Source organism: Manihot esculenta, chromosome 10, assembly GCF_001659605.2.
Source record: "Manihot esculenta cultivar AM560-2 chromosome 10, M.esculenta_v8, whole genome shotgun sequence".
Taxonomy (NCBI): Eukaryota; Viridiplantae; Streptophyta; class Magnoliopsida; order Malpighiales; family Euphorbiaceae; genus Manihot; species Manihot esculenta.
Genome location: NC_035170.2, coordinates 24,470,104 through 24,542,192, shown reverse-complemented (window position 1 = coordinate 24,542,192; position 72,089 = coordinate 24,470,104). Strand labels below are relative to the sequence as shown.

Here is a 72,089-nt window from a genome sequence, read left to right as displayed (position 1 = left end):
TTTTGTGTAGGGTAAGTTCTCATTGCCCAGTCCCCAATCCGCCATGGAACGCTAGCTCCAATGCTGTAAGTTCTCTCTTTCTTGGTTATGAGTTGTATTATTATTTCTCCAAAACTGTAAATATCATCTGCTCTGTTTCCTGACGAAAGAAAAGGGAAAAAAAAACACACACACTATCTTTATCATTTTTGAAGATATTTAACTAAATTTATGAAAATTTTCTAAACACTAATTTATAAGTACATTATAAACAAAATTGTTAGCTTATTTTTAGGATTTTTTTTCATAAAATAATTTGTAATAAACCTTATAAGCTGAAGAAAAAAGTTACCTGAGATTATATGTTCTCCCTCTGGTGTAACCTTCCCAAAATCAGCTAGCTTGGGAGTAAAATTCTGTACTCATAAGGATCAAATACAATTCAGTAGTTAACTCAAAAAAAAAAAAAACTTTATAATGTAAATTTCCTTTTGGAAAAAAAAAAAGATAATTAAATGACCTTATCGAGCAAAATATTGTCCAGCTTTAAATCCCTGTGGACAAGTGCAGGCTTAAACTCATGTAGCTTCTGTATGGCACTTGCAATTCCTTTGATAATTTTAAGGGTTTTTCTCCAATCCAGTCCTGTAATCAATAACCCTATACAACTTACTATGCATCTTATATGTCTATCCATACAGGACTAAAAATTCATAATTCTCTGTAAATTATATGGATAACTAAATGTATATTTGCACACTTATATTTTAATATTTTTACGTATTAGATACTCCAACTTTAATTATAATCTAATAAATATTTAAACTTAAAAAAAACTTTTAAATATCTAAACTTTAAACAGAATTAGTTTTTAACACAATTTTGAAACTATGAATTTGGTTAAATTGTGTTTAAAAATAATATTTTTTTTAAATTTAAATATTTATTAAATCACGGTTAAAATTAAAATGTCCGATAGATAAAAAAGTTAAAATATAAGTGTATAAGTATGTATTTTAACTAGTTATAATTGTGTTTGATACATACATGTACACATGTCTATACATATATATATATATATTATCATTATAATTTGGATGTCACATTTTCCTAAGATCTGAGTTTTTTTGTAGGGATTGAGGAAGCAAAAATTCAAACATAAGCCTATCAAGTGAGTTATGTATTTTTACTTACTGAATAAAACCATATTAGACATCACAACCTTATTCTAAATTGAATATTAATCTTATTTTGAATTAGAATTGTTTTTTTTTTTTTTGTAAAATGGAGATTTAGGAAGTAAACATGAGACCTCTCAGATTTACTCATGCACTTACCACTACTAAACAGTGTGAATTATAATCGTTATAAATAGAAATATTATAAGACAACTTATGAGATATTTATGCAGTCAAGAAAAAAAATGATTATTGTTCGTTTAAGCAATATTATGAAAGGAAATGACTTTTTTACTTTTAGTAGTGTATAGTATAGAAAAATTAATAAATATACTAAATTATGTTTAGAGGAGAATTAAATAGATAAATTAATATATTTATTAAAAGTATGTTAGATATTTTTCCGGTATAAATAAATTAATTAGTAGTTATTTTATTTATAATAAATAATAGACATTTATTTGAACAGTCGCTTGAATAGATAGTTGATTGTCTAACACTTTCAATCTTATTAGTTGAAATGTATTTATTTCAATTGATTATACATTTCGACCAATAAAATATAGAGTATCGAACTAAACCACGAAAATATTATTGTTCTGCTTGTTTGTTTGATTTGATTTTTTTGTGGATTTATCGGTTTTACATTCGCTAATTAATTAATTACCCTTAGAAAACTTAGGGACTAAATTTTTCATAAAATTCATTTTGAGTTAATTTAACTTTGATAACGAGTTGAATAAATAGGGGGATAACCTGATAAATGAGTGAAGACGGTCTGATTTTGCATATATGGATAGACAAGATAGAACTTATCTTTAGCTTCGCAGTAGCCTATTAGCTTTATGATATTTTGATGCTTTACTTCTGGCAAGTACTCCTTTTCAGCCTGCATTAACAAAATATAAACAATCTCCATTTCTATGTAAAATGACTAAAAAAAAACTCTGAGTTACTTGCATGTTAACAAATATATCCAAATTATTAAAGTTATTAATATATACTAAACTAAATATTTAAATTTATTTATATCTACAATTAAATTTAATAGAATATTACATATTATTTTAGTCAATATCGAAAATTAATATTTTAATATAATTAATAATTATTAAAAAATTTCTAAATTTTATGAATTTTAACAATTATACTATAATTTTTTTAATGAATATATTTCAAAATAATTTTGAATTTTAATTTATTTTATTTTATAATTTGGGACATATTTTTAAGAACTAATAATTTATTTTTCAATATTTTTTAGCATCAATCGGTATAACTTTTTATATAGTTATAGATCACTGTAGTGTTTATATAGTTATAAATCATCAGTGTATGATTCTCCAAAAAATTAATTATATTTATTATATTCATTTTAATTGAATTAAAAATTAATAACAGTTTAATAAATTTAAAATAACTAAATTTATTAGATAATATATAAATTATAATCATAAATTAAATTGAACTTAACTATTTTTAATTAATTAGATTGATAGTTGATTTCACCTCTATTAAGGTGATACGATAAGCATAATTAATTTTTAAAGTCATGAAAATCGTAATTCTTGATTTACTAGTGACATTGATATCACACAACTTATAATCGATAATTATGAAAATAAATTATATTTATTAATGCAAAAAAAATTTTTAAAAAAGAGTTATTCGCTCTAAAAATATGTTATTTAAAATTATAAGTAAATTAAATTAAAGTTAAAAATTAAATAAATTAAAAAATAATTTAGGATATATTTATTAAAAATAAGTTGAGATATAACTGATAAAATTTTTAAAATTTAAAATTTGTTTATAATTATTTATTTAAATTATATTAAAATATTAATTTTTGAGACTGATTAAGCCGATGATATGACATGTTTGGTAAATTTAACGTTGAAATTTAATGGTAGGATATAAATAAATTTAGCTGATTTGTTTAGAATATATTAATTAACTTTTATAATTAGAACAAAAAAATTTTTTGCTATTATCCTCCATATATACCCCTTGCTAGAAAAAATTTGTAAGAAAGTTAAATATTCAATTGCTCAATCTTTTTATGCTAAGTAATTCAACATTTTTTTTTTATGAAAATAATCAATTTGATTGTTATGATCGGATTTTATTATAGATTGCTGCCCATGAAGAAATGCTAAGTAATCCGATTTTTTTGTTTTTTTTATGAAAATAATGAATTCGGTTGTTATGACCGGATTTTATTATAAATTGATGTGCACATTCTTCATGATATATATATATATACGCATATATGGGCCTCCTTGATGACTGTTTTGGCAAAATCTAAATATATACATTTTATTTGGAATAAATCGTTTGCAAGATAATAATTATGATTTCTATTGTTTAAAAAAATAAGTTTTTTAAGTTAAAAAATTGGGAATTTTCATTATAAATATATAAATTAAAAAATAAATCAATTGAATTAAATTATTATAAATTTTTTATTCATGTAATTTAGTAAAATTAATTATTTAATTATTTATTTTTAAAATTATATTTGTTAATTATTTAGTTCCTCCTATTAATTACAGAAATTAAATAATTAAAGACTCGACAATATTATAATTCGAAATTAGAGGTATTATTTAAAAATAAATGCATTTTAATTGTTCTACACACATTAACTGCTTAAATAAATAAATAAAAATAATTAAATAATTAACATTTCCTAAAGACATAAACATTTAGTCTACTTCTTAAAATAGAAGAATTAAACAATTAAAAATGAATAAAGCTTACTAGCCACTGCTCTGTTGCCTTGGCATCTTTGTTGCGGGAGGACTTGATGGCTACATGCAGCTCCTTAACATTTATCCCTGGCCTTTTCTTGATGATCCCAGCATAAACCGGACCAAATCCTCCTCTCCCAATAATTTTTCTTTCACTAAACATATCCATGTATCCTTCTAATTCCTCAACATTAAACTCTATGATGCCTTCTGAATCTGTATATTTCAGTTCTGTGAAAATGTCTACTAATAATATTATTGTAGATAATTCTCTTACAATACAATTATTAGGTGCGATGGTTAACATTTAATCCGATGAAAAAAAAAACTGAGTAGATAACTCTCTTACAATACAATTATTAGGTACGATGGTTAATATTTAACCCGATGTAAAAAAAACTGAGTGGGAGAATAATAAAACTATTGATCATCCCTACTGAAGCTTAATACAAAAAATAAATAAACAAAGATTTAAAAAAAAAATCTAATAAGAAAAAGAGAAACAGATTTCTCACCATCCTTCTCTGTAAACTTTCGTCGTAAAAAGTTCATCTTCATCATCAACTCCTTTGATTTTGAACTCAATCCCTTTGATGGAATGAAGAGATGAGAGGTCTGTGTATATATAATGAAAAGGCAGAGGCAGTGGCTCGGACATGAATGCAAGAATATTACAATGAACAACGTAGGAGAGTGAAGCAAAGAGGAAATTGTAGGAAATTGTCTGGAGCCGAGATTTTCTTTTGCTTTTCCAAGTGATGGAAAACATTTTACCAAGAAACTGCTGAGGCTTTGCAAAGATTTAATCAATGGACCAAATTAATTACTGAGAAAAATAAATTTTTGTGAGCAAGAAATTAATTAACATCAGCCAGAATATTTAATTAATTAGTTTTTGTTTGTGTTCAAACTTCAAAATATATATATGCCTGCCTGCATGTTTATGATCATCCAAACTTGCTTTTGCTTCAAGAGGTTAAGAATGAATGTTAGTGTTTGTGGTAGAATTATTTCTAACATCTAAAAATGATTAGTCCCGTTTTATAATTTTTATTTATTTTATTTTTTCACGCATATTAAAAAAAATAATTTTTAAAATTTTTAATTATACTCTAGAATTTTATTAAATATCAGAAAATATTTTGAAATGAAGGGAGTAATTTATAATTTTCATAGGAATGAAGGAAAAAATATATTTAAGGATAATATATGGGATAAGAAGAACCATTGATTTTCTTAATGGTGGATTTGCACTCAGGAGTTTAAGGAGTTTAGTCTGATAATGAGTTGATATAATTAAATTTTAAGAAATTTCATAATAATTCTATGAAATTTTAAATTTAAATTTTCTGAATTATTTTAAATTTTCAATTTTAAAATAGCTTTATTTAGTTTAGTTAATTGCTACATGTTTTCCTAACTGAAAAGTCAAGCCTATTTTTCATAGTAAGTTCTACCAAATGCCAACATGTATGTTTCCTCCCTTCTCTCTATATATGTTGGTTACTTCTATCAATTTTTCATAGCAATTTCTATCTATTCTCCTCAATTGGCAAACTTTCTATCAAATGCAAAGACATTTTAAAGATTTTTCACAGTAATTTCCGTCAAATTTTACCATTTTTTTACTATTATTTTTTATTTTAATGCAAACACATTTTCACGATTTTTTTATAGTAATTTCCATCAAATTTTACCCATTTTCCCTCTATTTTTTATTATTATTATTTTTTTATGCAAGCACAAGTAATTCAAGATAGCCATCGTCACCGGACATTTAAAAACAAGCAATCCAATACAAATGTCCTTGATAGATATGTGAGTGTAATTAACCTGATATCTAACAGTAGAGATGAGCAGTATTTAGTTCAAATAGAAAAAATTGACCGAAGCGAGTTAATTTAAAAATTCGATTCAGCTTTTTATTCATTTTGATTCGGTTTGGTTTTTAATTTTAAAAATTTCTGTTATTTCAATTCGGATTGATTTTAATCAGAAAAATAAAAAAAATTGAATCAATTCGATTATCGATAATAGTATATAATTTTTAATAATATATAGAGATCGGATTATATTAAGATTAAAATATTTCAATTAAATTTTAAAATACTAAAAATAAAGTATAAAAATTAAAAAAATTATTAAAAATTTAAATCAATCAAATTAAATCGAATTGAATTAAATCAAATCGATTCGATTTGATTCGATTTCTAGTTAAAATCAATTCGATTTTTGTAAATACTAAAATTTCGATTTTTAATTTATTCAGCTCGGTTTGATTTTAAACGAATCGATTGAATGCTCATCTCTAACTAACTATAACACACATTATGAGTTAAATTTAACTATTTTTTCTCCCCTTAGTATTTTTTTTTTTCACTTACTATCAAATGTAAATATATTTTCATGATTTTTCATTGCATAATTTCTATGAAAATTTATCATTTTTCTTTTTTTTTTTTTTAATTTTTTGATATTGGTTAACAACTTCTATCAAATGCAAACACATTTTTTTTATAGTGATTTCCATCAAAATATTATAATGTTTTCCCCCCTTTCGTTAATTAATTTCTTTTCACATGCAATGATTGACTTTTGACAAATGCAAACACAATGTCCCTTTTATCAATGATTTTTTTTTTTCTTTTATAGTGATTATTATTAAATGCTAAAATGTTTTTCATCTCCCTTTTGTTAGTGATTGTTCATAAACACATTTTCACTTGTTATGTTTTGATTTTTCATAGTGATATCTATTTTGAATATTTGTAATTTTATTAATGACATTTTTTTAGTGATTTTTAAAAGTCTTTTGTAAGGCGGGAAAAGATATAATAAAATCAATTTGAACAGATATATATATAAACATGAGTCAGCATTTGATCGGTTCGATTTTATAAATTAAAAATTAAAATTTTATCATTTGTAAAACTTATATCGAATCAAATTTAAATAGAAATCAATTTGAATCGATTTGATTTAATTCAATTCGATTTGATTCGTTATATTTTTTAATGTTATATTTTTAATATTCTAAAATTTTATCGAAATATTTTAATATTAATTATGATTTAATTTAATAATTTTTCAAAAGGATACTTTTCATAAAAATTATTTTTCAAATATAAATAATTTTTCCCAAACAAATGAATTTAAATTTTTAAAATTGTTCTTGTTTTGTTTTAAAAATAATTATATATGATTGTGATTCTTATTTCCCATTCCATTTTGATTTTAATTTCAATTCAATCTTTTGATTTGTATATATAAAAGCTCCGTCTGTTAACTTGTATTTCAAAAATACTTTTCATAAAAACTTAATAATTTATTTTTTATTATTTAATTTTAATTTAAAAATAAAATATATTAATAAATTTATATATAAAAATTTTAATAAAATTCTTAAAAGCGCGCTCCTTAATCATTTCCTTAAAAAAATTTTTAATTAAAATAAATGTTTTGACTAATTTTTCTAGTGTTCTAAACTATTTTATATTTATATCTCGATTTTTTTTCTTAAAAAATAAATTCAAAACTTTTATATTAATCACAATTTTAATAAATTGGACTAAGTTGAATTTGAGCATGGAATATTGGACACAAATGAAATTTTATGAATTATTTTAAATTTTTAATTTTAAAGTAGCTTTATTTAGTTTAATTAATTGCTACATATTTTCGTAACTGAAAGTCAAGCCTATTTTTCATAGTAAGTTCTAACACGTATGTTTCCTCCCTTCTCTCTCTCTACATATATTAGTTACTTCTATCAAATTTTCATAGCGATTTCCATCTGTTCTCCTCAATTGGCAAACTTTCTATCAAATGCAAAGATTTTTCACAGTAATTTCCGTCAATTTTTACCATTTCTTTACTTTTTTTTTTAATGCAAACACATTTTAGTAATTTCCATCAAGTTTTACCCTTATTCCTTTCACTTTTTATTATTATTATTTATTTATGCAAGCACAAGCAATTTAAAAAGCCATCCCACCAGTCATTTAGAAACAAGCAATCCAACGCAAATGTCTTTATTTGATATTTAGGTGCGAGTGTAATTCTTAAGAATTGAACCTCATATCTAACCTATAGTATACATATCTTTACCATTATTATTGTGATTTGGAGAGTAGTATTCGGTTCAAATCGAAAAAATCGATCGAATTAAATTGATTTGAAAATTTGATTCAGCTTTTTATTCATTTTGATTTGATTTGATTTTTAATTTTAAAATTTTCTATTATTTTAATTTGGTTCGATTTTGATCAGAAAAAATAAAAAAAATCAAACCAAACTGATTAGTGATAATAATATACTATTTTCAATAATATAGAGATATTAAATCATATTAAAATTAAAATATTTTAATTAAATTTTAAAATATTAAAAATGAAATGTAAAAAATAAAAAAAAATCATTAAAAATTCAAACCGATCAAACTAAACTGAATCGAATCGAATTGAATTAGATTGATTTGATTTGATTCGATTCCTAACTAAAATTGATTCAGTTTGATTTTTAATTTTTTTAATTTGATTTAATTTTAAATCAAACCGATCGAATGTTCACTCATTGTGAGTCAAATTTAATCATTTTTTCTCCCTTTTACCTAGTATATTTTTTCTTACTATCAAATGTAAGCATATTTTCACGATTTTTCATCGCATAATTTCTATGAAAATTTATCTTTTTTTTTTTTTTAAATTTTTTGATATTGGTTAACAACTTCTATCAAATGCAAACACATTCTCTTTATTTTTTTTATAGTGATTTCCATCAAAATATTATAATGTTTTCCCCCTTTCGTTAATTAATTTCTTTTCACATGCAATGATTGACTTTTAACAAATGCAAACACAATTTCCTTTTTATCAATGATTTTTTTTTCTTTTATAGTGATTATTATTAAATACTAACATGTTTTTCATTTCCCTTTTGTTAGTGATTGTTCATGAACAGATATATGTATAAACATATTTCGGTATTTAATCAGTTCGATTGTATAAATTAAAAATTAAAATTTTAGTAATTTTTATAAATTTAATCGAATTAATTTTAAATAAAAATTAATTTTAATGAACTATTTATTTTTTACGTTCTATTTTAAAATTTTATTGAAATATTTTAATTTTGATTATGGTCTAATTTATCTATATTATAAAAAAATATACTATTATCATTCATCGATTCATTTTTTTTATTTTTTTATTAAATCAAATTAAAATGCTTATAAAATTTTAAAAATAAAAATTGAACCGAATTAAAATAAATAAAAAAAAATTAGTTTAATTATTTTTTTTTTTCGATTTGAACCAAATATTAATTACTTCTATACTTACAATTCTTATCTAATTAAATTCGGTTCGATATAAATATAAAAATAAATATACAAATTTATTCATATAAAAGTTTTGTATATTGAATTTCTGATTTAGGTAAATTATTTTCGTTCAAAGAGCATGAGAGTATAAAAAAATGGCTGGCCTAGACTCTAAACTTAGGCGTATTCAATGTTATATGGACGGCTAGGATTATATCATATTGATGGCTAAGATTAAAAGAATGTTAATGTTTAGTGAAAAATTTAAAAGTAAATTAACTTATAGCCGTTGGAGTTTATCTAAGGCAATGCATCTCTAATGCATACCTTCTACTAAGTGTTCCATTCCAATTTTAGTAAGATTTAATTAAAAATTAAATTAAAATTAAATTTCTAAATTTTTCATTTTAAGAATAAAATTGAAATAAAAAATATTTTTTATATTTTCAAAAATTTAAAATATTTAAAAAATTTGATTAATGAAAAATATTTTTTAATAAAAAAATTAATCCATTTTAAATAAAATAACTTTTCTTTAAAAAAAATTAGAATTTGAGAATTTTATTTATTTATTTATTTATTTTTTTTAAAATGGAAATTAGAGATCGGAGTAATAGAATCTGAGATCTCTCCTATTTATTTAGATATAATTATCACCGTATTGAACGAACGGGTGAGTGTTAGAATTTGAGAATTTTATTAAAACTTTTATTTATAAATTTATTAATATATTATATTTTTAAATTAAAATTAAATAATAAAAAATAAGATATTTTATTGAAAAATATTTCTAAAGGACATTTTTCATAAAAATTATTTTTCAAATATAAATAATTTTCCCCAAACAAATGAATTTAAATTTTTAAAATTGTTCTTGTTTTGTTTTAAAAAAATTCTATATGATTGTGATTCTTATTTTCCATTCCATTTTGATTTTAATTTCAATTCAATTTTTTTGTTTTTTATATATAAAAGCTCCGTTTGTTAACTTGTATTTCAAAAATATTTTTCATAAAAATTCAACCATTTATTTTCTATTATTTAATTTTAATTTAAAAATAAAATATATTAAAAAATTTATATATAAAAATTTTAATAAAATTTTTAAAATGATGCGTTCCTTAATCATTTTCTTTAATATGATTTAATTTTTTTAGTTAATATAAATTTTTTATTGATTAATTTTTCTGAGTGTTCTAAATTATTTTACTATTACTGAAAATATTAGGTCTAAATTCATATTTATATTTCGATTTTTTTTTCTTAAAAAATAAATTCAAAACTTTCGTATTAATTACAATTGTAATCAATTGGACTAAGTTGAATTTGAGACATGAAATATTGAATACAAATATTTAATGAAATTTTTAATGGATTTTCTTGTTAATACTTCATAATATTAAAAATCATCTAAGTAAATTTAAAGAACTAAATTTTTTAAAATATTATTAAAATTAAATTAAAAAATATTATTTTATTGTTTAAGTAATTGTTAATAAAAATTTAAAATATTTGAATTTAATTTAAAAAAATAATTTCCAAAATTCCTCAATTATTGAGGGAAAATTTTAAAATAATTGACAAAAAGAGTCATGGTTAAATTTATATGACATATAAAAATTATTTATTTAAAAATCCCATTTTAATAATCAAATAAAATTTTAACAATTATAGTACTTTTAAATTTAATTTAATTTAATTTTTAAAGTTTTAATTTTAGAAAAATATTAAAATATAAATATAAATTTAAACAAATGTTTAGCATTTTCTGTCAAATAGGTCAAAGTTTTAACATTAAAACGATAATGAAAATAATTGTATTAACACTAAAATAAATATATTATAAATAATTTTTATTAAGAATATTATATTATCTTCAAAATTTTAATAATTTGGATAAGATTTATTTTTAATTTAAAATTAATTCTAAGTGAATTAAATTTTTATATTATTAAGTTTTTTTTTTAATTTTTTTTTTGAAATAGGGGTTGGGGAGTAGAACCTTAGACCTATAAGGATGCACTTTCCACCAGGCGAAACCTCGGAGTGCTTTTTTTTATTTTTTTTAAAATTTAGCATTCTAAACTGGGCTAAAGTTATTTCTTATTACATTTTATTAATGAGTAAAAAAAAAAAAACTTAAAAGATATATAAACCTTAAGAAATAATTTAGTAGTTATTTAAGTTCATAGAGTAAATAAACCTAATTATAAAACTTTAATAATTAAATTTATAAATAAAATAATTTAATAAAATCTATAAAATAAATAATTACTAAAAATTTATAAATATTTAAATTAAAATTATAAAAATTTATTTATTTCAAACAGAAAAAAAGATTTAGGTTTTTTCTTTACTCATCAACTATACACCAAATTAAATATCATTAAAATATATTAATATGATTAAACTTTGGATCTTATTGAATATATATTCAAAATTAAAATTAAAATTTCAATTTATTTTTATGACTTGTTATTTATTTTACATATAAATATTATGAAATTATTTTATGTATATACTAACAAAGTAAATTAACTTAATTTATTTTTAAATTTAATTATGAAAATTTTAAAACTAATTTATTTATGTAATGTGATTTAGACTCTATCAGAAAATATAAAAAAATATATAAAAAATATTTTTTAAATATAAATTATTTTTTATAAAACAAATAGACCTTAATATTTTACGCTTATAAGTTAATTTAATCAATTAAAATATTTTATTATATTTATTAAAAATTTAAAATTATAACATATCCTTTCATTTAATAAAAAAATAATTTATATAATTTTTAATTATTTTCATAATAATTTTAATTATAAATTATTTTTAATTAAATATATTAAGTTTTATTTATCTACTTAGACGGAAGGGGATTTTGCTTTTGCATTTATTATTATTATTATTATTATTTTTTCCAAAGGCACATCTTAATGTTCGGTAAGCAATTTCACCAATAACATATTGCCATAAATGTCGTTATTTTACTCTCGACCTTACCGAATCTTATCCAAGGATACTTCCTCAGGAAGCAGCGCTGACTGAGTGACTTTGTACTGACATCAGGGGTCCACGACCGCAAGCAAACGAAATACAGAAATTCTCTCACTCTGTGTTCGTCATCTTCATAACTCACTGACCATGACTCGCTGAAGCTCCGAAGGTAGGAATTTCTTTGAAATATGTACTTCACATTACATTCATTTCAAGGGTTTGTAGATTTCTAAGTTTTGTTTTCCTTTTCTCTTTCCATTTAGGTCGAGAAAGCTGAATCAACGAACCCATGTTGAGATCATCAGCCCCTTTTTTTTTAAAAAAAAAGAAAAATTAGAAGAAGGAAGTATATGTGCTGAACTATTTCGATAAGTAGACGGTTTTTATTTACAAATAATCGCTTCTGATGTTTTCTGTTTTGAGTTCATGTGAGTAAACTGTGGACCTCAATTTTTCCTCCTTGCTTTTATTTTATTTTTTTAACCAAATAGATTTTAAATTTTTTCGTGCTCTTGATTTTGATATTCATGTTTGCTTAATATGAATGGGCTTATGGATTTGGGTTTCTCTGTCTCCTGTTCTTTGCATCTGTTAGTTCTGTGGATTCTGTTCAGTATTTAAATTTTTGGGTCATCATGAGCTGCTTCTTTTTTTTTTTTATATCTATTTGCATGTTTTGTAGAACTTCTTATGGATCAATTTTTGTAACTTGTGCTGGAATCTAGATGATACCGGAGACTTGATCCATTGCTTATTGATCTCTCTTTCTTTTTTATTTTACAGAACAGAATTTGTGAACCTCTGTTTTTCTTCACCAAATAGAGCCTGTTGATCTTTGTATTTTCTGTTACAAAACAGAGTCTGTGAACCTTACAATATTTTGTCTCTCGGCCAAAAAAAAAGCATCTTCTTTCCATGAAACAGCCATGTCAAAAGTCACAGAAACCAGTAACATATCTGCAGTGCCTCTGACCAACAACAATTCTGTTTCAATGGGAGAATTGCAGAATATTCAGGCAGCATATAGGTTGGATGGGAAAAATTATCAGATGTGGTCTCGATTGGTTCTTACCTTTCTGAAAGAAAGAGGGAAACTAAGTCACTTGCTCGGTACTGGTCTAGATCCAAAGTATCCTAAATTTGGTCCTTGGGCTGCACAAGACTCTATAGTGATGTCCTGGTTATGGAACTCTATGTTACCAGAAATCAGTGATGCCTACATGTTCCTTAGCACAGCGAAGGAAATATGGGAGGCTATTAAACAGACCTATTCAAAAGTTCATACTGCTGCACAAATTTATGAGATTAAGACCAAAATCTCAGCCACCAAACAAGGAAGTCAATCGGTGACAGAGTACTCCAATTACTTGAAGAGTTTATGGCAGGAGATGGATTATTATGAATGGATCCAGACGAAATGTAGTGAAGATGCTGCTATTCTTGAAAGGTATATTGAAAAAGATCGGATTTATGACTTTCTTGCAAGATTGAACATCAAGTTTGATGCAATAAGAGTAGAAGTGCTTGGAAAAGAAGAATTGCCATCTTTGAATGAGGTAATTGCAATTGTTCTTGCAGAGGAAGTAAGAAGGGAAGTTAATGCTGCTATGAAGAATTATAGCTTTGAGCAGCGTGTTAGTAAGAGCAGTGGGCAAACAGACCTGTCAAAGCCATTTAACAAGGATTCCTTGTGGTGCACATGGTGCAAAAAGCCTAGGCATACTAAAGAGAAGTGCTGGAAGCTTCATGGCAAACCTCAGTCCATGACTAAAACATGCTCAAAGCAGGGTGGAAGGTCAAAGGGACAGAGACAGGTCCATGTGGGAAACACACATTCTAGGAATGAGGATCCTCCACATGTTGATCTCAATAATGTAGAGACTAAGAAGTTAAAAGGTCTGTTAGAAACATTACAAAAGCTGCCTACTGTACTGGTACTTTGGTGGTATAAGTATTTATTTTCGGTCTTCTCATATTTCTAATACTTGGGATAAAATCCCCTCATATTACTAGCCATTGACTCAGGAGCTATAGATCACATGACTCACTCATACAAATTTATTTCATACACCCATTATCCTTGCGGTAGAAAATAACTATAGCTGATGGTTCAGTTGCGAATCTGGCTGGTCAAGGAGATGATTCCTTTAAATGATTGGCTTACACTTAAGAATGCTCTTCATGTCCTGAAACTATTTACCAATCTGTTGCTGTCCAGAAACTATGCACTATTTTAATTGCAGTGTGTTTTTTTATCCTTCACATTGTATGTTGCTCAACTTCTATGCAGGAAGACCTGTTCCACAGGCTGCTGCTCGCTCTGCACCAGCATGTAGCCCAACACCCCAGCCAGATACTATTCCTTTTAAACATCTTGCAGGTTTCAGCAGAATTTTAAGATTCCAAAATGTAGCCTTTTATTGTACTTTGACATTTTTCTTCTGATTCAGGATAAGTATCTCATTTAACATCAGTTTTTTTGATGTTGTTTTCATGCAGTTAACCAAGCTGCTCCTCGAGCCCCTGTTCAGAGTGGTGGTGGTGGTGGATCAGTGCCTGGAACCATACGGCAGGGTATGTGGAAAAGAGATTGCATGTTTGGGATGATATATGTTCCTTGCCTGATATTGGTATATTTGATTTGGATCGAGAAAGAACTCTGAACCTTTTATCCGTTTTCTGGCCTTCTACAGGTGTGGGTAGTGCTTCAGCATACACAATTCCAGATGCTGTATTGGGTCCTGGTACAATTGAACACGAAACTTTGAAATTTTGTTGGAATATATGCTTTGGATAATGGAAGATCTCTGAATCTTTTATCTGTTTTTTCGCTGTCTAAGGCATAACTAATGGTTTCATACATAGTTTTTGATGCTTTGTTGGGTCTTCTTACAAATCAACATGTAACTGTGGTCTCCGAGGTTATGGAACAGGCGGTGAGACTAACAGACTCTCACACAAACCTGTAGATGAGAATGATGTGTGATGCCATGAGAAAATTAGGGCAGGAAAGAAGAGAAATAGGGTTTAGATTTAGGCCTTTGAGGCTCTAATTCCATGAGAAAATAAAAGGGTTAGAGTAGCGCTTTTGGAATTAATTGCTTGACTATTCTCTCAAGCCTTGGACATTTAACTAGGATACAAAAAATCCTAAACAGGAAAAAGTACATAATGATTGGCAAATAATATTCGTAATTAATTACTAATAATTCATCATAATTTATTATGATTTTCCTAACCTAAAGCATTTACAGCAATATTTCTGAACATAGAGAATACCAGCAAGCTTGGAATGGGATTTATCTACTCACCAAATTGAAGGGGAGTGAGAAATGTAGGTTTACAGCTGTGTAGACAACTGTATGTACAAAACCCCTCCTCAAAACCTTGTTTTATGTCTTCTTAAAAAATCGGGTTCTTTTCTGTTGTAGAATAAGGAATATTGTGTCTAAATTGGTATTAGTCCTGATGAATTGTACATTAGATTTCTGCTGCAGATAATGATAGTTTTTGCTCAACTTCTATTGCAGAAAGACTTGCTCGTCAAGCTGCTGCTCGCCATACACCATGTCGCAGCCCAGCTCCCCAACCAGACACTGTTTTTTCAAATCATCTCTCAGGTTAAAACAGAACTTTTATGATTTTAAACATGTAGCCTTTTACTTTATTTTGATATGATTTTCTCTGATTCAAGATAAGCATCTTGTTTAGCAGCAATTTGTTTGATGTTGATTTCATATTTTGATGCAGTTAACCAAGCTGCTCCTCCAGCTCCAGTTCAGAGTGCTGGTGGTGAATCATTACTTGGAACCATAGGTCAGGGAATGGGAAAAAGGAATTGGTGTTTGGGATCTAGCATGCTACATGTTTCTTGCCTAATACTGGTATATTTGATTTGGATCAAGAAAGAGTTGTGAATCTTTTAATTGTTATCTGGCTTTTTACAGGCATGGGTAGTGCTTCGGCACGGAGAACTCCAGATGCTGTGTTGGGTCTTGGTATAATTCAACATGAAACTTTGATGTTGTGTTGGTATATTTGATTTAGATCATGGAAGAACTCTGAAATTTTTATCTGTTGTTTGGCTTTCTAAGGCATGTGTAATGGTTTGGCGCACACAATTTTAGATGTGAAGAATTTTGGAGAATATTAGAGTATTCTTGTAGTTTACTCTTGATCTTTATAAGTGATTTACATGACTATTTATATACAAAGAATTATAATTAAACAGGAAGCAAATAATAAATAATAATTACTAAGATAATTAATGATCTTAGTTTATATTTAGAATCCGTAATCAAATCAAATCATATCATTAGAATCAGCAATAAGTCAACACTCTCTCTCAAGTTAGTATATAGATGTCGCAGATGCCCAACTTGCAAAACAGATTATAGTAGATTCTACTGTTGAACCCTTTAGTGAACACATCTGCAAGTTGCTGAGTAGAAGTCGCATGAATTAAGCTCAAAATGCCGTCTATTAATTTTTCTTTAATGAAGTACCGATCAATTTCTATGTGCTTCGTTCGGTCATATTGAACTGGATTTTGTGCTATACTGATGACAGCTTTATTGTTATAATACAAAGTTATCTTGTCTCTCTCGGGCAACCTCATCTCCTTCAATAACTTCTGCAATCATAAAAGTTCACACACCTTGAGCCATTGCTCTCTATTCTGTTTCAGCACTTGATCGAGCAACAACACTTTGTTTTTTGCTCCTCCAGGTAATAAGGTTCCCTCCCACAACTGTGCAGTAGTCAGAGGTAAATCTCCTGTCATCGAAAGATCCTGCTTAACCGGCATATGTAAAAACTTCAATTCGGAGATGATCATATTTGGAGTAAAGAAGCCCTTTCCCTGGCGCAGATTTAAGGTATCTCAAGATGTAAAGGACAACCTGCATATGAGTCTCACGAGAGTTATACATGAATTGACTGACTAAGCTAACATAATAGGCTATATCCGGTCGAGTGTGTGAGAGATAAATCAATCTCCCTACCAATCTATGATATTTTTCAATATCTATGGACTCACCCGTTCCTGCTTGCATCTTGTGATTACTTTCAATGGAAAATTCTGCTCATAAGAAACAAAATTAGAAATAAGATGTTTAGTATAAGATCTGACACCTTTTCTTTGTGCAATGTGTTTACTTAAATTGTTGGAGCATTTAAGAGTTATGGATAACTCACGAGAAAAAGATTATTGACCCTGAGTAGACTGCAAGGCTTCTTCTGTCTTGTTTCTTCTTGAATACCTCTTCAAATTTGGTTTGTCTAAATGTCCAATTCTCTTCCTGATTGAACATCTCCACCTGTCTACTAGAACTCTCTCGCTGAACCGTATCATTCAGAATCACAGAATTCGGGGTCACCTCTTCTTGCTCATTATTCTTCCTCTGAAGAGGTGAGTTGGTGAATTTGTGATACTGAAGTAGGATTCAGTTTCTTGGAAGGTAATATCCATACTGACAAAGTATTTCCTAGATGGAGGATGGAAACATCCGTATCCCTTCTGTGTCAGAGAATACCCAACAAACACACGTTTAAGGGCCTCGGGGTTCAATTTTCCCACCGTCCTAGCATGGACAAAGCAATCACACCTAAATATTTTTTGTGGAACAACGTATGAATTTCTTCTTTGTAGAATCTCTAAAGGACTCATAAAATCAAGGGCTTTGAGGGGCATTCTATTGATAAAATAAGCAGATAAAAGGAGATAAAAGGACTGCATCTCTCTAATATGCTTTGGGTAGGTTCATGGTGAACATAAGAGATTGAGTTACCTCCAATAGATGCCTGTTTTTCCTTTCAGTAATGTCATTTTGTGCACTAGTATAAGGACAACTTATCTGGTATACTATCCTATTGGTCTCCAAATAAGCAGAAAACCTACTATCCATATATTCTCTCCCATTGTCAGTTTTCAAAATTTTCGTCTTAGTATCAAATTGAGTACAAATCATCTTGTGAAAGGATTGAAAACAAGAAAAGATATCACTTTTAGCTTTAATCAAATAGAGCCAAATCATTCGAGCACAACAATCAATAAAAGTGACAAACTATCGATTACCAGATAAAAAGACAGTTTGAGTAGGTCTCCAAATATTAGAATGAATAGTTACAAAAGAAATTTGGCTTTTATTATGACTCAAAGGATATGAGGTTTTAGTGTGCTTAGCATACTCACAAGCATCACAAAATAAAGAATCAAACTGAGTTCTAGCAAACAAATTAGGATAAAATTTTTTTAAAACAAAAAATGATAGATGCCTTAAAACTGTCTGTGCCACTGTAGTATTTCCTGATTGACATCTTTATTTTCTCCAAAACAGGCTTGAGATATCGGGAACTTGGATCACCTTCCAACATGTATAACTTGGATCACCTTCCAACATGTATAAGTCATCATGCAGTCTACCATTGCCAATCCTCCTTGTGAGAAGATTCTGAATAACACAATGATCAAGAAAGAACTCAATTTTACAGTTAAGAACATTAGTGATAGTACTGACAACTAAAAGGTTGACAAGAAAACGGAGAACATGAAGGACAAATGATAATTTAATATTGGATGCACAAATAAAAACTTGTTCCGGATATGGGAGTAAAAGTGCTATCAGCAATTTTGACACTGTCTTTAGTTAGAGAAAGAAAATAATTAAGAAAGTCTTTAGAAGAGCCTGCCATGTGTCTATTCGCATCAGAATCAATAATCCATGGAACAGTATCAAGAGAGGAGAGAGGAAGCATTAATTGATTTTACAAAGTTAGATGTGGCACCAGAGGAGGAAGAGGTGTCAATATGAGACAGTAGACACTTGAGACTCTGAATTTCATTAGGGGAAAGAAACCCAGCAATTGTTGTCTCCTTAAAGGACTCATTTACGGTTTCTGCTAAATTAGCTTGAGCTCTAGAGGTACTCGTTGTTTTCCTTCACAGCCTCTAATGGGACGACCATGTAACTTCCAACAAGTCTCCTTAGAGAAAGAGGAAGCTGCGGTGTGCTCAAACTAATAGTCAATCCAGCCTTTTCAAGTGATGCAGTATAGAGTATAACATGTCGGCAATTTTCTTCTTGTTGAACATGGGCACGGGCCTCTTCTAGAGAAGGAAAATGATTTTTCTCCAACGCTTGGACCCGAATTGGATCATATTCGTTATTCAACCCTGCAAAGAAAATCATAGACCTGTTCCTTTTCAATCATTTTTTGAAATTTGATTGCATCTCCATTCCCAAATTTGGAATAAGTTAAGGACAAAGCATTCCATATTTTTGCAGTATCGATTAACAAATAGGACTTAGAGATACGAGGATGCATAGACTTTAACCATGTTATAACAAGACAATTATCTGAGTTCCATTGAGGAAAATTTGGATCACTTTCATCCGGTTGCTTCTTATTATCAGTAACATAGCCTTGCAATCCTTTAGCTTTGATAAACAACAAACAGGACTTTGACCAAGCAAGATAATTGGTTCCATCAAGTTTTACGGGACTAATTTGTAAGGAAGGATTATCAGATAGGAATCGAAATCCTTTTACCTTTTGCTATGGTAAAAACAAATGAATCGTGAAAGAATAGGAGATACCAAGGTTGTACACACAAGAGAGTCTAACTGAATCATCAAAAGACGAGGTAGCGGCACGAAAAAGCGGAAAGATGGTTGGAATCGTTGCCGGAGTGATCGGAGCAGCGAAGCAGCGTCGAATGATGTCTCACACGTCGGGAAGGGAGAGCATGTGGGACTTTCCGACATCGGAGCTGGGCAGTTGGGCTAACGATGGTTCGACAAGCGGTGAGAGGTGGAAAGGATTCTAGATAGGGTAGTACCAAAAAGGTAGATCTAGGGTTTTGAAACCATAAAGAAGAAAAATTGAATTTAAACTCTAAAATCAAGAAAAAGTCTTGATACCATGAAGAATTTTAGAGTATTCTTGTATTTCATTCTTGATATTTATAAGTGATTTATACGACTATTTATATACAAAAAATTACAATAAACAGGAAGCAAATAATTAAAAAATAATTACAAAGATAACTAAGAATCCTAATTTATGCCTAGAATCCGTAATCAAATGAAATCATATCATTAGAATCAGTAAATAAATCAACAAGATGAATATGGAACTTCGTATAAATCAACATGAAATTGTGGTCTTTGAGGTAATGGGATAGGTGGTGAGAGTAATGGACTCGCACACACACCTCTATATCAGAACAATGTGTATGACAGAAAAGTAGGGTATAAAAGAAGAGAAGTAGGGATTTAGGCCTAGGCCTTTGAGGCTAGAATACCATGAGAAAATAGAAAGGTAAGAATTAAAAAGAGAACTTTTGGAATTAATTGCTTGACTATTCTCTCAAGCTTGGTTATTTAAATAGGATACATAACATACTAAGTAGAAAAAATATATAATGACTGGCAAATGCTATTCCTAATTAAGTGTAATTTTTAATAATTTGGTATGATTTTCATAATCTATTGCATATTTGCAGCAATCTTTCTTAACAAGGAGATTAACCAGCAAGCTCGGAATGGATTGTATCCATTCGCCAGCTTGAGGGGGAGTGTGGGAAAATGTAGTTGTACAGCTGTGGGGACAACTGTGTGTAGAGCCCCTCCCTCAAGCCTGGGTTTATGTCTCTTTAAATCCTGTGCTCTTCTCTGTTGTAGAATAAGGAATATTATGTATAAAGTTGTAATAGTTCCGATGTGTTGTGCATAATTTTTCTGCTCCTAATATCAATAGTTATTGCTCAACTTCTACTGCAGGAAGACCTTTTCCTCTAGCTGCTGCTCGCCATTTACCAGCATGCAGCCCACCGTCCCGACCGGATACATTTTCTTTAAATCATCCCTCAGGTTTTGGCAGATGTCATGATTTAAAAACCTGTAGCCTTTTTACTGTATTTTGATATGATTTGTGATTAAGGATAAGCATCTTGTTTGGCAACAATTTATATGATGTTCATGTTTTCATGCAGTTAACCAAGCTGTTCCTCCAGATCCTGTTCAGAGTAGCAGTGGTGGTGGATCATTACTTGGAACCATAGGTAAGGGTATGTGAAAAACAGATTGGGTGTTTGGGATGCCTTATATTTTTTTGCCCGATATTGTATATTTGATTTGGATCAAGATTTCTGAACCTATTATATGGTTTGGGGCTTTCTACAGTCATGGGTAGTGCTTCAGCACATACAAGTATAGATGCTGTGTTGGGTCCTGGTACAATTCAACATGAAACTTTGATGTTGTGTTGAAATATTTGATTTGGATCGAGGAAGAACTCTCAATCTTTTATCTGTTTTCTCACTTTCTAAGCATGGCTAATAGTTAGGCACACACAGCTTTAGATGCTGTGTTGATCTTTATATAAATCAACATGAAACTTTGGTCTCTGAGGTTATGTGGCTGGTGGTGAGGCTAACAAACTCTCACACACACCTGTATATGAGAATGATGTGTGGCGCAGAAAATTCACAACAGGAGAGCACTAGCGCTTAGATTCAGGCCTTTGATGCTCTAGCACTATGAGAAAAAAGAAGGGTAAGGAGAGCTTTTGGAATTAATTGCTTGACTATTCTCTCAAGCCTCAGATATTTAAGTGGGATACAGAAAATCCTAAATAGGAAAAAAATATAATTACTGGCAAATAATATTCCTCATTAAGAGCTAATAGTCCTTCATAATTCAGTATGATTTCCCTAATCAAATGGGTGTGCAGCAATATTTCTGAACACAGAGAATAGCCAGCAAGCTTGGAATGGTTTTCATCCATCCACCTCTTGAGGGAGAGTGCGGGAAAATATAGGTTTTCAATGGTATAGACAACTGTGTATATATAATCCTACTTAAAACTTAGGTTTATTTCTTCTTAAACTCTGGTTTCTTTTCTGTTATATAATGAGAAGTATTGTGTATAAATTTGTAACAATTTTGATGAATTGCTCATAAGATTTCTGCGCCAAATAATGATAGTTATTGCTCAACTTCTATTGCAGAAAGACCTGCTCCTCAAGCTGCTGCTGCTTGTCGTAGCCCACCACTCCAACCAGATACTATTTCTATAAGTCATCTCTCAGGTTTTAGCAGAATTTTTATGATGTTGAAACATGTAGCCTTTTATTGTATCTTGATATGATTTTCTCTGATTCAGGAGCATCTCATTTAGAAATAGTTTGTCTGATGTTGCTTTTGATGTTTTGATGCAGTTAACCAAGCTGCTCCTCCAGCTCCTGTTCAGAGTGGTGGTGGTGGATCATTGCTTGGAACCATTGGTCAGTGTATGTGAAAAAGAGAATTAGGTTTTCTGGATGCTTGTTTTTTGCCTGATACTGTTATATTTGATTTGAATCAAGGAAGAGCTGTGAATCTTTTATTTGTTTTCTGGCCTTTTATAGGTATGGGTAGTGCTTCAGCACAAACAACTCCGGATGTTGTGTTAGGTCCTGGTACAATTCAACATGAAACTTTGATATTGTGTTGTTATATTTGATTTGGATCATGGAAGAACTTCTAATCTTTTATCTTTTTTCTTGTTTTCTAAGGCATGGCTACTGGTTTAGCATGCATAGTTTTAGATGCTGTGTTGGGTCTTTGTGCCAATCAACATTAAACTGTGGTCTCTGAGGTTATGTGACAGGTTGTGGGAGTTACAGACTCTCACACACACCTGTATATGAGAACATTGTGTGGGGCAGAAAATTAGGACAAAAAGGAAGAGGAGAATTAGGGACTTAGATTCAGGCCTTTCAGGCTGTAATACCATGAGAAAATAGGAGGGTCAAAAGAGAGCTTTTGGAACTAATAGCTTGACTATTCTCTTAAGCCCTTGGTTTTTAAATAGGATACAAAAAATCTAAATATGAAAAAATAAATTATCACTGGCAAATAATGCTCTTAATTAAGTTCTAATAATCCTTTATGATTCATTATTGTTAAATTTGGGTTAGGCCTAACTCACCCCAAAAGCTAACTTAAGGGGAGGAGTGCCTATGGCCCATATAAGGGGCACGTTATCCCTTTCCACAACCGATGTGGGATTCAACACACATATTTATGGGAGACCCAATATCGGATGAGAGACTGATACCTTTTTAAATTTGGGTCAGGCCTAACTCACTCTAAAAGCTAGCTCATGGGGAAGGAGTGCCTATGGCCCATATAAAAGGCACATTACCCCTTTCCACCACCGACGGGGGATTCAACAATTATGATTTCCCTAATATGCATTTGCAACTATATTTCTGAACACAGAGAATAACCAGCAAGCTTGGAATGGATTTTATCCATTCACTAGCTTGAGGGGGAGTGTGAGAAAATGTAGGTTTACAGCTGTGTAGACAACTGTGTGTGCATACGGCTCCTTAAAACCTAGGTTTATGTCTTCTTAAAACCTGGTTTCTTTTCTTTTATGAAATAAGGAATATTGTGTATAAATTTGTACCAGTTCTGATGAATTGTCCAAATATTAAACTTCTATTGCAGGAAGACCTACTTCTCAAGCTGCTGCTTGCCATGCACCCTGTCACAGCCCACCATCCCAGCCAGGTATTGTTTCTTTAACTCATCTCTCAGGTTTTAGCAGAAATTTTATCATTTTAGAACATGTAGCCTCTTTATTGCATCTTGATCTGATTTTCTCTGATTCAGGACAACTATCTTGTTTAGAAACAGTTTGTTTGATGTTGGTTTCATGTTTTGATGCAGTTAACCAAGATGCTCCTCCAACTCCTGTTCAGAGTGGTGGTAGTGGATCATTGCTTGAAACTATTGGTCAGGGTATGTGAAAAACAGATTGGGCTATTGGGATGCTATATTTTTCTTGCCCGATATTGGTATATTTGATCTGCATCAAGGATGAGCTGTGAATCTCAATTTGTTTTCTAATTCTGGCTTTTTATAGGCATGGATAGTGCTAAGGCACACACAACTTCAAATGCTTTGTTGGGTCCTGGGACAATTCAATTTGAAACTTTGATATTGTGTTGGTATATCTGATTTGGATCATGAAGAACTGTAAACCTTTTATCTGTTCTCTTGCTTTCTGAGGCATGGCTATTGGTTTGGCATGCATTCTTTTAGACGCTGTGTTGGGTCTTCCTGCAAATCAACTTGAAACTGTGGTCTCTTAGGTTATGGGACAGGTGGTGAGAGTTTGTAATTCTCACACACCTGTATATGAGAATGTCATGTATGGCAAAAGATTAGAGCAAAAAGGAAGAGGAGAAATGGGGACTTAGATTCAGGCCTTTGAGACAGTAATAGCATGAGAAAATAGAAGGGTAAGAAGAGAGCTTTTGGAACTAATTGCTTGACTATGCTCTCAAGTCTTTGGTATTTAATTAGGAAAAAATATATAATTACTGGCAAATGATGTTCCTAATTAAGTTCTAATGATCCTTCATGATTTATTATGATTTCCCTAATCTAATGCAGCAATATTTCTTAACACAAAGATTAATCAGCAAGCTTGGAATGGATTGCTTCCATTCACCAGCTTGAGGGGAGTGTGGTACAATACAATGTAGGTTTACCACTCTGTAGAGAACTGTGCATGCATAATGCTCCATAAAGCCTAGGTTTATGTCTCCTTAAACCTGGTTTCTTTTCTGTTGTAGAATAAGTAATATTGGGTATAAATTTGTATCAGTTCTGATGAATTGTACATAAGATTTCTGCTCCAAATAATGACAATTTTTTGCTAAACTTCTATTGCAGGAAGACCTGCTCAAGCTGCTGCTTGCCATGCACCATGTCACAGCCCACCACCCCAACCAGATATTGTTTCTTCAAATCATCTCTCAGGTTTTAGCATGAATTTTATGATTTTTTAAAACATGTACCCTTTTTATTGTACCTTGATATGATTTTCTCTGATTCAGGATAAGCATCTTGCTTAGAAACATTTTATTTGATGTGCTTTCATGATTTGATGCAGTTAACCAAGCTGTTCCTCCAGCTCCTGTTCAGAGTGGTGGTGGTGGATCATTGCTTGAAACCATTGGTCAGGGTATGTGAAAAACAGATTGGGTTATTGTGATGCCATATGTTCCTTGCCTGATATTGGTATATTTGATTTGCATCAAGGAAGAGCTGTGAATTTTTTATTTTTTTTCTAATTCTGGCTTTTTATAGGCATGGGTAGTGCTCTGGCACACAAAACTCCAGATGCTGCGTTGGGTCCTGTTACAATTCGATATATAACTTTGATATTGTGTTGGTATATCTGATTTGGATCACGGAAGAACTATGAATCTTTTATATGTTTTCTTGTTTTCTGAGGCATGGCTACTGGTTTGGCACTTACAGTTTTATTTGTTGTGTTGGATCTTCGTACAAATAAAAAAGAAACTGTGGTCTTTAAGGTTATGGGACCGCTGGAGGGGGTTCCAGAGTCTTTGCACACACCTATATCTGTATATGAGAATATTATGTGGTGGAAAATTAGGGCAAAAAAGAAGAGGAGAAATAGGACTTAGATTCATGCCTTTGAGGCTGTAATAGCATGAGAAAATAGAAGGGTAAGAAGAGTGCTTTTGGAACTAATTGCTTGACTATTCTCTCAAGCCTCGAGTATTTAAATAGGACACAGAAAATCTTAAAGAGGAAAAAATACATAATTACTAGCAAATAATATTCCTAATTAAGTTCTAATCATCCTGCATAATTCATTTGATTTCCTAACATGGAGATTAACCAGCAAGCTTGGCATGGATTGTATCCATGCTATAGCTTGGGGAGAGTGTGGAAAAGTGTAAAGCTGTGTGGACAACTGTGTACAGCCCCTTCTTAAAACCGATTCTTTTCTGTTGTAGAATTAGGAATATTGTCTATTTGTATAGTTCTTGATGATATGTACATAAGATTTTTGCTCCAAATGTTAATAGTTATTTCTCAAATTCTGTTGTAGGAAGACCTGCTCCTCAGGCTGCTGCTTGCTCTGCACCAGCATGCGACCCACCACCCCTACCAGATGATGTTTCTTTGAATCATTTTGCAGGTTTCAGTAAGAATTTTGAGATTTTTAAACATGTAGCCTTTTTATTGTATTTTGATATGATATTCTCTGGTTCAGGATAAGTATCTTAACTAGCAGCAGGTTATTTGATGCTACTTTCATGTTTTGTTGCAGTTAACGAAGATCCTCCTCCAGATCCTGTTCAGAGCGGTGGTGGTGGAGGTAGATCATTTCTGAGAGCCATAGGTCAAGGTATGTGAAGAAGTGATTGGTGTATTTTGCATGGAAATTACTATTTGTTTCTTGCTTGGTATTCATATATTCAACTTGGATGAAGGAAGAATTCTGAACCTTTCATCTCTGTTCTGGCTTTCTACAGGAGTGGTTACTGTTTTGGGGCACACAGCTATTGGTGCTGTGTTGGGTCCTGGTACAATTCAACTTGAAACACTAACGTTGTGTTGGTATATTTGATTTTGTTATCTAGGAAGAAACTCTGAATCTTTTATCTGTTTTCTGGCTTTGCAAGGAGTGGCTAGTTTTGTGGTTCGCACAGCTTTTGATGCTGTCGTAGCAAATGTTAACATTCAGCAGGAGGTGGAAGGGGAGGCGCCTGAACCAGCCAATGGCAAGCAACATTCGGCAGCTGCACCCACGTCCACTCAAGCCAAAGACAAGCAACATTAGCCAAAGGAATGTTGCCTATTGATGGAAAAGTGCTGATTTGTTTGCAACATGTAAGTAAACCGTTATTTCCTTCTTTTCAGCCCTTGTTTCTCTTGTGAGTGGTGGTGGCGGCCTTAACATTATGACATTGACTCGTTATTTTCTGTGTTACTGTTATCTGGCTCGAGTTGGAAGCAAAGAGCACCTCTTATTTCTGATTTTCGGTTCTTTGAAAAAATTATGTTAAACAATTCAATTGGGTGTATTTTTTATTTAGTCACTATTCTTAAAACCCTTTTAACCTCAATTTAAATACTAATAAATGTCCATGTAACCTGCTATGACAGATATGTAAGTTAATGCAATTAATTTTTTTTTTCTTTTTTTTTTTTTATCTTAAAACTATTCTTAGAACTCTTTCAACCTCAATTTAAATACTAATCAGGTGGCTTGTGCTGCATTGGATCTCTCAACCTCTATGAGCTTTGCATCTTGAGTTTTGTCGGCAGTATTGTGACTGCCTTGTTTGTGGTTTGCTGGAGTTGTAATTCATGTTATAGTTTCAATGTGTGAAAGCATGTGCTTGTTGGGATTTGATGCTAAGTTTGCAGGTTTTGATTTTGTGCCTTATTTCTTCCGGCTACTGAATATTTGTGAGACATCATTAATGTAGGTTTGTGAGATTCAACGGAGTGGGTTTGTGGATGAAATGGGTTTTAAGGAGAAGGGACATAAGAAGAAGAAGAAGAAGATCAAAGGATTCTTCTGTGTTCATATATAAACAAAATTTCCAAAAAAAATTTAATTCTTCATGTAATTTATTTTTGTGGAATTTCGGTTTCCATGTGTAGTTCCTATTTGGATTTGGTGTTTGGAGTAACAGTAATTAATTCAAACAGTTCTTCTTTGTGTTGGAGTAACGGTGGAGAACTGAAAATCTTACAGATAGGGAAAAGCTTGCATTATGGACTTTCCCGATTCAAACTGAAAATTTTCATTGGATTGAATTAATTTGTAAATTTAATTTAGTTTTTTATTTATTTCAATTTGGTTTAATTTTTAATTTTAAAATTTTCAATTATTTTAGTTCGGTTTGATTTTAATCAGAAAAAAAAAAAATTGAATCGCTCAGTAATGTTAAAATATTTTAATTAAATTTTAAAATATTAAAAATAAAGTATAAAAATAAAAAATTATTAAAAATTTAAATTGATTAAATTAATTTAAATTGAATTATATGGATTCGGTTTGATTTAATTTTTAATTAAAATTAATTTAATTTGAATTTTATAAATATTATAATTTAAAATTTTAATTTATTTAATTTGGTTTAATTTTAAATTGAATCATCTCTAAAAATAAATAAAAGTGAATTTTTTATGAAAAAATTAAATAGGATTTGTTTATTTGTTTTTTGAGTCTAGATCAGATTTAGTTTGGTCTTTTTCATTTGGTCTTTTTCATGGGCTATGGTAGAAATAGATTGAAATCAGATAAGAATAAAATGAAATGACAGTTTATGATTTTCGTTTTGTGTTTCCTTAAAACTAAGTACAGTTTTTCGATTTTTGTTATTCGCTTTTTAAAAATAGTTTTTGAAAAATTATTTGTATAAAAATAAATATCAATTTTTATATAAAAATAAGAAATAAAATATTTTTTAAAAATAAAATATTTAATAATAAAATAAATATATAAATAATTTTATAGAGTTATACATCAAAATAAATAATAAATTTATAAATTTTGTTTACGTAGTATGTATGATATTATAATGAAAAATTATCATTTGATCTATGCGATGTAAAATAATTTATTTAATTAGTTTTTTAATTTTAAAAAATATATTAAAATTTATTTTTATTAATTTTAATGATTAATTATTATAATAATAAAAATTATTATTTAATTTTTGTAATATAAAAAATTTTACTTATTAATCTATTAATTTTTAAAATATATATTAATATATTTTTAAAATTTTAAAAAAATTTATTAATTAATTTTTTTAATTAATTTTAACTATTCAGTGTTATAAAAAAAGTTTAAATGTTTTCCATGTGAATGAATAATAGATAATTTTATAAAATTGAGAAATCAAATAATAATTTTTTTATTATAAGTATTAAATAATAAAATATTTAACGGTTAAAATTAATAATATCATGATGAATATATTTTTAATATTATAAAAATATTTTAATATATTTTTTAAAAATAAAATTAATTAATAAAACTTTTCATATTATAAATTTTTCTTAAAAAAATTAAAATATTAAAAAATAACAACTAATTAATTATTTTTTGTATTATAAAGTAAATAATAAAATATTTTATAATTAAAGAAATTACTAATTAATATATCTTTTAAGTTTAATTTATTTTTTAAAGTTAATTAATTAATTATATTATAAAAATTAAATAATAAATTTCTCTCACTAATAATAAAATAAAAATATATTTTATAAATTAATTAAATAAATATGTATTTAAAAATATGAATTTGATAAATTTTATGAAATTTTAAAATATATAATTTTAAAACACTAAAAATAAAATATAAAAAATAAAAAATTGATTATAAATTCTAATTAATTAAATTAAATCGGTTTGATTCAAATTAATTTTTATTCAAAATGGTTTAGTTTTTATAAATATTAAAATTTTAATTTTAAAATAGTAACAATAATAATATCTTAAATGATAAGATTATAGGTAGATTATTTTTTAATTTATTATTAATTAAGAAATCGTATCTTACATTCTTTGCCAAAGTATTTATTTATGAAAAAATGAGTTCCGCATTCTGTTTATAATTATGCGAAGAAATTTTAAAAAAGAAATCAATGAAGAAAAGTACAAAAACACCCTTCCTACAAGTATTGAGTTTTAGAATAAAGTAGTATTTATTAATGTGACTTATACGTTGTCGTTTTATATATTTATATATTATATTTTATAAAATTATTTTTAAATAATTATTCGTTTTATAAAAATATAATTGATAAAATATAAACATTAATATAAAATACTGTAAAATCATATTTAATTTAATTTTTTTAGATATTAAAATAAAAATATTGATTCTTCTTTTTTTTTCAATAGATATTTAAATATATAAATTTCAATTTTTATTTTTCATATATATATAAAATAAATATAAAATTATTTTTTAATTTATTATTTATATATAATAAATAAATTTATAAAAATATAAAAATAAATTTATAAAAAAATAAATAATAATGTTTGAAAATATAATATTACATATTAGAATGGTTTAAAAAGAAAGTTATTTTTTATAATTTACGTAAAGATATAATTATTATATATTTAAAAATAATAGTAATTTAAATAAAAATCAATTAAATTAAAATATTGAATAATAGTAATTTTATTTTTAATTTTTTTTATTTCATTAATATTTTTAATTCTCACTAATTAAATTTAACTTTATATTTTAATTTTTACTTAAAAAACATGAATTTATTATTTTAATAATTATCTAATATTTAAATATATTATTTTAATAATTTTAATTTTAAAATTAGTGTAATTGTATTTTTATTAATTTAAATAATTCTTTTAATTTTTTTAACAAACTCCAAAATTAATTTAAATAATAAAATTATCATCTAATTTATATCCTTACTTAAAAAAATTAATATCAATAGATTTTATATATATCTTTTAAGATTTTCTTAACTAATTATAAAATTAATTTATATAAAAAAATTATTATCTATTTTTAAATAATAGATAAATTTATTAATAAATTTTATTTTTTAAATTAAAATTAAATAATTAAAAATAGGTTAACATTTCTATAAAAAATATTTTTTCAATACAAATTATTTTTTACAAGCAGAGAAAAAAAACTATTGAATGGAAAGGAAAAATATATTTTCCACTTGGAAAGAGGAGAGTAAAAAATAATTAAAACTTTCAGATTGTTTTTGTTAAAATAAAAGAAGTATATAATTTTACGTATTCAAAGCAAAATCTCTCTTTTTTATTTTTTTTTTAAATTTAAATTTCATTTATTTTACAAAAAATATTTTTTATATTTTCTGCATTTTAAATACTAAAAAATTTTAGTAAAAGTTTTTTTAAAAAGTAAACCACTTCAAAGAAAATATTTTTTTGAAAAAAAGTTATTTTTTATATTTTGAATTCTTTATATATGAATTTATTAATAAATTTTATTTTTTAAATTAAAATTAAATAATAAAAAATAAATTATTTCGTTAGAAAATATTTTTTAAAAAGTATTTTTTATAAAAAATATTTTTAAAATATAATTTTTTTTTAAACATACAAAAATTTAAAAGGTAAATAAATAGAAAAAATAAAAGTTAATTTCCTCCTTTATTTTTCATTACTTTTTTTTTCTTTTTCATTTTTTTTCCATATTTGGACAAATAGCCACTTAAGATTTAAACTTCTAAAAATAGGGCTTATAATGGATATTTAAGCTCTTATTAACTAAATTAATTTAATTTTAAAAATTTAATAATTAAATTTCTAAATAACTTATAATAATTTGTGATGTAAATAAATAAAATAACTTTACTAAATTTATAAAATAAATAAAATATTATTCAAAATTTTTTTTAGTTAACTTAATTTAAATTAATATCTTTACTTCAACCACAATTAGAAAAACAAAAACTTTGGCTTTTTCTTTCTTTTCTCATCAATCAAAAGCCAAAGTTTATTTTCAAAATCTGATTTAATTTTTTTAAACTGAGCAAAACTCAAGCCAATAATTTATTGCCACGTGCGTTGTTATCATACTACCGGCCTTACCAAAGCGTGTCCAAACTACTTCCTTACGAAGTAGTCTGACTAGTGGACTTTGTTCTTACTTCAGAGGTCCACAAGCAAACAAAATGCAGAAATTCTCTCTCTCTCTCTCTCTCTCTCTCTCTCTCGTGTCACCTTCTTAACTCACTGACCATGCCTCGCTGAAGCTCTGGAGGTAGGATTTTCTCTTAGATTGTAATTTACATATCTGGGTATATTCATTTCAGAGCGTGTAGATTTCTGGGTTTTGTTCTCCATTTTTTTTTTTCATTTAGGTTGAGAAAGCAGAATTTTCAGAGCTTTTGGGTATGGATATTATACCAAAGTTGATATTCATGTCATGTACGGGCATGGATCTTGTGCATCAATGAGTATTCATGTGGTGTATTAGGTTTTATCTAGATTAACAGTTCAACTCTTCCAGATCATAATGAGCTGCTTCTTTTTATGATCGCATGTTCTGCAAAACTCATATAAACTATTAATTAAAACTTGTGCTGGAATCTTGATAATGGAAACTTGCTTTGAGATATTGTTAACTTTTCTCCAACAACTTGTACTCCCTGTACTTAGTTTATATTACATGTTTTCTTTGTTGAATTCTCTCTTAATTAGTGATAGTTGCAGGAAAATATAGGTGTACAGTTATGTCCAGTGTCGAAATCTATATTAGTGCTTGAATGATATGTACATGAGATTTGTTCTCCAAATAATATGGTATCAAAGCCTTATGCTACTTTTCAAAGTCCCATTGCTCATTGATCTCTCTTTTCTTTTCTTTCTTTTTCTTTTTCTTTTTCCTGAACAGAATTGGTGAAACTCAGTTTTGCTTCACCAAATAGAGCGTGGTGATCTTTGTATTTCTGTTAAAAAAACAGTCTTTGAGCCGTACTACTTTGTTTGGCGCATCTTTGTTCCACGAAATAGCCATGTCAGAAGTTGCAGAAACCAGTAACATCTCTGTAGCGCCTCTGACTAACAACAACAAGTCTGTTTCAATGGGAGAATTGCAGAATATTCATGACGCTGCACAAATTTATCAGATTAAGACCAAAATCTCAGCCACCAAACAAGGAAATCGATCAGTGACAGAGTATTCCAATTGCTTGAAAAGTTTATGGCAGGAGATGGATCATTATCAATGGATCCAGATGAAATGTAGTGAGGATGCAGCCATTCATAAAAGGTATGTTGAAGAAGATCGGATTTATAACTTGCTTGCAGGATTGAACATTAAGTTTGATGCGCTAAGAGCACAAGTGCTTGGAAAAGAAGAGTTGCCATCTTTGGATGAGGTAATAGCAATTTTTCTTGCTGAGGAAGGAAGAAGGGGAGTTACGATTGAAACTCAAAGAGTGGAGAGCTCTGCCTTGGTATCTAGGAATACTACTACCAAGAATTATAGCTTTGAGCAGCATGTTGGTGAGAGCAACGGGCAAGCAGAGTTGTCAAAGCTTTTTAACAAGGATTCATTGTGGTGTACATGGTGCAAAAAGCCTCGGCATACTAAAGAGAAGTGCTGGATACTTCATGGCAAGCCTCAGGCCATGAATAAGACACACTCAAAGAAAGGTGGACAGTCAAATGGACAGAGACAGGTCCATATGGCAATCACAGATTCATGGAATGAGGATCCTACACATGTTGAATTCAACAAAGAAGAGATTGAGAAATTAAAAGGTCTGTTAGAAATTTTACAAAAGCCTCCTGGTATTGGTGCTTCGGTGTTATAAATTTTTGTTTTCCATCTTCTTATATTTCTATTACTTGGGATAAAATCTCAAATTCCTGTGCATTGACTTGAGCTATAGATCATGTGACCCATGCCCTACACAAATTTATTTCTTACGTCCCTTGTCCTTGCGATAGAAAATAACTATAGCTGATGGTTCAGTTACAAATCTGGCTGGTCAGGGGAGATGTTACTTGTGACTGCCCTACATTGAGAATGTTCTTCATGCCCAAAACTATATACCAATCTTATGTCCATCCAGAAACTAATCACTGATTTTAATGTATTGTGATTTTTAATCCTTCACATTGTATATTGCTCAACTTCTATTGCAGGAACACCTGCTATACAGGCTGCTGGTCCCCCTGCACCAGCATGTAGTGCACCACCCCAACCAGATACCACTTCTTTCAGTCATCTTGCAGGTTTCAACAGAATTTTAAGACTTTAAATGCAGCTTTTATTGCATTTTGGCATGATTTTTTTATTCAAGTTAAGTATCTTGTCTAGCTGCAGCTTGTTTGATGTTATTTTCATGTTTTGGTGCAGTTAACCAAGCTCCTTCTCCAGTTCTTATTCAGAATGGTGATGGTGGTGGATCATTGCTCGGAACTATAAGTCAGGGTATGTGAAAATGAGATTACGTGGTTGGGATGCTATATGATTCTTGCCTGATATTGCTATATTTAATTTGGATCAAGGAAGAACTCTGAACCTTTTATTTGTTTTCTGGCTTTGTACAGGCGTGGGTAGTCCTTTGGCACACACAAATACGGATACTATGTTGGGTCCTGGTACATCTCAACATGAAACTTTAATGTTTGATTTGGATTAAGAACTCTGAATGTTGTGTCTGTTTTATGGCTTTCTACGGCATTGCTAATGGTTTGGCATGCACGGTTTTAGATGCTGTGTCGGGTCTTTGAACTAATCCAGATGAAACTGTGGTCTCTAAGGTTATGGAACAGGTGGTGAGACTAACAGACTCACACACGTGTTTATGAGAACAATGTGTGTGGCAGAAAATTAGGGCAGAAAAGAAGAGAAATAGGGATTTAGATTCAGGCCTTTAAGGCTCTAATACTATGAGAAAATAGAAGGGCAAGAAGAGAGCTTTTGGGATTAATTGCTTGATTATTCCTCATGCCTTGGTGATTTAGATAAAATATAGAAAATCCTAAAAGTATTAATTTTAACCTAATCCAAGGATGAAGAAGTAGCATATCTCTAAGGGTATTTTGGTAATTTATCTTACAATTAATTTGATGGAATAAAATTATAGGGACTAAACTGTTGAACTTTAAAGTAGGACATATTTGTTAATTTTAGCATAATTCAAATATGAAAAAGTAATGTTCCCTATGTTAAACCGTTTTATAGAAATTAAAATATTATATTTTTTATTTACTTCCATTAAATAATTTTATTACTTAACCTAATTAAAATTAAAATAAAAAATTTTAAAAATAGCAAGCGGTAACCTCATTATTCTCCCTCTATTTATTAAAAAACAATAAAATTATGTTATTATTTATTTTTTGAGAAATTTACAATTTAGTCCCTGAGTATTGACATTATTAACAAGTCAGTCTTTGCATTTTCAGAAATTTATTAAAACGTCATTTTTTCTCTCCGTCAACAAAATAGTCCTTCCGTCTATTTCTGCCGTTAAAAATATAGCAAAAGACCAAATTACCCCTTCTTCTCCTCCTTCATCGATTCTTCTTCATCGTCATCATTATCATTTGGTTCTTTTTTTTTTTCTTCTATTTTGAGGAGAAGACTATTTCGTTGACGGAAAGAAATGTAAAGACGTTTTAATAGTTATGAGAAAAGATAAGAGTGTTTTAATAGATTTTTGAAAATGTAAGAACTGACTTGTTAATAATAGCAATATCTAAGAACTAAATAAGGAGTTTTATTTGATGGCAAAATTGGATTTTAAAAATTTTCTCTCTATTTCGTTGAATGAAAGAAAAGATAAGGACGTTTTGAGAGGTTTCTAAAAATATAGGGATTAATTTATTAATAATGGTAATATTTAGAGATTAAATAGTAAATCGCCCTTATTTTTTTTTAATGAGGTGCCGTAGTCTCTGCCGCATCCATTAATGCAGTAAAGTGGGCCATCTTTGCTGAGGTGCCTATTTTCATCATGGTTCAGGAAATAAAATTTCCCAAACCCTGATTTGGGAGTTTTATTTTTTTCAAATCCTTTGATTTGGTAAACAGCCCGTTTTGTGGCTGTCTATAGGTGTGGGTAGCACTTTGGCACACACAACTACGGATGATCTGTTGATTTCTGATAAATTCAACATGAAACTCTAATGTTGTGTTGGTGTATTTGATTTGTGTCTAGGAAGAATTATGAACCTTTTATTTTTTGCTTTCTACAGGCGTGGACAGTGCTTGGGCACACAACACTACAACTGATGTGTTGGGTTCTGGTAAATTAACATGAAACTCTAATGTTGTGTTTGGTATATTTGTTTTGGATCAATGAATAATTCTAAACCCTTTCTCTCTTTTTTTGGATTTCTACAAGTATAGATAGTGCTTTGGTGCACACAACTACAAATTATGTATTGAGTTTTAGTAAATTCACCAAGAAACTCTATGTTGTGCTGGTATATTTGATTTGGATAAAGGAAGGACTTACGAATCTTTTGTTTGTTTTTTGGCTTTCTATAGGAGTGGGTAGTGCTTTGGCACAGACAACAACCCATGATGTGTTGGGTTTTGGTAAATTTAACATGAAATGCTAAAGTTGTGTTGGTATATTTGATTTGGATCAAGAAAGCACTCTGAATTTTTTTTCTAATTTTTTGGCTTTCTACAGGTGTGGGTAGTGCTTTGGTAGAGACAACTACAAATGATTCGTTGGGTTCTGGTAAATTCAACATGAAATCTAATGTTGTTTTAGTATATTTGATGTTGATCAAGAAAGACCTATGAACCTTTTATCTGTAACTTTGACTTTCTACAGGTGTTTGTAGTGCTTTGGCACTTACAACTATGGATGATATGTCGAGTTCTGGTAAATTCAACATGAAAAAACTCTAACGTTGTATTGGTATATATTTGATTTGGATCAAGGAAGAACTCTGAACTTTTTTTGTTTTTTTTACTTGTGGCTTTCCATAGGTGTCGGTAGTGCTTCGACACACACAACCACAGATGATGCATTGGTTCCTGGTAAATTCAGCATGAAACTCTGATGTTGTACTGGTGTATTTGATTTGGCATTAGGTTTGGCACACAATTTCATTTGTTATTGATTTAAGAGAGGCTCTGAGACATTGAGAAATAGTTGAGAAAATAGGTGTAGGATTCTCTTGTAAGTGGTTATCAAGTTCCAAAGAAAAGCTTGTGTATGTACTCGGCTTGTCTCTTGCTCGTGAAGAGTCTACTAATGGAGAGAAATCCTCAAAGTGTGTTTGAGGAGTGGACGTAGGCTAGATTTTCTGAACCACTAGAAATCGATGTGTTTGAGCTTTTCTTCCCCTGCTCTTATTTAGTTTCAGAATATTTATGAAAACTTGTGGACCACTTGCGGACTTTATTGTGATTATTTGTGTTGCATGAACCATTGAATATTTCCTGCTATAGCAAATTCATCATATCCTTTATTCCTAGATTTATGTTTTATTCTTGTGCAATTAATTGAGAACTTGTTGACTGCCTTTTTATATCGGCCTAGGCCTTAATTTCTTAAGAGTGACCTTATTAACAGTTGTGTGCTAAGCTTCAGTTTTTTTTAAAGGCTTAGCAATGGCCAAAAATCAAATATAATCCAATTCACCCATCTTGGACTCTTTAGTTGAGACAATAATTTTAAACCTTGTAGCCTTTTATTTAAAGCATTTTCATATGATTTTCGCTGATTCAGGATAATTATCTTGTTTAGCTGAAGTGTGTTTGATGTTTCAATGTAGTTGACCAAGATCCTCCAGCTCCTGAAAAGAGTGGTGGTGCATCATTGCTTGGAACAATAGGTCAAGGTACGTTGAAAAGAGATTCCTGTGTTTAGGATGGAAATTTCTATACGTCTGCTGCCAGGTGTTGGTATATTTTGATTTGGATCAAGGAAGAACTTTGAACCTTTTCTGGCTTTCTACAGGCCTATTTTCTATAGGCGTGGCGAGTGCATTGGTTCACAAAGCCATAGATGTTGCACTTGGTCCTGGTACAAATTTCAACACGAAACTCTGTTTCGTCGATATATTTGATTAGGATCAAGGAAGAACTCTGAATCTTTCATCTCTTTTTTTTTTTGGCTTTCTAAGGTGTGGTTAGTGATTTGGCACACACTACGTTGGATATTTATGCAAATCAACATGACAATACGGTGTCTGCAAAGGCTGCTGCTGCTGTTGGTGAGTGTTGATGCGTGTAATGTTCGCTAAAAGGCATTCCAAGATGAATGTGAACTTCTCTCATCATGTTACTTGATTTTCAGGCGTATCGATCGGTTTGTGTAAATACCTAGGTTCTGGCAATCAGGCAACAGGTGGAAGAGAAGCACCAAACTCACAAAAGAAGTTCAATTCTAAACACAGTTATGGAAGAGGCAAACCTCCTGCACGAGGCGGAAGGCATGGTGCCTCAACTGGCCAAAGGCAAGGGACATTCAACAGGCACCCGCAGGCGCACTCTGGTGCACCCAAATTCAAAAAGCAGCCAGGTGGGTCTAAACCATGATGGTCCTTTGAGCCAAGAGACTGAAAAAAGAAAGGAGAGAAGGGGGTCATGGTGTAAAATTTTATGCATTATGCAAGTCCTTTGTCTTTGAGCCCTTGTTTCTTTTATGAGTGGTGGTGGCTTCACAGTATGATACTGAGTTACTGACTCGTTATTTTCAGTGTTACTGTAATATGACCCTTGAGTTGAAAGTAAAGCGCATCCCCTTCTACTTTGCAATTCTAGAGACACGACTGAATCATCAATTTTTGATATATATAAAATAAAAATAAAAATAAAAATAAGAAAATAAAACTAATCACCAACTTGAATCAAGTTCTAGGCTACCCTGCGGGCGATAATATTGGAGGTGCAAACTGGCTTCCTGTGAATATCTTCCAATGGATTATAAGCCAAATTTATACCAATAATCTATCGCCACCTATCTCATTATTCTAGTCTTTACTTACCGGATAACAAGCACAATTCCTTCAAAACAGCGACTCGGGGTTTTGGAAGTCTGCACAGAAACTCTCTCTCTCCCTCTCTCTCTCTCTCTCTCTCTCTCTATTTGCCGCCTGCATAACTCACCGAAGCTCTGGAGGTGAGATTTGCTCTGAAATGTACTTTACCTGTTTTGAGTATATTTCTGTTTAGATTAAGAAAGCTGAGGCAACGACCTCCAAGATGAGATCTAGCTTCAGTTTTTCCCTTTTTTTCTTTTTTGGGGGGGGGGGTGGGGGGGAGGGGGGGAGGGTTTAGGTCAAGGAAGTAGATGTACTGAAATATTTCTCCAAGGAGACGGTGTGTATCTATAAATTTCCATTTCCGTTTTGTTCTGCTATGAGTTTATGTGGGTTAACATTGGACCTCAAAGCTTATTCTGAGGAAGTTTTTGAAGAAAGTGATGGGATTTTAAATTATTTTCTTTGGGTGTATGATTTTTAAGAGACTGTAAGGTTTCTGGAGATTGTTTTAATTTTTTAAATTAAAATTAAATTACCTTATTAAAAAATATTTTTTTAAATATAAATTATTTTCTGGAAACAAACATGGCCATAAAATATATATATGAGTGCAATTCTAAGACTCTCATTTTCCACCCCTCATCTTCTCCACTTGTTTTCTGCATGAATCTATTCTGAATATTCAGACGAACAAATGCTGTTGTTTTTATTCATGTTCCTGGGCTCACAAGGATTATACAAAACTGATTTCTGATTTTTGCTTGAGACTGTTCTGAGTTGGAGAATACTTAGCCGTTGATTATTTTTTTTGTTGATATTAACTATTAAATCTTCAATGGCCTTAGTTCAACTTGTTTTCTTGCAGTGCATAAACAACTTTGGGAATGACATCAGCAAGTGCCAGTTCTACAGGAAGAACTCAGGCTTGAGTGCCTAAACTTAATCTTCATGCTTTGCCCTGCATTAGAATGTCAGCTAATAACTTTTCTCATTGTGTCTTTACTTTGAAGCTTATGATGATGTTGGTTGTCCTCCGTCAATGGTTAGGGATTTAATTTCAACAATTTACTGACAGATTGGCTGCAGTGGATAACACTTCACACTCTTTTTTTCTTATAGGTCTAATCAATCATAGCATAAATTTATTTTTCGGATATATTATTTTCCAAACCTTATTAGCTTGTATTCTTAAAAGTTCACCTCCTTAAAAAATAAGGCTTTTTACAAAACTAGGGGCAGAAGAAAATTATTTGTAGATTTAGAATTTGAGAAAAATTATTTATAGATTTGGGATAGCCGAAAAAAGAATCTGGCGCCATTTAGAATGACACCAGACATTCTGTTTTTTTTTTGAGAATGGCTTGGCGCCATTTTTTTTTTTTTTTAAAAATGGTCTGGCGCCACTTAGAATGGAGCTAGGCCATTATTTTTTTATTTATTTTTTTATAATATTATTATATAATTTAAAAATTACTGATATTATTTAACAATATTACTGTATTAATTTATTAAAATAATAAAAAATTTTATCATTAAATAAATATATACAACATTATTAAATTATTTTTATATGTCTAATTATAACCGAATTGTTTTGATATATCTAATCGCAATATAATATTAATTTTATAATTATGAAATTATATATTATAGTAATTTTTTATTTAAAAATTAATAATAAAATTTAATAATAAAATTTATTAAATATTAATATATTAAAATTATAAAAATATTTATTATTATAAAAATATCTAATATTATCTTCGATTGTAATACAATCGAAGGTGCTTAGATCGCTAGTACGGAAGTGTCAGGACCCCTCTTCACGTTAGGCGACTATTTAATTCTTTCAGCATGCATGCAGGCTGAGTTGCAAATTGACTGGGCTTACTGTCCTTCTTCAAGTCACATCACCGGGCTGAACTCCTCGTACTGGACCCAGACTCGCGGGCAGTTTGATCTGCCCTATGTCTGTCTGAGTCAGAACCGAAGATGCTGGACCGGCTAAATAAAGTGGGTTTCTGAGATTTTAGGCCTATTTCACTTTTTCGGATTTAGCTTTCCCTAAAGTGAGAAAAGTCTAGCGGTTATCAAATTATATAATAATATATTTCATAATTCTCCAAAATATTAGGATATTAATATTATTCTGTGATTATATACTACTGCATAATAGCAGTCCAATAAAAATAAATTTAATTTTTATAATTTTAAATATTTATACACTCGTATATTAATTAATTAATATAATTATAATATTTTAATAAATAAAAAATAATAAAAAAAATAATGGTTTGGTGCCACTTAGAGTGGCGCCAGGCCATTCTTAAAAAAAATAAAGGCTGGCGCCATTTAGAATGGCGCTAGGTTCTGGCGCCTATCAAATAGACGCTAGGCTCTCTTTTCGGCTGCCACCTGGCTGTTCAACTCCAAATCCGCAAATAATTTTTTTCCAATCTTAAATTCATAAATAATTTTTTACCCACCCCTAAATTTTATAAAAAGCCCTAAAAAATAAATTATTTGAACCAATTAATAGCTCAGTGAAAGATAAAAACTCTATTATTGGATAGCATTCATGAGCCTACTCCTACGTTATGCTTGAGAAACCTTTTTTAGGAGAAAGACAATAAACGGTGAAAAATAGGAGAAAATAAAAGTGAAAGAAAAAATAATTACCTTTGTTTGTTTGAATGTTTGGAAGGAAAAAACAAAATAAAAGAGAAAATTAGCTTTCCTAATAATAAAATATTTTTTATCTTTTTATTCACTATAAAATAAATTATTATAAAAATAAAAATGTAATTCAATATCCTTACTTATTTAACTCTTCTTTTTTATTTTTTCTCTCTTATTTTCTTTCCACTCTTTTTTCATCAATCCAAACAATTTACTAGGTTATTAGCCATCGCTATCTATTCTAATATCTTAAAAAACCTTTTTTTTTTAAAGTATTTTAAACATTAAAAATTTTAAATAATATTTTTTCTAAAATGTATTTTTTCGTGAAACAAATGACAAGCATCATCACCTTTTTTTCTTAATTTTTTAAAAATTTTAAATTAGCATAATTTAATTATTTTTGTAACATTACAATTTAATATTAAAAAGTAAGTGAGATACCTTAAAGTAGATAAGAAATTTACTCGTTAATCATCTAATAAATAAACTTCTCTCTTAATTAAAATAAAAACAACCTGATCAATTAGACTATGTAAAATGAGGATTGGAAAAGACTATGCAAGTGACTCAAAAACACCTTATTAGATATTTGAAAAAATTATTACTTAGTTTTTATGTTTTGAAAAAGTTTTTTAATTATTTTTTTAATTTTAAAAAATATATTAAAATATTTCTGATATTTTAAAAAGTGTATTAATTAGTCTCTCTATTAATTTTACCGTTAAATATTTTATTATTTAATCTATATAATTTTAAAAAATTTATTAGTTGATTCCTTATATTTTAATATATTTTTTAAACTCGACATCAGCTAATTTCTTTATATAAATTAAATAATAATTTTTTTAAATATTTTTATTAAAAATTATTTATTTTATAGTGATAAAATTTTAATAATTTTTTTATAAAATTATGTACGAATTTACAATAATTTTGGTGTTGGCTGTAACATTGGCCCCAGGGTCAAAAGGAGGGGAAAATCACAAGGGTCAACTTGAGAATGGAACAAAGAATAGATGAAAGCGAGATGAAAGTGGCAAGAAGGGAAAAAGATGAAAGAACAGGGAAAAAGGAATCAAGGAAAACGTGTTAGTAGAAATGAAAGGAACCAGACCCTGAAATAGATGGGAAAGAGGCGATAGTGAACTAATCAGGGACGCGGTGGTGAGACAGTTAGCAAGGAGAGTTGCAGATTTTAGCGCTGAGAGACTAAGCAGGGAATAAGCACAAGATTAGAGGCAGTGGTCCAAGTCACGAGATGCCGCATGGGTTTTTTACTTTTCTAGGCCAATTGATCTTACATTTCAGGTGTTTGATAAAATGTCTCTATGAATTAATTAGCTTCCTAACTCTTTCTGGTACGATTAAAAGAGTATTTTACTAGTTTGCTTTTTGCTGCTGAGGTGATTGGCTTACAGTTACCACAGTTTTTATGACGACTTTAATTTGGAATTATCACGAAAGTAGATAATCTCGGACAATGTAAGTTTTGCATTAACTTCTTTATAAATATGGTCTAGTATGAATTCTCACAAATTATATTTTTTTTAGATACTTCGAAACTAATCCATTTTTCTTTGTGTAATTATCAAATTATTAAGTAATTCATATAAATTTCATAAAGTGAATATAAAATTTTAAACTAAAATTTTGACAGAATTTTGTCTGTTTTATCAGCATTTCTATCTATGATACATATGAAAAACATATTTATAATTATATTCTTAACTAGCATTTGATATCATAATATTCTTTAATTTAACACACATTTTATAACATCATCTCTTATTTTTCTATGATTATCACACATGTAAATGTTAAACTTTCTTTTTTTTTATTCATATATAATAACATTATTCTAACTTACATAATCTTTATAACGCACTCATATGCACATGTCAAAATATAACTGTATAATGACTGGGAGACTCAAAAAAAAAAAAATCCAGCTATGATATAGGTCTCGATGTCTGATGTTGATTTTTAATGACTTCCGCAGTGATATCTATAATTTGCATGAAATAAAAATCAATATACTGAGTTAATTCTCAATGGGTGATTACAAACAAATAATAAAATAGAACAAACATATTTGTGTATATAGTATTGTCCCTTGAAGCAACCCAAGAGAGGGGTGAATTGGGTTTATAAAAAAAATTAAGGCAAAAGAACAAATTAGAAGGCAATAGGGAAGAAGATAATCAACACAATGATTTATAGAGGTTCAGCTATCTCAAGCCTACGTCCTCTCCTCAAGACCCACCTTGAGAGTTCAACTCCACTGTCAAATTGAAACGACCCGAAAATCGGACCGCTATCGGCGCTAGGATCTAGATCGGCTTAAGGCCGCCGGGACCCGTAGCAAGCCAAACATTCATCCTGTGAACCTGTTTAATCCCATACATGATCAACAACATACATAAAATTTTGAACTTTTCTTTCATTCATTCATTCATCAAACTCAACCTGGGCATGCACTATACATATACATAAACATTAACCCCACCTTGGAGTCCTCATCAATGCTCCAATGGGGTGACATAAATAACATATATTAAGTTTGGTTTACATAGACATCAATAAAAATATCATGTACTCATAAAGGGATAAACAATATACTAGGGTCAAGCACCATTCTATCCTCAATAACGTCGTTACATTACTTTTCAATACTATACTTTTACATTACATTTTATTCATGTCCACATCTAGCTATTACATAAAACAAGACTCTACTCCTGCTGACCTCCTGGTCTACCCTGCACCTGCAAACCTGGGGGTTAAGGGAGAGGGGTGAGCTATAAAGCCCAGTGAGCAGAATAATTAAACATTCAATTTAAATTTCATACTTTCATGAAATGCAACACATCACAAACAAATCACATCAAGGATGAACTTGTCACCAATAGCCCACTACTTATTCCAAAAGTGCCAGGGGCGTAGACTGGGCCTCACTGGTCTTTCTCTTACATTACAGACATAACATGACATTCCAATATGCCAGGGGTGTAGAATGGGCCTCACTAGTCTTTCTCTTACATAGTGCCAGGGGCGTAGAATGGGTCTCACTGGTCTTCCATACCGTATCACATCATATCATAATATAGTGCGGCTAAAGGATCATCCAACATGCATCCACATCAACAACATATTATGCAATGCAACATATTCGTGAATTCTAATGCAAGCACCCTAGTATATCTCATGGCATTCATGATGCATGTATCATGCTCAGAATTTATTTATTTACTTTGAAACGTAATAAGATATTTCACTCACCTCTGGCTGAAGCTCTGACAGACACAGAAGCAGCTGAACTCACTGCTGGGGTCCTCGGTTCCTCGGGTCCAAACCTACACAGGTGGACTCAAATGAGGGACCTAACATACATAAACATGACTCTAAAATACTCCCCAAAAACCCCCTAAAACACCTTAAAACAATCATGTAACAGCCCGAAAACCGAACTGCCACCGGCACTAGGATCCAGATCGACTTAAGGTCGCCGGGACCCGTAGTAAGCCTGCTATCCTGTCTGTATACCTGTGAAATCCCATACATGATCATACATTTTCTGTAAAAACATAACACTTTTCTTCATTCCAAGGCTTAACCTGTGCATGCACTCTCTCTGTTCTCTACTAATCCCTACTAGAGCTTCTCATGGCTCTAGGCGGATCAATTTCAGAATGTTAAGCCTGGTTTTGCTCATAAACATACAACAATAAAGAAACATACATAAACTGATCATGTGACTCCACAAAGGGATTACAAGTTTTATAAGTCAAGCACCATTCTATACACTGTACATATACACTATCTCTATACATTTACATGTCCACACTAGCTATTACACCATTCTGTACTCTTCCTGTACCCTGCTGAGTTCTCTCTGACCTCTGAACCTGCACAACTTGAGTTAGGGGAGAGGGATGAGCTACTAGAGCCCAGTGAGTAGAATAGGAATAAAATAACAGGTGATAAAACATGCTCTCATGGAATGCAACACATAATCACATCACCTCGGCCGGACGGATCAAAACTCCCTCTATCTCATCTGGGGTACCGGAGTACCATGTGTCTGGTCCCCGTAGGGCTGTTCCAGGTCTTTGTGTGCCTGGTCCCCGTAGGGCTGTTCCAGGTCTTTCCTCTGAGGGCTAATGAATCCTCACGAAGTCCGTGCCGTCTCACATAAGCAATGTACAAGGAGCAATGCCAAGTACAAGGATAAATGCAATGCATCATCTTTGTGTACACTAATGCACTCACCCTATAGCATATTCATGATGCATGAAGCATGATAAAATAGTCAGTTCTCAGATTAAAACATTACATTCAGTTAAATTCCACTCACCTTTACTTTGCTCTGAACTGACTCTGCAGGTTCTGACACTGGACTCACTGCTGACCTCCCTGAGGCCTCTGGTCCGTACCTACACAGGTGGACTCAAATGAGGGACCAAACTCACTCAAGAATATCTCTCAGAAACTCCCCAAAACTCCTCTAAACAATCCTAAAACCAACACATAAAACATGTAAAAGAAAGCTGGACAGGGCACTTTCGGCGGCAGGTTCGGCGGCCGAAACCCTACTCCAGAGACGAAACTCATGCATGTTCGGCGGCACCTTCGGCGGCCGAAGGTCTCGTCCAGAGACGAAACTCACACACTTTCGGCGGCCGAACTCCCTCTTTCGGCGGCCGAAAGTCTCTTTCTAAACTGAACGCCTAGCTTTCGGGGGCAACCTTTGGCAGCCGAACTGCCTCCACAAGGGATTCGGCGGCCGAACCTTCCTTCGGCGGCCGAACCTGGTTTTGCCCGAAGGGCAGAACCCTGCTCTGTTTCATGCAAACTTTGCCCAAAAACCTACACACATGCATATCAACTACTCCCAACGATCATATACACATATATATGCACAAATGGGTCTAAAACTACCCTAAAACCCCAAACAAACATAGCACATAACACTTAAACATGGTTGAACACCACAACTCACCAAAAACCTCACCTAAACCTAAACATGCATACTACCCATCCAAACTCATAAAACCTTTCAAAATCATCAAAGAAGCTCAGGATCTTCACTTACCTCTTACACAACTGGAGGATGAAGGATCCTAACGTGGAGATATGAAGAAAAGCTCTTCCAAAGCTCCAAGCTTCAAAACTTGGTTCTTTTGCTCAAAACCTTCATAAGTCACCAAAACTCTTAAAACTCTTGAAAGATTTGATGAAAATCATGGAAAACATGAAAGTCAACGTGGGAGAGGCTGAAACTCACCTCTGGCTGCAAGTGGAGGAGAAATAACCTCCTTCCACCGACCCTTGGCCCTTTTATAGGTGGCTGGCCAGACCACCTTCGGCAGCCGAACGTGAAGCCGCAACCATGCAATGTTCGGCGGCCGAAAGTGACCTTCGGCGGCCGAACCTTTGCATTTCTCCCTTATTGCTTTTCTTTCAAAACTCAAGTCTTTGAACACTTCAAAACATAAAAACAAGTGAAAATACCTTGGAAAACATATGCATTACCCTTCTCGAGGGTTCCGACACCCGAGATTCCACCGGACGACAGGAATGCCGATGCCGGACTCGAGCCGGGTATTACATTCTCCCCCCCTTAAGAACATTCGTCCTCGAATGTCCCTAACACAACAGAAACACATAGAAAAGGGAAAAAAAACTAACCTTAAAACAGATATGGGTATTGCTGGAGCATGGACTCCCGAGTCTCCCAAGTGCATTCTTCTAGGTTGTGGTGGTTCCACAGAACTTTCACCATTGGTATCTCCTTGTTTCTCAGCTTTCTACTCTGGGTGTCAAGGATCCGCACTGGCTGCTCTACATAGGTGAGATCACTTAAGATTTCCACCTCAGGTTCACTAAAAACCTTCTCTGGATCTGACACGAACTTCCGCAACATAGAAACATGGAATACCGGGTGAATTCGGTCCATAGAAGCCGGTAAATCTAGCTTATACGACACAGCCCGATCTTCTGCAAGATCTCAAAGGGACCAATGTACCGTGGGGCCAGTTTACCCTTCTTTCCAAACCGAACCACGCCCTTCATCGGAGACACCTTCAGCAATACCATATCCCCCTCCTGGAACTCTATCTGCTTCCTACGGATGTCTGCATAGCTTTTCTGTCTGCTTACAGCTGTTCTGATCCTCTCTCTGATGATAGGCACTAACTTGCTGGTTAGCTCAACTAACTCTGGCCCTGCAAGAGTTTTCTCTCCTATCTCTTCCCAGCAAACAGGTGTTCGGCACTTCCTCCCATACAGAGCTTCATAAGGAGCCATCCCTATGCTAGCATGATGGCTGTTGTTGTAGGCAAACTCTACCAGAGGTAGATGCTGCCTCCAAGAACCGCCAAAGTCTAACACACACATTCGCAGCATATCTTCAATGGTCTGGATGGTTCTCTCTGACTGACCGTCTGTCTGTGGATGGAAAGCAGTGCTGAAATCCAACCTTGTGCCCATTTCCGTTTGCAGACTCCGCCAAAACCTGGAGGTGAACTGAGGTCCTCGATCTGATACTATCGACACTGGAACTCCATGCAACCTTACTATCTCGTCTACATACACCTGCGCCAACTTGTCCACAGAGTAGTTACTCCTGACTGGAATGAAGTGAGCAGATTTAGTGAGTCTATCCACAATCACCCATATGGAGTCTAATCTGTTAGACGTCGCCGGTAACCCCACTACAAAATCCATCGTTATGTTCTCCCATTTCCATTCTGGAATCGGCAGTGGGTTAAGCATTCCAGCCGGCTTCTGGTGCTCTAGCTTCACCCTTTGACATGTCTCGCAGGCTGACACGAACTGTGCCACTTCTCTCTTCATTGCTGGCCATCAATACACCCTTCTCAGATCTTGATACATCTTGGTGGCTCCCGGGTGAATGCTATACCGCGCATTATGAGCTTCCCTCATAATGTCTGCCTTCAAACTGCTATCATCTGGTACACATAACCTCTTACCGTGCCGAAGAATCCCCTCACCATCAAATCTGAACTCTGCATTGTTGCCAGACTGAACAGTCCTGGCAATCTTCACTAACTCGGGGTCTTCGTGCTGTTTCAGAGCCACTTGCTCTAGAAACACTGGTGTCACTCTCATCTGTGCGAGCAAAGCACCTGTACCAGATAACTGCAACTGTAACCCTTCTTCCATGAGCTTGTAGAAATCCTTCACCACCGGTCTTCTCTCTACTGCAATGTGGGATAAACTGCCAAGTGACTTTCGGCTTAAGGCATCAGCTACAACATTAGCCTTGCCCGGATGATACTGGATCTTACAATCGTAATCACTGAGCAATTCTACCCACCGTCTCTGGCTCAAGTTTAACTCTCTCTGACTTAAGATGTGCTGTAGGCTATTATGATCCGTATAGATCTCACATTTTACCCCATAGAGGTAATGCCTCCACATCTTAAGTGCAAAGATAACAGCTGCCATCTCAAGATCGTGTGTCGGGTAATTCAGCTCGTGCTTCTTCAGCTGTCTAGAAGCATAAGCTATCACTCTGTCATTCTGCATCAACACACAACCTAAACCCACTCGGGATGCATCACAGAACACTGTGAAATCTGCATCACTGTTCGGCAGAGTTAACACCGGTGCTGAAGTTAATCGTCTCTTCAACTCTGCAAAACTCTCCTCACAATCCTCTGACCATATGAACTTCTGATTCTTTCTGGTCAGTCTGGTTATAGGAGCAGCTATCTTCGAGAAGTCCTGAACAAACCTCCGATAGTAGCCTGCCAAACCCAGAAAACTCTTGATCTCTGTCACTGTAGTGGGTGTAGGCCAATTGGCTACTGCCTCTACCTTTTTGGGATCTACTGCTATACCTTCCTCTGATACAACATGTCCCAAAAAGGAAATGCTCCTTAGCCAGAACTCGCACTTGGAGAACTTGGCATACAAGCCATGCTCTCTCAAGGTTTGCAGCACTATCCGCAGATGCTGGGCATGGTCCTCTGCATTCCTGGAGTACACCAAGATATCATCAATAAAGATGATCACAAAACGATCCAAGTACTCCCTGAAAACCCTGTTCATGAGATCCATGAATGCTGCAGGGGCGTTAGTCAACCCGAACGGCATCACAAGGAACTCATAATGCCCATATCTGGTTCTAAAAGCAGTCTTGGAGACATCTCCTTCCCTGATCTTCAACTGATGGTATCCGGATCTCAGATCTATTTTCGAAAAACAACCTGCTCCTGCCAGCTGGTCGAATAGATCATCGATCCTGGGTAATGGATACTTGTTTTTGATAGTGACTTTGTTCAACTGTCTGTAGTCGACACAAAGTCTAAGAGGTCCATCCTTCTTTCTGACAAATAATACTGGAGCACCCCAAGGTGAGGTACTCGGGCGGATGAAACCCTTAGCTACCAAATCCTGTAACTGCTCTTTCAACTCTCGCAACTCTGTTGGTGCCATCCTGTAGGGAGGAATAGAGATCGGTCTGGCACTGGACATCAACTCAATCTCGAACTCTATTTTCCTATCCGGTGGCAGTCCTGGAAGCTCTTCAGGAAACAAATCTAGAAAGTCTCTAACAACTGGTACTGAGGATGGTTCCCTAACCTGACTGTCTAGCTCTCTCACATAAGCTAGGAACCCCTGACACCCCTTCCTTAACATCCTACGAGTCCGGAGGGCTGATATCAAACCCCTCGGTGTCCCTCTCCTGTCTCCTCTGAAGACACACTCTGATCCATCCTGGTCTCTGACACTGACTACCTTGTCTCTACAGTTCAGGGTTGCATCATACGTAGATAACCAGTCCATCCCTAGAATGACATCAAAATCTGTCAACTCTAGAACCACCAGGTCAGCTGGAAGGTATCTACCCTCTATGCACACTGGACTGAACCGACAGACTGACTCTGCCAAAGATGGATCACATTTGGGTCCACTGACCCATAGAGGACACTCTAACTCAGACACCATCAGACTCAACCTCTCTGCAGCTCTAGAAGAAATGAAAGAGTGAGAAGCACCGGGGTCCATTAAAGCATACACCTCTGAACACCCAATGATGAGATTACCTGACACCACCGTGTTCGACGTGTCTGCCTCCTGCTGAGTCAGGGTGAAAATCCGTGCTGGGGCTGACGGACCTGCACCTCGGAAACCCATCCCTAATGAAGAGGCTGCCCCTCTTCCTCTTCCTCTGCCACTGCTTGGTGGTATGGCTGAAGCTACTGGCTGTACTACACTGCCTGTACTCATCTGCTGGGATGGTGCAACTAAAGTCGCCTGAGGACATTCTCGTGCATAATGTCCCTCCTGCCCACATCTATAGCAGGCTGTGGATCCCAACTGACAAGCTCCTCTATGCTGTTTGCCACACCTCTTGCACACTGGAAAATCTGCGCCAGAACTGGAGACACTACTCATTCCCAGACCCGACTTAAGCCTGTTCCAAAACTTGCCTCTCTTTCCTCTGAATTTCTCCCATCTCTTCTTACTTGCACTTGCTGTACTCTGTGAGGAGGAACCGGGTTTAACACCAGAAGACTGTGCCTTGACTACACCTTGACTTATGGCACTGGCCTCCATCTTTCTAGCAGCATCCACAATAGAGTGGAAACTTTCCTTCTCCGCATGAAGAATCAAAGAGAAATACCTAGGATGAAGCCTCGTGGCATATCTCTTTGCCTTCTTCTGATCTGTATCATATGCCTGACCGACATATGGCAACAATTCCAGGAACTTATCTGTATATTCATCAACACTCATCTCCTCCGTCTGTCTCAACTGCTCAAACTCCACAACCTTTAGTTCCCTGGAACTGTCAGGAAAAGCCCATCCAGCAAATTCGTTGGCGAACTCTTCCCATGTCATACTCTCAAGTCTCGGGTCCACATAGTTCTTGAACCATTCTCTAGCTTTCTTGCACTTTAAAGTGAACCCTGCCATCTCAATAGCTCTACCATCATCTGCTCCCAACTCACTTGTTATCATTCTAACTGCACTGAGATACTCAAAGGGATCATCTCCTGTATTGAATTTAGGAGCATCCAACTTTAAGTACTCGGTCATCTTCACCTTCCTTCCCTCTGACGACCTGGGTTGCTGTGCTTCCACAACAGGGGTTACTGGTTCAGGAGGTGGTGGTGGAGGAACTGGTTCCCTCACTTCAGGCTGTACTGGACTTGGATGAACAGGTGGGGGTGGATACATGTGATATGGTGGATAAAAGGAAGGATAGGGCATATATGGCATGTAGGGTGGATATGGGGCAAAGCTGGAGTAATCCGACGTGCCTCCCATCGGATACTCTGGGCCCTGAGGAAAGGGTGGATAGCCAAACCCCGAGGCCTGCATGCCTCCCTGGGACTCCCCCATACCTTCTTCTGACCTTCCTACACCCATGCTTACATCTCTACTCTGATCCTCTTCCATCACACCTCTTTCTTCTACTGACCTTCCCCCTCTGCTTACTCCTCTCCTGCTCTCGTCAGAAGACCTTCTCGGGTCTCGTGACGTTCCTTCCCTGCTTGACCTGTGAGATCTTGCCCTTGGCAAGGCAGGTGGACGAGCAGCTATACCCTCACTTACAGGTGGGACTCCAGTCAATCTCGCGGATCGACGAGTTCCTCGCATCTTCACTCTCTGGAAAACAACAAATCACATAACACATCAAAAAACATGCACATGCATAACTCATGGCATTGCACATCAGCAGAACATCCTATCCTCGTGGACATGTTTTTCCTATGGTGCTTGACCTGCTAAACCTCTCTATGAGCCCAACTCTCTCTCTTAGGTCCGACCATGTGAACCTAGGGCTCTGATACCAATCTGTAACAGCCCGAAAACCGAACTGCCACCGGCACTAGGATCCAGATCGACTTAAGGTCGCCGGGACCCGTAGTAAGCCTGCTATCCTGTCTGTATACCTGTGAAATCCCATACATGATCATACATTTTCTGTAAAAACATAACACTTTTCTTCATTCCAAGGCTTAACCTGTGCATGCACTCTCTCTGTTCTCTACTAATCCCTACTAGAGCTTCTCATGGCTCTAGGCGGATCAATTTCAGAATGTTAAGCCTGGTTTTGCTCATAAACATACAACAATAAAGAAACATACATAAACTGATCATGTGACTCCACAAAGGGATTACAAGTTTTATAAGTCAAGCACCATTCTATACACTGTACATATACACTATCTCTATACATTTACATGTCCACACTAGCTATTACACCACTCTGTACTCTTCCTGTACCCTGCTGAGTTCTCTCTGACCTCTGAACCTGCACAACTTGAGTTAGGGGAGAGGGATGAGCTACTAGAGCCCAGTGAGTAGAATAGGAATAAAATAACAGGTGATAAAACATGCTCTCATGGAATGCAACACATAATCACATCACCTCGGCCGGACGGATCAAAACTCCCTCTATCTCATCTGGGGTACCGGAGTACCATGTGCCTGGTCCCCGTAGGGCTGTTCCAGGTCTTTGTGTGCCTGGTCCCCGTAGGGCTGTTCCAGGTCTTTCCTCTGAGGGCTAATGAATCCTCACGAAGTCCGTGCCGTCTCACATAAGCAATGTACAAGGAGCAATGCCAAGTACAAGGATAAATGCAATGCATCATCTTTGTGTACACTAATGCACTCACCCTATAGCATATTCATGATGCATGAAGCATGATAAAATAGTCAGTTCTCAGATTAAAACATTACATTCAGTTAAATTCCACTCACTTTTACTTTGCTCTGAACTGACTCTGCAGGTTCTGACACTGGACTCACTGCTGACCTCCCTGAGGCCTCTGGTCCGTACCTACACAGGTGGACTCAAATGAGGGACCAAACTCACTCAAGAATATCTCTCAGAAACTCCCCAAAACCCCTCTAAACAATCCTAAAACCAACACATAAAACATGCAAAAGAAAGCTGGACAGGGCACTTTCGGCGGCAGGTTCGGCGGCCGAAACCCTACTCCAGAGACGAAACTCATGCATGTTCGGCGGCACCTTCGGCGGCCGAAGGTCTCGTCCAGAGACGAAACTCACACACTTTCGGCGGCCGAACTCCCTCTTTCGGCGGCCGAAAGTCTCTTTCTAAACTGAACGCCTAGCTTTCGGGGGCAACCTTTGGCAGCCGAACTGCCTCCACAAGGGATTCGGCGGCCGAACCTTCCTTCGGCGGCCGAACCTGGTTTTGCCCGAAGGGCAGAACCCTGCTCTGTTTCATGCAAACTTTGCCCAAAAACCTACACACATGCATATCAACTACTCCCAACGATCATATACACATATATATGCACAAATGGGTCTAAAACTACCCTAAAACCCCAAACAAACATAGCACATAACACTTAAACATGGTTGAACACCACAACTCACCAAAAACCTCACCTAAACCTAAACATGCATACTACCCATCCAAACTCATAAAACCTTTCAAAATCATCAAAGAAGCTCAGGATCTTCACTTACCTCTTACACAACTGGAGGATGAAGGATCCTAACGTGGAGATATGAAGAAAAGCTCTTCCAAAGCTCCAAGCTTCAAAACTTGGTTCTTTTGCTCAAAACCTTCATAAGTCACCAAAACTCTTAAAACTCTTGAAAGATTTGATGAAAATCATGGAAAACATGAAAGTCAACGTGGGAGAGGCTGAAACTCACCTCTGGCTGCAAGTGGAGGAGAAATAACCTCCTTCCACCGACCCTTGGCCCTTTTATAGGTGGCTGGCCAGACCACCTTCGGCAGCCGAACGTGAAGCCGCAACCATGCAATGTTCGGCGGCCGAAAGTGACCTTCGGCGGCCGAACCTTTGCATTTCTCCCTTATTGCTTTTCTTTCAAAACTCAAGTCTTTGAACACTTCAAAACATAAAAACAAGTGAAAATACCTTGGAAAACATATGCATTACCCTTCTCGAGGGTTCCGACACCCGAGATTCCACCGGACGACAGGAATGCCGATGCCGGACTCGAGCCGGGTATTACAAATCACATAAGTCATGCAAAGGAAGGCTGAACAGGGCACTTTCGGCGGCAGGTTCGGCGGCCGAAGGTTCCCTCCAGAGATGAAACTCATGGATGTTCGGCGGCACCTTCGGCTGCCGAAACTCCCTTCCAGAGTCGAAAGTCCACTTTCGGGGGCAGGGTTCGGCAGCCGATACATGCTACCTCAGGTAGGGTTCGGCAGCCGAAAGAGCCTTCGGATGCCGAACCTGAGTTCTTCCCAAAGGGCAAAAACTCAGCCTCTACATGCATAAAAGCCTCCCAACTCATTCAATCAAGCATTTTCCTATTCTACAACATGCATACTCAAGCATATAAGCTCCTAGGGGCTTCAAACTATCCTAAACCCCAACTACAACACATCAAACATGCATAACCAACATACATTGCTCATAAACACACATTTAACCAAAAAACTCAACATAACCTACACATGCATTTCTACCCCAAGAAACTTCATAAAACTTACTTAAAACATGAAATGAACTATGGATCTACTCTTACCTCTTGAAGAACGAGAGGAGAGACGATCCAACTCGGAGATGGGGAGAAATCCGCTCTTTGGTCTCCAAGTTTCCAAAACTTGCTCTTTTGTTCAAATATCTTCAAATCAACATAAAACTTGTTAAAACATGAAAGATCGGAGGAAAATAATCAAAAACGAACCATGGGAGAGCATGGACTCACCGTGGCCGAAAATGGGGAGAAAACTCGCCCGTTTCGGCCATGGAGCCCTTATATAGGGGCTACCAGACCACTTTTCGGCAGCCTAAAGTGCCTTCAAATCTCATGCAAGTTCGGCGGCCGAACCTTTGAAACTTTCGGAAGCCTAACTTGCCCCCTTAAACCATCCAATGTTCGGCGGCCGAACCTGGAAATGCCTCCTTGGTCTATTTCATTTAAAACTCAGTTTCCTTTTTACTTAAAATCATAAATTACATTCAAACATTTAATAAAAACATGATTTTACCCTTCTAGAGGTCTTCGACATCCGAGATTCCACCGGACGGTAGGAATTTCGATACCGGAGTCTAGCCGGGTATTACACAAATCTTCTTTGGGTGAAGATTAAAAACCCTTACAATCTTAGAGCAAGCCTTTGCTCTTTACAAATCTCTTTTTCACTTAAGAGCAATCCTTTGCTCAATACCACACCCACTACAATAGAATCACTCAACAACCTTTACTCACTCTGTAAACCCAATCAATTACAACTCAAAATAAGCTTTCAAGAAATTAATGCTTTGGCTCAAGGTTTTGAGAGAGAGAGAGTGAAAAATGCTGTAATCTCAATAAATATTTGCTTAGATGGTTGTTGTAACCTTTTCATATCAAAAACTCATTGTATTTATAGTTCAGTCATAAATATGACCGTTGGGAGTGCATTAAATGCAAATAGAGCCGTTTATGTGCAGAAATAACCATTACACCGTGTTCAGAAAAACTCAGGTTCGGCGGCCTAAGCTTAGAGTTCGGCGGCCGAACTATTTGAGGTGAAGAACATCACTCTTTAAAAAAGGACTTTCGGCGGCCTAAAGTCATAGTTTAGCGGCCGAACTTGTGGAACTTTCGTCTCTGTCCCTCTCTTTCGGAAGCCGAACTTTAGGCTTCGGAGGCAGACTTAAAAGCACACTTTCGGCGGCCGAAGGTAATGTTCAGCGGCCGAACATAGGTGACTTTTGCCTCTGTCCTTCACTTTCGGAAGCCAAACATTTAGCTTAGGGAGCATCCACCTTCGGCGGCCGAACATACAGGACTTTCGTCTCTATCCCTTACTTTCAGAGGCCAAAGGTTGCACTTTAGGCTGCAATTTGAAAACACACTTTCGGTGGCTGAAAGTCAATGTTCGGCGGCCGAACATGTGGGACTTTCGTCTCTGACCCTGACTTTCGGAAGCCGAACTTGGCTTTAGGGAGCACACAAATATTTCATTAAATTCTTTGAAAAATCATAACTTAGGCTATAAAAATCTATTTTTCAATCTGTTTGAATTTTTGTAACCCATATTTTTAGATCTTGATTTTGATAAAGAATAATTTCAAAATCACTTCTTTTGAAAAATTTCATTTTAGTCCCCGAAAGTTAATTACTTAAAGATTTGGCCATATCTAAAAAACTTTTAGAAATGAAAGAAACCTTGAGTCATCACAATTAATAAATTGAAATTCACAATGCATAAAATTTAACAAAGCATAAACAAAAAATACTTTCTTATCCCTTCCTTGTGGCATGCTTTCAAATTAGGCACTTTTCTCTTTTGAGATTGAAGCAATTTCATTCTTGATAGAAAGAGACCTACAAGCTCAACACAAACACTTTTGAAGATAATTAGTAGCACACCAATTGTTTATTAATCATCAAAACAAGGTTTAGAACATTTAGGTTCAACATATAGATAATTAAATAAACAATTACAAGCATATAAAATATAGTTAATATAATATAAAGCATACTTGTCAAACTTTTTGGTATGAGATATGAGTGCAATATGTATTCTTGTGTATGCCAAGAATTTTTTTCAGATTCAATAAAACATCTTCTTTTGCTACTATTGTACATTTTATATTCATAGCAAATCACTATAGTCTAGTACATGCAATAAATGCAAATATGATAACATTCACTCATAACTTCACAAAAATCGAGCATCAATCTTAATTAGATTATCAGTCTTTATAAATATATAGTAGGGTCGGCTAGGTAGATAAGAAATTATAACGATGGGCACAGAGTGTCAAACGATAAGCTCAAAGTCCAAAACTGTGGTAGCAGGACTCCGTGACCATGCTTATGAGGTACCTGATATGTAACCTCAAATATAGATCTTGTACTGGTAGCAGTACTATGATCTCTGTATATTTATATGGCATGTCATATCCTTAAGCTAACTCGACTCCTACTAAGTTTATCATGGCCAAGTATCTTTAACTCAATGTATCAAATTGTTTAACCTAAATACACATGTCATTTAAAACTATTTCAAGTCATTTTCAAAATATCTATATCATATGTAAGGGTTAAAAAGATAAGAAACTCATAGTGTAATACCCGGCTAGACTCCGGTATCGGAATTCCTACCGTCCGGTGGAATCTCGGATGTCGGAAGCCTCTAGTAGGGTAGAAACATGTTTTTAATAAAATGTTTTAATGTGTTTTATGTTTTGAAGTAAAATGGAAATGAGTTTTTGCATGAAAACAACCTTGGAGGAAAACTCAGGTTCGGCCGCCGAACCTCAAGTTTGGCCGCCGAACATGCATGCCTTCGGGAGCGCCTTTAGGCCCCCGAAAGCATAAGTGAGGAAAGTCCAGGTTCGGCCGCCGAACCTCAAGTTCGGCCGCCGAACATGGCATGCATGCGGAGGCACATTCGGTCCCCGAACGTGGCCTGGTCAGCCATTATAAAAGGGTCCTTTAGCCGAAAACGGGCGAGCTTTTCCCCATTTTCGGCCAAGGTGAGCTTTCCGCCGCCCCTCACCGATCTTTGATGTTTTTCCTCTAGATCTTTCAAGTTTTTCACTTGTTTTAACTTCGTTTTGAAGGTTTGAGCTTTTGAGCAAAGTTTTGGAGCTTTGAGGTTCAAGAACTCGAATCTCTTCCAACTCCAAGTTTGGTCGCCTCTACTCTCGATCTTTAAGAGGTAAGAGTCGATCTCTAGCTTATAGTATGTTTTAAGTAAGTTTTATGAAGTTCATGGGGTAGAATGCATGTTTAGCTCATGGTTAGGTTTATGGGTTAATATGTGTTTATGAACAATGTGAGTTGCTTGATGTGTTGTAGATGGGGTCTAAAGTAGTTTGATGCCCCTAAGAACTTGCATGCTTGGGTATGTATGTTGTAGATTAGGAGAAATGCATGTTTGGATGGTTTTGGGAGGCAAATGTGCATGAGGAACCAAGTTTCTGCCCTTTGGCAGAAACCAGGTTCGGCAGCCGAAGGACTTTCGGCCGCCGAACCTGCCTGGGAGGCAAGCCTTTCGGCTGCCGAAGCCTGCCCCCGAAAGAGGACTTTCGTCTCTGTCTGGGAGTTTCGGCCGCCGAAAGTGCCGCCGAACATGCATGAGTTTCGCCTCTGTCTAGGAGTTTCGGCCGCCGAAGGTGCCGCCGAACCTGCCTGACTTTCGGCAGCCGAACTTGCCGCCGAAAGTGCCCTGTCCAGCCCTTTTCTTGCATGTTTTTCTATGATTGTTCCATGATGTTTGAGGGGGTTTTTGGGGAATAGTTTAGAGTTATGCTCATGTATGTTTGGTCCCTCATTTGAGTCCACCTGTGTAGGTTCGGACCCGAGAAACCGAGGACCCCAGCAGTGAGTCTGTTGCCCCAGTGTCTGGTCGGAGCTACCCAGAGGTGAGTGGAATAACCTACTATGTTTTAAAGCAAATAATGTACTTTTTAGCATGCTTCATGCATCATGAATGCCATGTGATGAATTAGGTTGCTTGCATTAGAATTCACGAATATGTTGCATTGCATATGTTAAATGTTGATGTGGATGAATGTTGAATGATCCATAGCCCTCGATCTATGATATGACGATGTGATATGTACGGTATGGAATGTAAGACCAGTGGGACCCATTCTACGTTCGCTGGCACCATGTAAGGGAAAGACCAGGACCCATTCTACGTTCTGGCACAGTTGGACACTGTTATGTTATGATATGTAAGGGAAAGACCAGGACCCATTCTACGTTCTGGCACAGTTGGACCATGTAGAGGGCTATTGGTGACAAATTCATCCTTGATGTGATTAGCTGTGATGTGATGCATTCCATGATCCATAGGATTTAAATGTTTTTATTATTCTGCTCACTGGGCTCTAGTAGCTCACCCCTCTCCCATTTCCCCAGGATTGCAGGTACAGGGTAGACTAGGAGGTCCACTAGAGTAATGAAGTCATGTGTTTGTAATAGATAGAGTGTGGACATGATAAATTGTAAAATGATGTAAAGTTATGAATAGTAATGTATGTGATGATATTGAGGATTAGAGATTGTGCTTGACCCAATGTGTAAGGTATCCCTTTTTAATACATGTTTTATAATGTTCATGAAAGCCAACTCATCTCATGTTGTATCGCCCGTTGGGGCATTGATGAGATCCCACAGAGGGATCACGATTATGATTATGACTATGTACAGTGTATGTTCAGGTTGAGTTGGATGTTTGAAAGAAAAGTTTTAATTTTTATGTATGTTGTTGATCATGTATGGGATTAAACAGGTTTACAGGTTGCATGTCAGGCTTGCTACGGGTTCCGGCGGCCTTAAGCCGACCTAGATCCTAGCGCCGGTAGCGGTCCGATTTTCGGGTCGTTACAGAATGGTATCAGAGCCCTAGGTTCATAGGATCGGACCTAGAGTGTTGGGCTCATAGATGTTCTAGAAGGTCAAGCACAATAGGAAGATCATGTCCACTAGGATAGGATGTTGAGTCCTGTCTTGTATGATGATGTGAAATGCCATGATTATATACATGTGCATTGATGCTATGATATGAATGATGTATATGTGATGAGGGTTCATGTGTGCCCACATGAACCATATGATGCTAATGTTTGTATGATGTGTACTATTTTTTTCAGAAAACAGGATGAGAGGAACCCGTCGATCTGCAAGATTGACTGGAGTACCACTTGAGGATGAAGGCACGAGCGCCCGTCCTCCTGCATTGCCTAGGGCAATGTCATGTAGATCAAACAGAGTAAGAGTGTCAAGGGACCCTAGAAGGTCTTTTGATGCTAGCAGAAGGGGGACTGATAGAGGAGGAAGTTCTTTAGATGTGAGGGAGGTTATGGAAGAGGATCAGAGGAGGGATGAGAATCTGGATGTCAGCATGGCGGAAGAAGGGACAGGGGAATCACAAGGAGGCGCTCAGGCCTCAGGGTATGGTTTTCCACCCCATTATCTACCCTTCCCACAGGGTTTAGGGTATCCGATGGGAGGCACATCGGATTATTCCAGCTTTAACCCCTACCCTACCTACATGCCTTATCCACCTTTCTATCCACCTTACACACAGTACCCAGCTTATCCACCCTCACCCTTCTATCCAAACCCGGCAAACCCCACCTCGGGGAATGCTGTACCCCCACCTCCACCACCTACAGAACCAGCAGCCCCAGTTACTCAACCTCCTAGACCTAGCTCAGCTGGTGGGAGCAAGGTAAAGATGATAGATTACCTCAAGCTGGATGCTCCCAAATACAAGTCAGGGGATGACCCCTTTGAGTACCTGAGAGTAGTGAAGACAATAACTGATGAGCTAGGGGCAGATGACAGCAGGGCCATTCAGATGGCAGGGTTCACCTTAAAGTGCAAGAAGGCACGGGAATGGTTCAAGTGTTATGTGGACCCGAGACTAGACGGCATGACATGGGAGGAATTCGCGAATGAGTTCGCGGGATGGGCTTTTCCAGACAGTTCCAGAGAACTGAAGATGATTGAGTTTGAGCAACTGAGGCAGTTAGAGCACATGGGTGTAGAGGAGTTCACAGATAAATTCTTGGAGCTATTGCCTTTTTCAGGGCAAGCTCTAGATACAGATACGAAGAAAGCCAGGAGATATGTTATGAAGCTGCATTCTAGGTACTCCTCGTTGATTCAGTCAGCTGAGAGAGAAAGTTTCCACACTGTGGTGGATATGGCTCGAAGGATGGAGGCGAGTGCTATAGTTGAGGGGTCAGTGAAGCAGTCAGTGACCCAGTCTTCAGGGGTTAAGACCCCAGGCAGAGGAGGACCAGGTTTCTCTTCTCAGAGTTCAAGTAAGAAGAGGTGAGATAACACCACCAAGAAACTGAAGAAGAACAAGTTTTGGAGTAAGCTGAAATCCGGTCTAGGATTAGGCGGTGGCTCGAGCTCAGGCTCAGATGGTACAGAATGCCTAAGGTGTGGGAGGCCACACAAGGGAGTGTGTTGGGCTGGGACTAATGCATGCTTCAGATGTGGACAGGAGGGACACATAGCTCGGGAGTGTCCTAGAGCGCCTTTTATGGGCCAGCCCCAACAGACAGCTTCTGGTAGTGTGGCACAGCCAGCAGCTCCAGCCACAACTCAGGGCAGTGGCAGAGGTAGAGGGAGAGGGGCAGCCTCTTCTTCTGGTTCCCGAGGTGAAGGTCCATCAGCTCCAGCCAGGATCTTCACCATGACTCAGCAGGAGGCTAACACATCCAACACCGTGGTGTCAGGTAATCTCGTCATTGGGTGTTCTGATGTGTATGCATTAATGGACCCGGGTGCATCTCATTCATTTATTACTCCGAGAGCCGTTGAGAGGTTGGGTCTGATAGTCTCTGGATTAGAGTGTCCCCTATGGGTCAGTGGACCCAAGTATGACCCGTCAATGGCAGTGTCAGTCTGCCAGTACAGTCCAGTTTTTGTTGAGGGAAGATGCCTCTCCGCCGACCTTGTGGTTCTAGATTTGACAGACTTTGACGTCATTCTAGGGATGGATTGGCTATCTACCCATGGTGCTACCTTGGACTGCAGAGACAAGGTAGTCAAGTTCAGAGATCAGGACGGGTCAGAGGTCGTCTTCAGAGGAGACAAGAGGGGCACGCCTAGAGGTCTGATATCAGCTCTTCAGGCTCGTAGGTTGCTTAAGAAGGGATGTCAGGGGTACTTAGCTCATGTGAGAGAGCTTAGTAGTCAGGTCAGGGAGCCAGCCTCGGTGCCAGTTGTCAGAGAGTTTCAGGATGTCTTTCCGGACGAGCTTCCAGGTTTACCACCTGCTAGGGAGATAGAGTTCGAGATAGAGTTGGTGCTTGGAACTAGACCGATCTCTATCCCTCCCTACAGGATGGCCCCAGCCGAATTGAAGGAGTTGAAAAAACAGTTGCAAGAGCTGGTAGAGAAGGGCTTCATCCGACAGAGTACCTCACCTTGGGGTGCTCCGGTCTTGTTTGTGAGGAAGAAGGATGGATCCCTTAGATTTTGTATCGACTACAGGCAGTTGAACAAAGTCACTACTAAAAATAGGTACCCTCTACCAAGGATCGATGATCTATTCGACCAGCTAGCAGGAGCGGGTTGTTTCTCCAAAATAGATCTAAGATCGGGGTACCATCAGCTAAGGATAAGGGATGAAGATGTGCCGAAGACAGCTTTCAGGACCAAATATGGGCATTTTGAGTTCCTTGTAATGCCGTTCGGGTTAACCAACGCCCCTGCAGCATTCATGGATCTCATGAACAGAGTATTTAGCCAATACCTGGATCACTTTGTTATTGTCTTCATAGATGATATCTTAGTGTATTCTAGGAACGCAGAGGAGCATGCCCATCATCTGAGGTTGGTTCTGCAGACTTTGAGGGAACATGGCTTGTATGCCAAGTTCTCTAAATGTGAATTCTGGCTGAGGAGCATTTCATTCTTGGGGCATGTAGTGTCAAAAAATGGTATAGAGGTAGACCCCAAGAAGACATAAACTGTGGCTAACTGGCCTAGACCCACTTCAATGATGGAGATAAGAAGTTTCTTGGGTTTGGCAGGTTACTACAGGAGGTTCGTTCAGGACTTCTCAAAGATAGCAGCTCCTCTGACCAGACTAACCAGGAAGAATCAGAAGTTTGTGTGGACTGACCAGTGCGAAGAGAGTTTTGAAGAGCTCAAGAAGAGGTTAACGTCAGCACCAGTGTTAGCTTTGCCAGCTAGCAATGAGGATTTCACAGTTTTCTGTGATGCGTCCCGTGTGGGACTGGGTTGTGTGTTAATGCAGAATGAAAGGGTAATTGCTTATGCTTCTAGACAGCTGAAGAAGCATGAGTTGAATTACCCCACACATGACCTGGAGATGGCAGCAGTAATCTTTGCACTCAAGATGTGGAGGCACTACCTCTATGGGGTTAAATGTGAGATCTTCACGGATCATAAGAGCCTGCAGTACATCCTGAGTCAAAGAGATTTGAACTTGAGACAGAGAAGATGGGTGGAGCTGCTGAGTGACTATGATTGCAAGATTCAGTACCATCCGGGTAAGGCGAATGTTGTGGCAGACGCCTTAAGCAGGAAATCACTCGGTAGTTTATCCCACATATCGGCAAAGAGGAGGCCAGTAGTGAAAGAGTTTTACAAGCTCGTTGAGGAAGGTCTACAGTTGGAGTTGTCTGGTACAGGTGCTTTGGTAGCCCAGATGAGAGTGGCACCCGTATTTCTGGAGCAGGTGGCTCAGAAACAGCATGAGGACCCAGAGTTAGTAAAGATTGCCAGGACTGTTCAGTCAGGCAAAGATAGTGAGTTCGATTCGACAGCAAAGGGAACCTCTGCTATGGGAGCAGACTATGTGTACCAGATGACATAGGGCTAAAAGGAGACATTATGAGAGAGGCTCATAATGCAAGATACAGCGTTCACCCCGGAGCCACCAAGATGTATCAAGATCTGAAGAAGGTTTATTGGTGGCCAGCTATGAAGAAAGAAGTGGCACAGTTTGTGTCAACCTGCGAAGTGTGTCAGAGGGTGAAGCTGGAACATCAGAAACCGGCTGGAATGCTTAACCCGCTACCTATTCCAGAGTGGAAATGGGAAAATATAGCTATGGACTTCGTAGTGGGGTTACCGGCGACGTCCAACAGATTGGACTCCATATGGGTGATTGTGGACAGACTCACCAAATCTGCTTACTTCATCCCTGTCAGGAGTGGCTATTCTGTGGACAAGTTGGCGCAGGTGTATGTCGATGAGATCGTCAGATTGCATGGGGTTCCTGTTTCGATAGTGTCCAATAGAGGGCCCCAGTTCACCTCCAGATTTTGGCGGAGTCTGCAGAACGCCATGGGTACCAGGTTGGATTTTAGCACTGCTTTCCATCCACAGACGGACGGACAATCAGAAAGGACCATCCAGACCATAGAGGATATGCTCAGAATGTGTGTGCTGGACTTTGGCGGTTCTTGGAGGCAGCATCTACCCTTGGTGGAGTTTGCCTACAAAATGTAAGACCCCGCTCGTTCAGACATCGGAATTCCTACCGTCCGGTGGAATCTCGGGTGTCGGATCCTCTTTGGGGGGTAGAGCAAGGGTAAAGGAAAGGTTTTCTAAAATGTTTTTAAGTGTTTTATGGTTGTAAATAGAAAAGAGTTGAGTTTTTGAAGAGAAAGACCAAGGAGGCGTTTGCCAGGTTCGGCCGCCGAAAGTGAAGTTCGGCCGCCGAACATGTGAAGGCTTCGGGAGCGCCTTTGGCCTCCGGAAGTCTTGTGGGAGCAAGCCAAGGTTCGGCCGCCGAAAGTGAGGTTCGGCCGCCGAACATGCATGAGTTTAGGGGGCACGTTAGGCTGCCGAAGGTTGATGACCAGGCCACCTATAAAGAGCCCTCAGATCGGAAATGGGCGAGTTTTCTCCCCATTCTCGAACTCAGGTGAGTTTCTGCCCTCCCTTGGTTGCTTGTGTGTCTTCTCTTCAAAATCTCTCAAGTTTTCATAAGATCTACCCTTGGTTTGAAGTTTTGAAGCTAAAGTAGAAGTTTTGGGAGCTTGGAGCTTTTGGAGCTTGGATTCTCCACACCTCCGAGTTAGAGATCACACAACCCTCGATCTTCAAGAGGTAAGTGTAGATCTTGGTTTCCCTTGAGTTTTCATGAAGTTTTAAGTAAGTTTTGTGGAGGTTTTATGTTGGAATGGGTAGATGTGCATGTTAAGGGTTTATGTGGGTTTTATGCCCAATGTATGTTATGTGATGATGTGTTGAGGAGTTTGAGTTAGTTTCCTTGCTTCCTATGCTTGTGGGAGTGTGTATGCATGCTTGGGAGAGAGTATGTGAGGTTTGGGGTGTTTTGGAAGGTTTTGGAGGCTGGTGTGCAAAGGCTGAGTTCTGATGAACTCAGGTTCGGCCGCCGAAGGTGGTTTCGGCCGCCGAACGTGCCGTTGGATGCATGGTTTGGCCGCCTAACCTTGCCCCCGAAAGTTGAGTTGTGGCTTGAAAGCAGACTTTCGGCCGCCGAAGGAAATGTTCGGCCGCCGAAAGTGCCTGACTTTCGTCTCTGGAGAGAGGGTTCGGCCGCCGAAGGTGCCGCCGAACCTACCCGAGTTTCGTCTCTGGAGGAGACTTTCGGCCGCCGAAAGTGCCTGTCCAGCCTTTTCATGGCTGTTTTCTATGCATGTTCCAGTGATGTTTAGAGGGGTTTTTTGGGGAGTTTCTTATGAGTTGTTAGCATGTGTTTAGTACCTCATGTGAGTCCATCTGTGTAGGATTGGACCTGAGGAGAGGTGTCTAGCTTCAGTGCTAGTTGACCCTGAGTTTGTTGAGCAGAGGCTTCAGGTGAGTAGAACTAACTTAATCTTTTACTTTAAGAAAATCAAATGCCTAAAGCATACTCATACATCATGCTATGTAATAGGATGATTGCACTAGTTTCACCATGCCCATGCACCATGTTTATATGTGATAGGATGATGCATTAGTTTCACGAAGGTGACGCATTGCATTTTATTGTTTATGTGATGATGAGGTGGGTGGACCAAGGCGACCTCAATAGCCCGCAAGTCTGTCAATGAGTCTTTGTCAATCGGGCGAGTACATGTAGGAAAGCCCATGAGAGCTCCTTCGGGGCCAAGTTTTGACAGAGGGAATGTTGGGGTCATGTCTAACCCTGAGGGGAAGGACGTTACGTGAACCCTCTAAAATCACCCGCAAGAGGAAGAGATTTGCTAGCATGAACTTAAGCGGGGGTGAGATGTTTGTTGTGATATAATTGTGATATGACGCATGTCATGAATGCATGAATAAGAAGAATAATTGAATTGAATAAAATGTCTTTATAATAAAATACATAAAAAGGGTGGAACATTAAAATGAATAATAATATACCTAAAAATGGAGGAACTAAATCAAATGTTTTTTTCTCTGTTTCTACTCACTGGGCTCTTGTAGCTCACCCCATTCCCTTAACCCCAGTTTTGCAGGGCCAGAGTATGTCAAGCCAGAGTAAGTCAGAAGAACTATGGGATAGAAGAGGTTCAAGCATGGGTTGCCATGTTTGGTTGTAATAGCTTAGCTTGTTTTGTTTATGTTTATGTTTATGTATAAGAGATGCTTGTATGTATATGTTTATGGATATAGTGAACGTTATGTAAGGAAGTTGCTAAAGAGATGATATGTTATGTAATGCTATGTATGTTTGTTGCTTGCATAGTTTAGTGGTGGACATGAGCATGAAAATTTATGGACATGATAGATGGACTTGATGTATGGTCCTTATGTATATCAAGAATATGATGAATGGAAAGAGTAAAGAGTAATGTTATAAAGAGATAGAGCCAAGTTAAGAAAAGTATAGATATGCCATGTGTTGTAGCATGAGATGTATAGCATTGTGCTTTGCCTAGAGTGTTGGTAAATCCCTTTTTGTTATGCATGATCTTGAGAAAATGTTTCAAATGTTATGAGTTTTGAATGGCCCGTGAGGGAAGAAAGGGTTCCAATCCCTTGACCCAAAGCGGATATGTTTTAAAGCAAGCTTGATGACCCATCTGGTATGAGGTTCTATGTTTGCATGCATAGGTCAAGCTGAGGTAAGGAAAAACAAGTTTAAAGGTTTTTATGAGACCAAAGCTTAAGTTTTCAAGAAAAGTTTGATCATGTATGGGATTATACCTAGAGTTCAGGATGTTTAGAGGCTTACTACGGGTCCCGGCGGCCTTAAGCCGATCTGGATCCTAGTGCCGAGCAGTTTGGGGCCGTTACAAGAGGGGTACCGGTTTCCGGGCTGTTACAATAACAGCCATCATGCTAGCATTGGGATGACTCCATATGAAGCTTTGTATAGAAGGAAGTGCAGATCACCTGTTTGCTGGGAAGAGGTTGGAGAAAAGGCCTTGGCAGGGCCTAAGTTAGTAGAGATTACCAGCAGGGTAGTACCCATAATCAGAGAAAGGATCAAGACTGCTGCAAGCAGACAGAAGAGTTATGCAGACATCCGCAGAAGACAGTTAGAGTTTCAGGAGGGGGATCTGGTATTGCTCAAGGTGTCTCCAATGAAAGGAGTGGTTCGCTTTGGGAAGAAAGGTAAACTAGCCCCACGATACATCGGACCCTTTGAAATCTTGCAAAAGATTGGGAATGTGTCGTACAAGCTGGATTTACCTGCTTCAATGGAAAGAATCCATCCGGTTTTCCATGTTTCAATGTTGAGGAAGTTTGTGTCAGATCCGAGCAAGGTTCTTAGTGAGCCTGATGTGGAGGTCCAAGAGGATCTCACCTATGTTGAACAGCCAGTTCGGATCATAGACACCCAGATCAGAAAGTTAAGAAACAAGAAAATCCCGATGGTGAAAGTCCTGTGGAACCACCACAATTTGGAGGAATGCACTTGGGAGACACGGGAGTCTATGCTCCAGCAGTACCCTCATCTCTTTTAAGGTTAGATCTCTATGTGTTTATGTGCTATGTATGTTATGTTTTATGCCATGCTATGTGCTAGTTGAGGAACATTTGGGGACGAATGTTCTTAAGGGGGAGAGAATGTAATACCCGGCTAGACTCCGGTATCGGAATTCCTACCGTCCGGTGGAATCTCGGATGTCGGAAGCCTCTAGTAGGGTAGAAACATGTTTTTAATAAAATGTTTTAATGTGTTTTATGTTTTGAAGTAAAATGGAAATGAGTTTTTGCATGAAAACAACCTTGGAGGAAAACTCAGGTTCGGCCGCCGAACCTCAAGTTCGGCCGCCGAACATGCATGCCTTCGGGAGCGCCTTTAGGCCCCCGAAAGCATAAGTGAGGAAAGTCCAGGTTCGGCCGCCAAACCTCAAGTTCGGCCGCCGAACATGGCATGCATGCGGAGGCACATTCGGCCCCCGAACGTGGCTTGGCCAGCCACTATAAAAGGGTCCCTTAGCCGAAAACGGGCGAGCTTTTCCCCATTTTCGGCCAAGGTGAGCTTTCCGCCGCCCCTCACCGATCTTTGATGTTTTTCCTCTAGATCTTTCAAGTTTTTCACTTGTTTTAACTTCGTTTTGAAGATTTGAGCTTTTGAGCAAAGTTTTGGAGTTTTGAGGTTCAAGAACTCGAATCTCTTCCAACTCCAAGTTTGGTCGCCTCTACTCTCGATCTTCAAGAGGTAAGAGTCGATCTCTAGCTTATAGTATGTTTTAAGTAAGTTTTATGAAGTTCATGGGGTAGAATGCATGTTTAGCTCATGGTTAGGTTTATGGGTTAATATGTGTTTATGAACAATGTGAGTTGCTTGATGTGTTGTAGATGGGGTCTAAAGTAGTTTGATGCCCCTAAGAACTTGCATGCTTGGGTATGTATGTTGTAGATTAGGAGAAATGCATGTTTGGATGGTTTTGGGAGGCAAATGTGCATGAGGAACCAAGTTTCTGCCCTTTGGCAGAAACCAGGTTCGGCAGCCGAAGGACTTTCGGCCGCCGAACTTGCCTGGGAGGCAAGCCTTTCGGCTGCCGAAGCCTGCCCCCGAAAGAGGACTTTCGTCTCTGTCTGGGAGTTTCGGCCGCCGAAAGTGCCGCCGAACATGCATGAGTTTCGCCTCTGTCTGGGAGTTTCGGCCGCCGAAGGTGCCGCCGAACCTGCCTGACTTTCAGCCGCCGAACCTGCCGCCGAAAGTGCCCTGTCCAGCCCTTTTCTTGCATGTTTTTCTATGATTGTTCCATGATGTTTGAGGGGGTTTTTGGGGAATAGTTTAGAGTTATGCTCATGTATGTTTGGTCCCTCATTTGAGTCCACCTGTGTAGGTTCGGACCCGAGGAACCGAGGACCCCAGCAGTGAGTCTGTTGCCCCAGTGTCTGGTCGGAGCTACCCAGAGGTGAGTGGAATAACCTACTATGTTTTAAAGCAAATAATGTACTTTTTAGCATGCTTCATGCATCATGAATGCCATGTGATGAATCAGGTTGCTTGCATTAGAATTCACGAATATGTTGCATTGCATATGTTAAATGTTGATGTGGATGAATGTTGAATGATCCATAGCCCTCGATCTATGATATGACGATGTGATATGTACGGTATGGAATGTAAGACCAGTGAGACCCATTCTACGTTCGCTGGCACCATGTAAGGGAAAGACCAGGACCCATTCTACGTTCTGGCATAGTTGGACACTGTTATGTTATGATATGTAAGGGAAAGACCAGGACCCATTCTACGTTCTGGCACAGTTGGACCATGTAGAGGGCTATTGGTGACAAATTCATCCTTGATGTGATTAGCTGTGATGTGATGCATTCCATGATCCATAGGATTTAAATGTTTTTATTATTCTGCTCACTGGGCTCTAGTAGCTCACCCCTCTCCCATTTCCCCAGGATTGCAGGTACAGGGTAGACTAGGAGGTCCACTAGAGTAATGAAGTCATGTGTTTGTAATAGATAGAGTGTGGACATGATAAATTGTAAAATGATGTAAAGTTATGAATAGTAATGTATATGATGATATTGAGGATTAGAGATTGTGCTTGACCCAATGTGTAAGGTATCCCTTTTTAATACATGTTTTATAATGTTCATGAAAGCCAACTCATCTCATGTTGTATCGCCCGTTGGGGCATTGATGAGATCCCACAGAGGGATCACGATTATGATTATGACTATGTACAGTGTATGTTCAGGTTGAGTTGGATGTTTGAAAGAAAAGTTTTAATTTTTATGTATGTTGTTGATCATGTATGGGATTAAACAGGTTTACAGGTTGAATGTCAAGCTTGCTACGGGTTCCGGCGGCCTTAAGCCGACCTAGATCCTAGCGCCGGGAGCGGTCTGATTTTCGGGTCGTTACAGAGTGTCAAACGATAAGCTCAAAGTCCAAAACTGTGGTAGCAGGACTCCGTGACCATGCTTATGAGGTACCTGATATGTAACCTCAAATATAGATCTTGTACTGGTAGCAGTACTATGATCTCTGTATGTTTATATGGCATGTCATATCCTTAAGCTAACTCGACTCCTACTAAGTTTATCATGGCCAAATATCTTTAACTCAATGTATCAAATTGTTTAACCTAAATACACATGTCATTTAAAACTATTTCAAGTCATTTCCAAAATATCTATATCATATGTAAGGGTTAACAAGATAAAAAACTCATAGTAAATAGTGCAAAGCTTTGTTGACTTAGTATTCTAATAGTGCATCAAGTCCATTCACTTCTTATATTTCGCACCACTAATAAGTAAAGAATGGTAATTTTTAATCAAATTATCATGCACAAATAAGTTTTATTATCAAGAAAGCACATGCAAAAAGTAAGTACGACAAGCAAATATGTGCATAATTTCTATCGATTAAGCAAGCATGTCAATTTTTATACATTCCAATTCAAGAGAGCTACATTCTGTCAAATTTTGTATAAATTTTATAAACACTTTAAAGTTATAATTAGACTTAAGTTTTCATTTAAAAAATTGTGTATTTATGTCTTATCTTTCCAACAATGTATAATTCATGCATATCTAATCATCCTAATTTAAGTTATGAATTTTTTCTTTACAAGCTGTTCAATCATGTCTTAATCAGTTCAGTACTAGAACTTGTTTCTAGTCTAACAAAACATATCAGATGCATGAATTTTCATAAAAATTCAAGTTTAAGTGTCTTCTATAAAGGTTTAGTTATACTTCTTAAGATTCATTTGGCACTGATCTCAACTAATTTCATTGAATACAAAATTAGTTAAGGTATAAGAAATACATACTATTTTGGATGAACTATCCCTGTAATCAGCTTAGGTTCACTTGCAATTTATATTAATTTAGCTACAGATTAAAAATTTGATCCCTTAATAAAAGTTTTAGCTCTTTATCTCAGTTTTTATTTGGTATATTTTAAGCCTAATTTTAATAACTACAAAATGAGTTATGAAGCTGCTAACACAGGTTGCCCTGTTAAAATCTATTATGTCAGGTTTGTACTTTCAACTCTCATATTAAATTATTTTGCTTTAAACCTTTTAAACATCATTCTAATATTCATATTATATATTTACACAATAAAAACAACATTTTTAGCATGCAAAACCAATCCCTATTTTACATATTCATGAAAAAATCAAAGAAAAATAGAAAATCATACAAACACCAAAACTTTTTGCAAAATCCTTTTCCTTTGAAATTTCTTTGGGTTTGAAACTTTGGATACTTGAAACTCTAACTTTTTTTCTTTAAATATTTTAATTTATAGCTTATTTTCTCGCTCTTGATTTGAGGATGAACTCCGCTTGAATAAAAGAGTTGATTTGGTGAAGAAATTAGTTTAAATTTGATGGAAATGAAGAAAACTAAGCTGACATTTATTCTTTCATTGAGAAATTTTGGCTAAGGCTTTCAAAATAAAGAAGATAACCTTTTGTTTTTGCTTTTTCGCTTATTTTGAGTTTATTTAGATGACACATGGTGGGCCTAAGTTGAAGAGATGGAAAAATGAATGACTAAAATTGAATTTTGCCTTTAAATTTTTCATATTCACACTTTAATCTACTAAACTTTTTACTATCTTTCAATTTAGTTTTTAAATTTTTAATAATCATATGTTAGCCTACAAAATTATACTTTTAGTCTTTAAAAGTCTATTTCTCTTAGGTAAGTGATAGCAGTTGTCGAAATTGTAAAAAATAAACCTATTATCAATCAACAAATTAATTTGTAGATAGTGACAATAGGGTCGAACCATAGGGATTTGACACTATGGATCTTCCTAATAATGACTTGGACAAATAAATAACAAAAATAAAAAGAAGGGGTTTGTTTGAGATGATAGTAGACTAGAATTAAAACTGAATAAAAGAAAGCAATAGTTAAAAAAGATGAGTAAATCAATGAGAGAAGGGCTCTAGTTGAAGTATGGATTTATTTCAGTTGTTTAGAATTGATCATTGATTCTTTGATACTCCTATTTAT

At 35.1% G+C, this 72,089-nt stretch overlaps 2 protein-coding genes and 1 long non-coding RNA gene across 27 annotated transcripts in view; all 3 read left to right on the top strand.

The window, feature by feature from the left end:
- Nucleotides 1–1,241, top strand: part of LOC122724930 — a 2,001-nt gene extending 760 nt beyond the window's left edge. Inside the window, exons 2-3 of one of the 2 annotated variants that reach the window (XR_006352354.1) lie at nt 1–65; nt 1,113–1,241. The exon at nt 1–65 is cut by the window's left edge and continues 170 nt beyond it. This is a non-coding gene — a long non-coding RNA (uncharacterized LOC122724930). Of the gene's footprint in view, nt 523–1,112 lie in introns of those variants that run through there. The other variant, XR_006352353.1, reaches the window with a different exon arrangement.
- Nucleotides 1,242–12,296: 11,055 nt separating this feature from the next.
- LOC110624504 (uncharacterized protein KIAA1522-like) lies at nt 12,297–27,784 on the top strand. 15 transcript variants are annotated; one of them, XM_043961186.1, is made up of 23 exons: nt 12,297–12,399; nt 12,494–12,658; nt 13,019–14,126; nt 14,521–14,610; nt 14,730–14,804; nt 14,924–14,974; nt 15,761–15,850; nt 15,981–16,046; nt 16,178–16,228; nt 21,014–21,103; nt 21,226–21,300; nt 22,243–22,323; nt 22,453–22,524; nt 22,642–22,692; nt 23,729–23,791; nt 23,951–24,022; nt 24,962–25,048; nt 25,182–25,253; nt 26,154–26,249; nt 26,376–26,453; nt 26,581–26,631; nt 26,731–26,938; nt 27,313–27,784. In XM_043961186.1, the coding sequence occupies exons 3-22, from the start codon at nt 13,157–13,159 to the stop codon at nt 26,886–26,888; spliced, it is 2,439 nt and encodes an 812-aa protein (XP_043817121.1). In that variant the 5' UTR covers nt 12,297–12,399; nt 12,494–12,658; nt 13,019–13,156; the 3' UTR covers nt 26,889–26,938; nt 27,313–27,784. The 15 variants fall into 15 exon arrangements, with proteins under 15 accessions (XP_043817121.1, XP_043817125.1, XP_043817128.1 ...); XM_043961190.1 differs by having other exon boundaries at nt 13,014–14,126; nt 21,226–21,294; XM_043961193.1 differs by having other exon boundaries at nt 13,014–14,126; nt 22,453–22,518; nt 22,642–22,686.
- Nucleotides 27,785–31,723: 3,939 nt separating this feature from the next.
- LOC110625052 lies at nt 31,724–38,325 on the top strand. 10 transcript variants are annotated; one of them, XM_021770549.2, is made up of 14 exons: nt 31,724–31,848; nt 32,482–33,353; nt 33,741–33,830; nt 33,955–34,029; nt 34,149–34,199; nt 35,802–35,852; nt 36,097–36,147; nt 36,245–36,295; nt 36,392–36,442; nt 36,550–36,600; nt 37,341–37,406; nt 37,526–37,591; nt 37,692–37,781; nt 37,865–38,325. In XM_021770549.2, the coding sequence occupies exons 2-14, from the start codon at nt 32,603–32,605 to the stop codon at nt 38,104–38,106; spliced, it is 1,686 nt and encodes a 561-aa protein (XP_021626241.1). In that variant the 5' UTR covers nt 31,724–31,848; nt 32,482–32,602; the 3' UTR covers nt 38,107–38,325. The 10 variants fall into 10 exon arrangements, with proteins under 10 accessions (XP_021626241.1, XP_043817005.1, XP_021626244.1 ...); XM_021770550.2 differs by lacking the exon at nt 31,724–31,848 and adding an exon at nt 31,877–31,979; XM_043961070.1 differs by lacking the exon at nt 34,149–34,199 and having other exon boundaries at nt 31,775–31,848.
- The last annotated feature ends 33,764 nt before the right edge of the window (nt 38,326–72,089 follow it).

What these genes read in the sequence shown, in the direction of transcription:
- LOC110624504 (XM_043961186.1), top strand. Translation starts at nt 13,157, where the DNA reads ATGTCAAAAGTCACAGAAACCAGTAACATATCTGCAGTGCCTCTGACC. An exon ending in AGATGCTGTATTGGGTCCTG is followed by an intron (nt 14,975 to 15,760) that starts GTACAATTGAAC and finishes CTTCTATTGCAG; the next exon opens with AAAGACTTGCTCGTCAAGCT. An exon ending in GCTTGAAACCATTGGTCAGG is followed by an intron (nt 25,254 to 26,153) that starts GTATGTGAAAAA and finishes ATTCTGTTGTAG; the next exon opens with GAAGACCTGCTCCTCAGGCT.
- LOC110625052 (XM_021770549.2), top strand. Translation starts at nt 32,603, where the DNA reads ATGTCAGAAGTTGCAGAAACCAGTAACATCTCTGTAGCGCCTCTGACT. An exon ending in TTCTTTCAGTCATCTTGCAG is followed by an intron (nt 33,831 to 33,954) that starts GTTTCAACAGAA and finishes GTTTTGGTGCAG; the next exon opens with TTAACCAAGCTCCTTCTCCA. An exon ending in AAAGGCTGCTGCTGCTGTTG is followed by an intron (nt 37,782 to 37,864) that starts GTGAGTGTTGAT and finishes CTTGATTTTCAG; the next exon opens with GCGTATCGATCGGTTTGTGT.